This window comes from Canis aureus, chromosome Y, assembly GCF_053574225.1.
Source record: "Canis aureus isolate CA01 chromosome Y, VMU_Caureus_v.1.0, whole genome shotgun sequence".
NCBI classification, from domain to species: domain Eukaryota; kingdom Metazoa; phylum Chordata; class Mammalia; order Carnivora; family Canidae; genus Canis; species Canis aureus.
The window spans coordinates 2,115,549-2,187,637 of NC_135650.1; positions in this window are offsets into that span (position 1 = coordinate 2,115,549).

Consider the following 72,089-nt stretch of genomic DNA (forward strand, 5'->3'; position numbering starts at 1 on the left):
TTTTGTATCCTGCCACACTACCAAATTGCTGTATGAGTTCTAGAAATCTTGGGGTGGAGTCTTTTGGGTTTTCTATGTAGATTATCATGACAGCTGCGAAGAGGGAGAGTTTGACTTCTTAGCCAATTTGAATGCCTTTTTTTTATTTTTGTTGTCTGATTGCTTAGGTTAGGACTTCTAGTACTATGTTGAATAGCAGTGGTGAGAGTGGACATCTATATCTTGTTCCTGATCTTAGGGCAAAGGCTTTGATTGCTTCTCCATTGAGAATTATATTTGCTATGGTATTTTCGTAGATGTCTTTTAAGATGCTGAGGAATGTTCCTTCTATCACTACACTCTGAAGAGTTTTTTATTTTTATTTTTTTAATTTTTTAAAAAATTTTATTTATGATAGTCACACAGAGAGAGAAAGAGAGAGAGGCAGAGACACAGGCAGAGGGAGAAGCAGGCTCCGTGCACTGGGACCCCAATGTGGAATTCGATCCCGGGTCTCCAGGATTGCGCCCTGGGCCAAAGGCAGGCACTAAACCACTGCGCCACCCAGGGATCCCCACTCTGAAGAGTTTTGATCAGGAATGGATGTTGTATTTTGTCAAAGGCTCTCTACATCTATTGAGAAGACCATATGGTTCTTGTTTTGTCTCTTGCTGATATGATCAATCACATTGATTTGTTTTTTTTATCTTTTTGAGAATTTTTGCATCTCTTTTCATTAGAGATATTGGTCTATAATTCTCCTTTTTGGTGGGGTCTTTGGTTTTGGTATTTAGGTGATGCTGGCCTCATAGAACGAGTTTGGAAGTACTCCATCTCTTTCTATCTTTCCGAACAACTTTAGTAGAATAGGTATGCTTTCTTCTTTAAATATTTGATAGAATTCACCAGGGAATCCTTCTGGCCCTGGGCTTTTGTGTTTGGGTTTCTGATGACTGCTTCAATTTCCTCTCTGGTTATTGGCCTGTTCAGGTTTTCTATTTCTTTCTGTTCCAGTTTTGGTAGTTTGTGGTTTTCCACAAATGCCTCCATTTCTTCTAGATTCCTTAATTTATTGGCGTATTACTGCTTATAATATGATTTTTATATTGTTTGTATTTCCTTGGTGTTGGTGGAGACCTCTCCTTTCTCATTCATGATTTTGAGTCTTTTTTCTCTCTTTTATTTTTTTATTTTTTTTTAAATTTTTATTTATTTATTTATGATAGTCACAGAGAGAGAGAGAGAGAGAGGGGCAGAGACATAGGCAGAGGGAGAAGCAGGCTCCATGCACTGGGAGCCTGACGTGGGATTCGATCCTGGGTCTCCAGGATCACGCCCTGGGCCAAAGGCAGGCGCCAAACCACTGCGCCACCCAGGGATCCCTATTTTCTCTCTTTTAATAAAGCTGGCTAATGGTTTATCTAATTAATTCTTCAAAGAACCAACTCCTAGTATTTTTTTCTTTCTTTTTTTTAAATTGTATTTATTTATTCATAGAGACACAGAGAGAGAGGGGCAGAGGAACAGGTGGAGGTAGAAGCAGGCTCCACACAGGAAGCCTGATTTGGGACTCGATCCAGGGTCCCCAGGATCACACCCCAGGCTGCAGGCAGCGCTAAACCGCTGCGCCACCAGGGCTGCCCAACTCCTAGTATTTTTTATGTGTTCCAGAATTCTTCTATTTCATTGAGGTCTGCTCCAATCTCTATTAACTCTCTTCCTTTCCTGGGTGTAGGATATATTTGCTGGTTTTTCTCTAGCTCCTTTAGGTTCAAGGTTAGCTTTTGTATTTGAGTTCTTTCCAGTTTTTGGATGAATATTTGTATTGAGATATATTCCCCTTGCCAGGACTGCTTTTGCTCTATCCCAAAGATTTTCAATGCTTGTACCTTCATTCTCATTAGTTTCCATAAATCTTTTTAATTCTTCCTTCATTTCCTGGTTGACCCTTTCATCTTTTAGCAGGATTTTCCTTAACCTCCACGTGTTGGAAATCTTCCTAACTTCTTCTTTTGATTTAGTTCTAATTTTAAAACATTATGGTCTAAAAATACGCAGGGGATGATCCCAATCTTTTGGTACTGGTTAAGACCTGATTTGTGACCCAGTATGTGGCCTATTCTGGAGAAAGTTCCATGTGCACTTGAGAAGAATGCGTATTCAGTTGCATTTGGATGTAAAGTTCTGTAGATATCTGTGAAATCCATCTGGTCCAGTGGGTCAATTAAAGCTCTTATTTCTTTGGAGATGTTGTGCTTAGAAAATCTGTCGATTATAGACAGAGCTAGATTGAAGTTACCAAATAGAAGTATGTTATTATCTAAGCATGTCTTAACTTTGGTTATTATTTGATTGATATATTTGGCAGGTCCTACATTCAGAGCATATATATTGATGATTGTTAAGTCATCTTGTTGTATAGATCCTTTAAGTATGATATAGTGTCCCTCTTCATCTCCCACTACAGTGTTTGGGATAAACTTTAGTTTTTCTGATATAAGGATGGCTAGCCCTGCTTTCTTTTCACAACCATTTGAACGTTTTTTTTGTTTTTTTTTTAGTTTTTTTTTCAATTTTCACTTATTTATGATAGAAAGAGAGAGAGAGGCAGAGACATAGGCAGAGGGATAAGCAGGCTCCATGCACCGGGATGCCCGATGTGGGATTCGATCCCGGGTCTCCAGGATCGTGCCCTGGGCCAAAGGCAGGCGCCAAACCGCTGCGCCACCCAAGGATCCCTTCACAACCATTTGAATGGTACATCTTCTCCAACCTTTTATTTTCAGGCTGTATGTGTCCTTCTGTCTAAAATGAGTCTCTTGTAGACAGCAAATAGATGGGTCTTGCTTTTTATCCAGTCTGACACACTGTGCCTTTTTATGGGGTCATTAAGCCCATTCACGTTCAGAGTTACTATTGAAAGATATGAGTTTAGTTTCAGTCCCTCTTTTTGTGGATTGTTCCCTTGAACTTCCTTTTTCTATTAAGAATTCATGTTAGTATTCTTGCAGAGCTGGCTTGATGGTCACATATTCTTTCAGTTCCTGCCTATCTTGGAAGCTCTTTATCTCTTCTGGTATGCTGAATGAGAGTCCTGCTGGGTAAAGTATTCTTGGCTGCATGTTCTTCTCATTTAGGATCTAACTTAATATATTCTGCCAGCCCTTTCTGGTCTGCCAGGTCTCTGTGAAGAGGTCTGCTGTTGATCTAATATTTCTCCCCATAAAAATTAGAGATTTCTTTTCCCTTGTTGCTTTAAGAATCTTCTCTTTATCTTTGGAATTTGCAAAGATTCCTATGTTCACTATTAAATATCGAGGTGTTGAGCTGTTTTTATTGGTTTTAGCTGTGATCTCTCTATTTCCTGCATCTGAAAGCCTTTTTCCCTTCCCAGATTAGGAAAGTTCTCACCTATGATTACTTCACATAGAATTTCTCGACCTCTGTCCCTTTAGGCCCTTCAGGAACCCTAAATAAATGTAGATTTTTCCTTCTGAGGCTGTCATTTATTTCCATTACCCTATCCTCACGATCTTTTAATTGTTTTTCTATTTTTTCCTCAGTTTCCTTCCTTGCCATCAACTTGTCTTCTATGTCATTCACTCGTTTTACCTCATTAACCCTCGTTGTTAGGACCTCTAGTTTGGATTGCATAATTTAATTGATTTTTAATTTTTGCCTGATTAGATCTAAATTCTGCAGTCATGAAGTCTCTTGAATCCTTTATGCTTTTTTCTAGAGCCACTGGTAGCTTTATATTTGTGCTTCTGAATTCGTTTTCTGACATTGAATGGTAATCCAAATTTTGTAACTCTTTGGGAGAAAGGACTCTTTTTGATTCTTTCTTTGCAGGTGAGTTTTCCTTCTAGTCATTTTGCTCCATGCAGAGTGCCCAAAACAAGTTGTACTGGAAAAAGGAGAAAAGGTGAGAAGATAAAATAAGAAGAAAAAAAAGAAGAAGAAAAAAAGAAATAAATGGGGGTGGGGGAAGCAAATAGAAAACAAAAAAACAGGGGGACTATCCTCTGATTTTCTATACTGTAAATCCCTCGACTTCCCCTTTCCCATGCTGCTTGGTCAATAACTTGCTTTTTTCCTCTTCTTCTAACTGGTCTTCTGGGGGAGGGATCTGTTGTGTTGATTCTCAGGTGTTGGCACTTGTGGGTGCTTGTCAGCCCTGTGTCTGCTGGACAGCTTAATGGGAGTTATTTATTCTGTTCATCCTGTGAGACCAGTGTTCAGCTGAGTGGGAGTTGTTTATCCTGTGAGACTCCAGGTATAACAACAACAGTGGTAGTGGCCACCTCTCCAGCACTGGAGTCAGTTCTAGCTGTACCTGTCACAGCTTCCAGTCTGCAGGGTCTGGGTGCTCTCGGGGCAGGGGTCCCCATTCTGCAGATCTGTACAGCTCAGGGCCACCCAGCCAAGCAGTAAGATTGTCCTTGCTGTTCTGGGCCACCTAAGTCCCAGCCTGTCCCAGGGGTAGCACTGGATCTTTGGTTGTGTCCCCCAGCTCCCAGGGCCCTGAGCCCTGTGTCACTGGAATTTTGCTCCTGGGTCTGCACAGCTCCCTCAGCACCGAGCCACAGCCCGAGCTCTTTCTGGGCTCCACTGGGTCATGCTGCAGCCCTATAGTGAGCTCGGCCAAGGTATATGGTGCGTTGTCCCCCAGGGCACATTTCCTCAGTACCACTGGGAGCCTGAGGTCATCCCTGCCCCCCCTGGGATCCTGCTCCAACTCCCTTTGAATGCCTTTCTCTCCAGGAAGATTCGTAATGCTCCTGCTTCTCTGGGATGGGACTTTCCTGTTGGGGGCACTTGCCACATGGCATTAGCCTGGCTCCTTTGGTAGGCCCCTCCCCCTTGGATGATTTTTTATTTATTTTTTTCCTTCTTCCTTGCTTGATAGAAGTGCACACTCTTCTCATTGTAACATTCGAGCTGTTCTCTTTTTAAATCTCAGACCTAATTCATAGGTTCTCAGGATGATTTTAAATTTATCTAGGTAAGTTGGTGGGGACAGATGTCCTGGGGATCCTACTCTTCAGCCATCTTGCCCCCTCCCTGACTGTTTTTCAGAGTTCAATATTTGATCCCATTACTGTTCATTTGCCTTGCAGAGAAACCTGTGTCAGAATAGGTTGTACATTGTCTTTTAGTTTTGTTGACTACCTCTTTTGCTGTGCAAAAGCTTCTTATCTTGATGTACAAAGGCCTTGGAGTTTTCATATTTCTAATTACCCAACACAGCGGAGGCCGCTGTGCAGCTCTGGGAGCAGCTCAGAGGGGCTCAGGTGGCGGCTCCGTGTAGGGGGCTGCCCGGCCAGAGTGTGAATCCAACAGCTCAGGCCCCAGAGCACAGGGCGACAGGGACACAGCCCAGGATCTGGCCTCCCCCTGGGACAGGCAGAGGCCAGGAGGACACAGGACAGAAAGGCTGCTCCTGCCCAGAGCTGAGCATATAAGAAGCCCCGCCCTCAGAGCATCCAGACCCTGCAGACACCGAGCTCTGTAGTTACTGTGGGGACTGAAGCCAGGGCTCCAGAGCTGACCCCGCCAAGGCGGTTGTTCCTCCTGGGGCCTCATGGGGTAAACAACCCCACTGAGCCCTGCTCCAGGCAGAGCAGATCCCCCAAGTGCTAACAACTGAAAATTAGAACAACAGGCTCCTCCCCCAGGAGACCAACTAGACAGACAAGTTCCAGGGGAAGTCAAGAGACTTAAAATATACAGAACCAGAAGATACATCACCGTGTTTTTTTTCTTTTTGATTTCTGTTTGCTTCCCCAACCTTTTTTCTTTCCTTCTTTTTCTTTCTCTTTTTTTTCTCTTTTTTCTTTTTTTCTTCCTTTTTTCTTTTTTTTCTTTTTCTCTTTTCTTTCCTTTTTTCTCTCATCTCTTTTTCTCCTTTTCCCAATACAACTTGCTTTTGACTACACTGCACTGAGCAAAATGACTAGAAGGAAAACCTCACCTCAAAAGAAAGAATCAGAAACAGTCCTCTCTCCCACAGAGTTACAAAATCTGGATTACATTTCAATGTCAGAAAGCCAATTCAGAAGCACTATTATACAACTATTGGTAGCTCTAGAAAAAAGCATAAAAGACTCAAGAGACTTCATGACTGAAGAATTTAGATCCAATCAGGCAGAAATTAAAAACCAATTGAAAGAGATGCAATCCAAACTAGAAGTCCTAATGACGAAGGTTAACGAGGTGGAAGAACAAGTGAGTGACATAGAAGACAAGTTGATGGCAAAGAGGGAAACTGAGGAAAAAGAGACAAACAATTAAAAGACCATGAGGAGAAAAAAAAAAACGACCATGAGGATAGATTAAGGGAAATAAACGACAGCCTGAGGAAGAAAAGCCTACATTTAATAGGGGTTCCCGAGGGCCCCGAAGGGCCAGAGGTCCAGAATATGTATTTGAACAAATCATAGCTGAAAACGTTCCTAATCTGGGAAGTAAACAGACATTCAGATCCAGGAAATAGAGAGATCCCCCCATAAAATCAATAAATACCATTCAACACCTCGACATCTAATAGTTAAGCTTGCAAATTCCAAAGGTAAAGAGAAGATCCTTAAAGCAGCAAGAGACAAGAAATCCCTGACATTTATGGGGAGGAGTAATAGGGTAAAAGCAGACCTCTCCAAAGAGACTGGGCATGCCAGAAAGGGCTGGCAGGATATATTTAAGGTCCTAAGTGAGAACATGCAACCAAGACTACTATATCCAGCAAGGCTCTCATTCAAAATGGAAAGAGAGATGAGCTTCCAAGACATGCAGGAACTGAAAGAATATGTGACCTCCAAAACAGCTCTACAAGAAATTTTAGGGACACTTAAAATTCCCCTTTAAGAAGAAGTTCAGTGGAACAATCCACAGAAACAAGGACTGAATAGATATCATGATGACAGTAAACTCATATGTGTCAACAGTAACTCTGAATATGAACGGGCTTAATGACCCCCAAAACAGGTGCAGGGTTTCATACTGGATAAGAAAACAGGACCCATCCATTTGCTCTCTACAAGAGATTCATTTTAGACAGAAGTACCCCTACAACCTGAAAATAAAAGATTGGAGAACCATTTACCATTCAAATGGTCCTCAAAAGAAAGCAGGGGTAGCCATCATTATATCAGAAAAACTAAAATTTACACCGAAGACTGTAGTGGGAGATGAAGAGGGATACTATATCATACTTAAAGGATCTATCCAACAAGAGGACTTAACAATCCTCAATATATATGCCTCGAATGTGGGAGCTGCCAAATATATCAATCAATTAATAAACAAAGTGAAGAAATACTTAGATAATAATACACTTATACATGATGACTTCAGTCTAGCTCTTTCTATAATAGATAGCTTCTCTAAGCACAACATCTCCAAAGAAATGAGAGCTTTAAATGATACACTGGACCAGATGGATTCCACAGATATATACAGAACTTTACATCCAAACTCAACTGAATACACATTCTTCTCAAGTGCACATGGAACTTTCTCCAGAATAGACCACATACTGGGTCAAAAATCGGGTCTGAACCGATACCAAAAGATTGAGAAAGTCCCCTGCATACTCTCAGACCATAATGCCTTTAAATTAGAACTAAATAACAACAAAAAGTTTGAAAGTACCTCAAACACGTGGAGGTTAAGGAAAATCCTGATAAAAGATGAAAGGTTCAACAAGGAAACGAAGGAAGAATTAAAAAGATTCATGGAAACTAATGAGAATGAAGATACAACCGTTCAAAATCTTTGGGATGCAGCAAAAGCATCCTAAGGAGGAAATACATCACAATACAAGCATCCATTCAAAAACTGGAAAGAGGGATCCCTGGGTGGCGCAGCGGTTTGGTGCCTGCCTTTGGCCCAGGGCGCGATCCTGGAGACCTAGGATCGAATCCCACATCGGGCTCCCGGTGCATGGAGCCTGCTTCTCCCTCTGCCTATGTCTCTGCCTCCCTCTCTCTCTCTGTGACTATCATAAATAATAATAATAAAAAAAACTGGAAAGAACTCAAATACAAAAGGAAACCTCACACATAAAGGAACTAGAAAAAAAACAGCAAATAGATCCTACACCCAGGAGAAGAAGAGAGTTAATTAAGGTTCGAGCAGAACTCAATGAAATCGAGACCAGAAGAACTGTGGAACAGATCCACAAAACCAGGAGATGGTTCTTTGAAAGAATTAATAAGATAGATAAACCATTAGCTAGCCTTATTAAAAAGAAGAGAGAGAACACTCAAATTAATAAAATCATGAATGAGAAAGGAGAGATCACTACCAACACCAAGGAAATACAAACGATTTCCAAATATATTATGAACAGCTATATGCCAATAAATTAGGCAATCTAGAAGAAATGGATGCATTCCTGGAAAGCCACAAACTATGAAAACTGGAACAGGAAGAAATCAAAAACCTGAACAGGCCAATAACCAGGGAGGAAATTGAAGCAGTCATCAAAAACCTCCAAAGACACAAAAGTCCAGGACCACATAGCTTCCCAAGGGAATTCTGTCAAATGTTTAAAGACGAAATCACACCTATTCTACTAAAGCTGTTTGGAAAGATGGAAAGAGATGGAGTACTTCCAAATTCGTTCTATGAGGCCAGCATCACTTTAATTTCAAAACCAGAAAAGACCTCACCAAAAAGGAGAATTACAGACCAATATCCCTGATGAACATAGAAGCAAAAATTGTCAACAAGATAATAGCCAATAGGATCCAATAGTACATTAAGAAAATTATTCACCATGACCAAGTAGGATTTATCCCCGGGACACAAGGCTGGTTCAACACTCATAAAACAATCAATGTGATTCATCATATCAGCAAGAGAAAAACCAAGAACCATATGATCTTCTCATTAGATGCAGAGAAATCATTTGACAAAATACAGCATCCATTCCTGATCAAAACTCTTCAGAGTGTATGGATAGAGGGAACATTCCTCAACATCTTAAAAGTCATCTACAAAAAGCCCACAGAAAATATCATTCTCAATGGGGAAGCGCTGGGAGCCTTTCCCGTAAGATCAGGATAAGACAGAGATGTCCACTCTCACCACTACTATTCAACATAGTAGTAGAAGCCCTAGCGTCAGCAATCAGACAACAAAAAACATTAAAGTCATTCAAATTGGCAAAGAAGAAGTTAATCTCACCCTCTTTGCCAATGACATGATACTCTACATAGAAAACACAATAGCCCCCACCCCAAGATTGTTAGAACTCATACAACAATTTGGTAGCATGGCAGGATACAAAATCAATGCCCAGATATCAGTGGCATTTCTATACACTAACAATAAGACTGAAAAAATTAGAGATTATGGGGTCAATCCATTTACAATTGCCCCCAAAAGCAAAAGATGCCTAGGGATAAACATAAAGAAAGAGGTAAAGGATCTATACCCTAAAAACTATAGAACACTTCTGAAAGAAATTGAGGAAGACACAAAGAGATGGAAAAATATTGCATGGTCATGGATTGGCAGAATTAATATTGTGAAAATGTCAATGTTACCCAGGGCAATTACACGTTTAATGCAATCCCTATCAAAATACCATGGACCATTTTCAGAGAGTTAGAACTAATTATTTTAAGATTTGTATGGAAGCAGAAAAGACCCTGAATAGCCAGAGGAATTTTAAACATCATAACTATAGCTGGGGGCATTACGATGCCAGATTTCAGGTTGTACTACAAAGCTGTGGTCATCAAGACAGTGTGGTACTGGCACAAAAACAGACACATTGATCAATGGAACACAATAGAGAACCCAGAAGTGGACCCTGAATTTATGGTCAACTAATATTCAATAAAGGAGGAAAGACTATCCACTGGAAGGAAGACAGTCTCTTCAATCAATTTGCTGGGAAAATTGGACATCCACATGCAGAAGAATGAAACTAAACCACTCTCTTTCACCATACACAAAGATAAACTCAAAATGGATGAAAGATGTGAATGTGAGGGAAGAGTCCATCAAAATCCTAGAGGAGAACACAGACAACAGCCTTTTGAACACAGCCACAGTAACTTCTTGCAAGATACATCCACGAAGGCAAAAGTAACTAAAGTAAAAATGAACTATTGGGACTTCATCAAGATAAGAAGCTTTTGCACAGCAAAGGATACAGTCAACAAAACTAAAAGACAACCTACAGAATTGGAGAAGATTTTTGCAAATGACGTATCAGATAAGGGGCTAGTTTCCAAGATCTACAAAGAACTAATTAAACTCAAGAGCAAAGAAACAAACAATCCAATCATGAAATGGGCAAAAGACATGAACAGAAATCTCACAGACGAAGACATAGAAATGGCCATGATGCACATGAGAAAATGCTCTGCATCTCTTGACGTCAGGGAAATACAAATCAAAACCACAGTGAGATACCACCTCACACAGTGAGAATGGGGAAAATTAACAAGGCAGGAAACCACAAATGTTGGAGAGGATGGGGAGAAAAGGGAACCCTCTTACACTCTTAGTGGAAATGTGAACTCGTGCAGCCACTCTGGAAAACTGTGTGGAGGTTCCTCAAACAGTTAAAAATAGACCTGCCCTACAACCCAGCAATTGCACTTTTGGGGATTTACCCCAACGATTCAGATGCAATGAATCGCCAGGACACCTGCACCCCGAAGTTTATAGCAGCAATGTCCACAATAGCCAAACTGTGGAAGGAGCCTCAGTGTCCATCAAAAGATGAATGGATAAAGAAGATGTGGTTTTTGTATACAATGGAATATTACTCAGCCATTAAAAATGACAAATACCCACCATTTGCCTCATTGTGAATGGAACTGGAAGGTATTATGCTGAGTGAAGTAAGTCAATCGGAGAAGGACAACATTGTTTTCATTCATTTGGGGAATATAAATAATAGTGAAAGGGAATATAAAGGAAAGGAGAAGAAATGTGTGGGAAATATCAGAAAGGGAGACAGAACATAAAGACTCCTAACTCTGGGAAATGAACTAGGGGTGATGGAAGAGGAGGAGGGCATGGGTGGGAGTGAATGGGTGATGGGCACTCAGGGGGGCACTTGACAGGATGAGCACTGGGTGTTATTTTGTATGTTGGTAAATTGAACACCAATAAAAATTAATTTATTATTAAAAAAATAATATAAAATAAAATCTCACTTTGGAATTACTTTTAAAAAAAGTTACACGACTGTCCTGTACAATGTTCCAATTCCTGAGTCTTGGTCAGCACGTCAAATGTGATGAATAGTAGTGTTTAGGAAAAAAGTCGTTAGTATCGAGTCCTGTGTTTTAAAACACGTGAAACAATGTCATTGTGCACTATTTATTTCTCACAGAAACATGCGTGCCTCAAAACATCTTCTAAGACCTTGGCATGTCCTAGAATAAACCATAGATTTGCTTTTGGACAGAGTTCTGGAGGGCAGTTCAGGAGTACTGAGTAACACATTATATGAAAACCACTCTAATGAAGTCTCCTTCTGTTTTCTACTGACCTTCCCAACACAGAAGCTTACCATTCTCCACTTCTATAAAATTTATTTTCTCTACTCCTGTGTGTACATCATCTATTTTTCTTTGAGTCTAATAAGTGTTTACATGGTTATCTCTGTCAATGATTCATTAACCAATTACCCATGCTTCAATGCAAGTCAAAAGACTGGCGGTTTGTTGCATAGTTGAGAAAAATATCTTATTTACACCGTTCTTACACTTTAAGAGGGAAGGAATGGGTGAGCGGTAGCATAAAATTGATAAAGTGTAATTCTGAAAAACACCCAAAGTGTAAAAGGAAATGTATGTTTGGGGACATAAATTGAAACATGGACACTCATATTCACAGAGTGACTTTTGTGAAACCATTCAGATAAATGTAGCAACAGGTCCTCGCAAATACCTAACTCTATTTCCATTTTGGGAATAACGGTTAGGAAGACATTGTGAACCATTGATATAAAAATGACAAATATCCTCGATATCAACCTTTCTGGATTAACAGTGAATTTCTGAAATGATACTTTGAAAATATAATTTTGGACAATAACAAACCCTGAGAATAATCGTGGCCATATTTCCCCCAGTGAGGACCATTGTGATGACAAATGAGGGGTATAGGATATAATAAGCAGTAAGACTTTTTTTTTTAAATGGAGGCACACTTCAAGGCAGCTAGTTTGGTAGAATAACAAAAAATAGGAATAAAAGATTAGAACAAATAAAAACATATAGCTGTAACTGGGTGTGGCAATTTGAGGAGAGGAAACTTTAAACAATGAGGAAACAAACAATCAAACAAAAAAAACAATGAGAAAAGTAGTTTGAGAAAGAGTTAACTATCCGGTTGGTAGCAAAGAGCATTCAGAAGATCTCTAGAAACATACGTTTGCAGCAGCAACAATTGAGTTTGCCCATCGTCAAAGACACCAGGTAGAGAGATGAGAACTCACTCAATATCAACTGTGAACTGCTCAGCTCAAAGAGTGAAGGTTGGGAAGAAATGCATAGGTATACTTCTCATCACCATGGCAATGTGTGACATCATAGTCCTTTCAAAGTGAGTGCAGCTGCACAGCAACCAACTTCTGCTGTCTAGACAGAAGTGTATCTAGGGAGACAAAGGAGGTATTTGAGAGGAAAAGCTTTGTATCAGAAACTCTATTTTAAGATTCCTGAGGACAATCCACACTGTTTTCCATAATGGCTGTTCTAAGTTTCATTCCCATCAACAGTGTCAGAGGGTTCCCCTTCCTCCACATCCTCACCAACGTTAGATGTTAAATTGAGCCTTTTTCACCAGTGTAATGTGTATCTCATTGTGGTTTTGATTTGTATTTTCCTATTTACAAGTGATGGGTAGCATGCTTTCACATGCCTTTTGGCCATGTGTATGTCCTCTTTAGAGAACTGTCTGCTCCTATGCTCCGTCCATTCTCAAGTGATATTAAAATGTGTCATTAAAATTTAAAAGTTAAAGAGGAAACATTTCAAAAATAAGAATTGATAAAATAAGAAACTAGGGGAGATGGGCATAAACGAAAAAATAGAGGAAAAATTTACCTTGAAAGCAAAATGAATCATAAAGGGTAAACCTGGAGTTGCTATGCTAGAAGTTCAGTTCTGTTTGGTCAGGAAATGTGTGGGACACGTTTTGTTCCAGGTGAGCCTCCCAGGAAGGGCCTTCTGCACAGATTCTCTGGCGTCTCTGCCTGGGTGGTGTTGCACCAACTTTGTCAGGGTGCCAGGCTGACTGTAGCCTGTTTGCTCTGTGAGAGTTTTGTTACCTGAAACCCTTCATGCCTCTTTTTGGGGTGAGAGGAAAAAAAAGAGTGCACCCTGTTATATAGCCCTAAAGATGAGTGATGTGGTGATTGACAAGTCTGCAGACTCCAATTCTCCCCTAGAGGACCTGAGGGGACACTGACTTGTGCACTGTTTAGGTTTCCTCAGACAGAGTCTTTGCTGCTCTTGCTGTCACCCCATTTTCTTGGAGGAAAATGAGGTTTGTCCCTTCCTGTCGATGCTGGTCTCCTGCACGGAAAACATTCAACCTGTCCAATGCTGACCCACTCTGCCTGTCTTAGAGGAAGGTGGAGGCTGTGTTGCATCACCTTGTATGGACCCAACATGGACTGCGGTCACCTGCCCCAGCCGGGGTCATGGTTGATGGCACCACAAGCTGAACATATTCCCAGGCTTGCTGATCTAAACCCATTTCCCTGAACCAATATCTGGGAACCTGCTGGCTTAGGTACCCAGGTACTTTCTGGCCTCCTGGAACAGTGAGACCCCACTCACTTACCTGTGGTTCTCCACTCTTTCACCAATGAGCCACTTTCAGCCAGGGATATCTCTTGAGCAGATTCCTAAAGGTCCAGATTCTGAAGTTCAGGGCTCTTTCCTTTCCTGCTGCTGGCTTACACATGCTCCCACCCCCAACCCTGCCCATTATCCAATACATCCCTTCTGTTTTACTTCTCTACACTCCATCATGCAAAAATTTTTCACATTTCTATTTGAAGAGTCAGCCATTATTGTTTGGATTTTAGCTTGAATTCACTGGTGTTCAGGATGGCTTGATAGTTATGTAGCTAAATTTAGGGGACCAGCTGACATGAGGACTTCTACTTCACCATCTTCCATCCATCTGAAATTTGTTTTTTAATGGGCCTAATCCAAACTGATACAGATGGTTAGCCCATGAAACCTGTCATTCCCCCAAGAAATTCAAGTTTTTTTTAAATAAATTCAGCTTTATTTAGGAAGGTCCAAACTAGAGATATTTAAGCTGTCCCTCTTTAAATCAATGAAAAACAAACTTCAATTCAAATCTTACAAGGAAATTTTTTTATTAAAAAGCATTGACCAAAAAACAAACAAACAAACAAACAAAAACAAAAACAGTTGAACCCTTGGGGAACCTATATGTTTCAGTGGGTTAAGCTTCTGACACTTGATTTTGCCACAGATCATGACCTTGGGTTCATGCGATCAAGCCACGTGACAGCCATGTGTTATGCCTGGAGCCTGCTTAAGATTCTCCCTTTCACTTCCTCTGCCCTTCTCCCTATATGTGTACTATTTCTCTCTAAAATAATGTAAATAATAAAATATAAGTGACTTATCAAGCCACAAAAACACATTGATAAACCTTACCTGAATAGTTCAAAGAGAATAAAATAAGGGAGTCCAAATCAATGACACGTTTTATGGCTCCAATTCTGAAAAATGGAAAGCTATATAGATGACCAAATCTCATTGGTTGCTAAAATTTTTATAAAGAGGGCAAAAGTATTAATAGTTGAATCATGGTAATTTAAAGCAGTGAAGCTAAACTGTACATGGTGCATGCATTTTATACATTTGTCAAAATCCATACTATGTCACAACACAGAGCTGACCTTAATAGAAATGGTAGACTTCAGGGATTCTTGGGTGGCTCAGTGGTTTGGCACCTGCCTTTGGCCCAGGGGTTGATCCTGGAGTCCTGGGATCAAGTTTCATGTTGGGTCCCTTGCATGGGGCTTGCTTCTCCCTCTGCCTGTGTCTCTGCCTCTGTGTGTGTGTCTCATGAATAAAATTTTACAAAAAGAAATGGTTGACTTTTCTATTATCAATTTATTTTTTATCGGTGTTCAATTTGCCAACATATAGAATAACACCCAGTGTTCATCCCATCAACTGCCCCCCTCAGTGCCCATTACCCTGTTACCCACACCCTCACCCGCCTCCCTTTCTACCACCACTACTTTGTTTCTTAGAATTAGGAGTCTTTCATATTCTGTCTCCCTTTCTGATAAATGATTGACATTTATGAATAAAATATCATTCCACTGGTTTCTTCTTCATGACAAATGTTACACAATGATGGAGTGTTTAATAATTTTGGAAATTCTGTGCGAGGGAATAGGAATATAGGGAAATTGCTTATGTTACTTTTTCAATTCTTCCAACTTATTCTAAAAAATAAAGTCTATTCATTAAAATGGAATGAGAATTGTTGACAATGCTTAATATCAAACTAATACCCAAATGGTGGCTTCAAAATACCAACATGAATTGAGATCAAATTAAATTTGGAAATTAAATTTTTCAAAACAAAAATAATATGCCTTAGTATGTTTGACTTAACTATGCCATACTGAATAAACTAGAATAATGATTCATTTTATTATTTTATTATTTTTTTAATTTTTATTTATTTATGATAGTCACACAGAGAGAGAGAGAGAGAGGCAGAGACACAGGCAGAGGGAGAAGCAGGCTCCATGCACCAGGAGCCCGACATGGGACTCGATCCCGGGTCTCCAGGATCGCGCCCTGAGCCAAAGGCAGGCGCCAAACCGCTGCGCCACCCAGGGATCCCCTCATTTTATTATTTTAAAGACAGAGCATGAGGAGAGGAGGGACAGAGGGTAAAGGAGAAAATATTAAACAGGCTACATAGCCAACATCGAGTCCAACATGAAGCTCAATTTCAGGGCCTGGAGATCAGGACCTAAGTAAAAAGAGTTGGACATAACTGACAAAGCCACCACGTGCTTCTAGAATAATTAATCTTAAATCAACTCAATGAATGAATTTTTATGGTATCTTCAATTGAATCATTTGTGTAGTATAAACTTTGTTATCTCCAAGATATGGGTGTTGCTGATCCACATCCCCAAGGAGACATCAGATTAATTTGAATGATTAAGAATGTTGTTGTCCCATGTACTTGAATAAGACCCTGGGAAATGTATTATAATACAATGTACTGTTGACATCTTGCCATCAAAACCATACAACAGTGAGTTATAATGTTCTCATAGTTCAAATATATGATCCCATTACTCATCATTTACCTTGCAGTACCACCTGTGTGAGTGTGTGCTTTAGAAAAGTCTTGGAGTTGACACATATTTAAACTACCCAACAGACCATGTTACTGATGTCTTTACAATGAAAAACAATAGGGAATCCTCAAAAGACTTTGAAAAGCACTATCATTTGATGCAGCAATCCCAATTTTTGGAAATATATCCCAAAGTCTTGACATCCAGACTTCAGAGAGAAGTGGCATGAAAAAGCCATGAAACAGAAACAAATTCATATCCATTGATGAGAACTAGGATAAAGAACATGTAGTCAAGAGTAATGAAATTTTTTTCTGAGAGAGGGAGAGAAAGAGAAGTGTGTGATCATGGGCAGGGGAGAGGGAAAGGGGGAGAGAATCTCAGCAAGCTGGATACCCAGTATAGAGCCAAACCCAAGGCTATATGTCATGACCCTGAGAATATGAACTGAATCAAAATCAAGAGTTGGACATTTAACTGAGTCTCCCAAGTGCAAATAGAATAATTATTCTTAAATAAACTGAAGGATAGGGATCCCTGGGTGGCGCAGTGGTTTGGCGCCTGCCTTTGGTCCAGGGCGCGATTCTGGAGATCCGGGATCGAATCCCACATCGGGCTCCTGGTGCATGGAGCCTGCTTCTCCCTCTGCCTGTGTCTCTGCCTCTCTCTCTCTCTCTCTCTCTCTCTCTCTCTGTGTGTGTGTGTAACTATCATAAATAAATAAAATTAAAAAAAAATAAAAACAAACTGAAGGATAGATTTTTCATGGTATCTTCAATTGAGTCCATTACTGATTATATGGTTTTTTTTCCCAAGCATTAATTTACCAGGCCTACTTTTATATTCAGAGATATTCACTTTATTTTCATAAACCTCTTTCTCTTTTCCCCTTCTCTTAACTTGCATCCCCATATCCAGTATCAACAGGCATCTCATCCTTCTATACAACCTCAGAAGGACACTTTTAGAAGGCCACTTTTAGCGAGACTTTTCCTGGGGTCCTGGATGGCTCAGGAAATTAAGTATCTGAGTTTGTCTCAGTACAGGATCTCAGGTTCCCCGGATGCATAAACCTGAATTGGGCTTCACTGATGGAAGGACCTTGGAAATCAATTGCATAGAAAGAATTCTTGACATCTTGCTATCAAAAGATGATAAGGAAATGAGTGATAACATTACCAGACTTCAAACTTTTGATCCCATTCATCAGCATTTACCAAACGGAACCAATTGACTCAGAGTGGACTTAGAAAAGCCTTGGAGTTGCTATATACTTAAAATACACAAAATGGGAAGTGAACTGCTGCAGTCACTATCACAAACCATATGGAAATTCTTCAAAATTTTGAAATAGAACTACCATGTAATCCATATAATTTGATTTTGGTGAATAGATCTCAAAGATTTGAAATGTGAACTTCAGAGAGATATATGCACATGTTCTGCAGCACTCTTCACAGAAGCCAAGAATACAGAAACAAATTCATGTCCACTGATGATCACATGGATAAAGAAAATGGAATCTATTCATACTATTGGATATTACCATCCTTAAAAGGAAGGATATCTCAAAGTTTGTGATAACACAGGTAGCCCTGGGAACCATAGGTTAGTAGAAATCAGCCAGGCAAAGGAATACAAATAATGCATGTCAATTATATATGGAGTATAATAGTCAAAGACATAGAAGCAGAGAGTAGTCAGGAGTTAGGAGAATGGAAAAATGGGGAAATGGTGATAGGGTAAAAGTTTCAATTATACAAATTAAATATGTTCTGGAAACCTAATTGTTAGGATAGCAACTGTTAATCAGCCTCCAATTAACAAAATTATAGTATATGCTTGAAAATCAGTGAGATTGAGTGTCAGAGGTAAAGACATGGAGAAACATTTTATGGTTTAATTTATACAGGAAATATAAAAGACATTGAAAGGTATTAAAGAGCAAAGTAGAGAAATGAGTAGGAAATATCAGACAGGGTGACAGAACATGAGAGACTCCTAACTCTGGGAAATGAACAAGGGGTAGTACAAGGGGATGTGGATGGGGGGACAGGAGGACTGCGTGATGAGCACTAGGGGGGCACTTGATGGGATGAGCAGTCGGTGTTATAGTATATGTTGGCAAATTGAACTCCAATAAAATATACAGAAACACAGAAGAAACAGAGAGGCTCTAGCATACACTATGTACACAAATCCTTCTATGATGTTAGACAATAGAGAATGACAGAACAACACAGTCATTGAGAGCATGGTGTTGGGAACTTATCAGGAGTTACCAAAATGATGAGTGGGGTGTGCGGAGCATGATTGGAGCTGGTTCCATGGAAAGAAGGATCTCTTAACACACAGGACTTCCCTTGGGCAACAGAGACCATGTTCTACAAGCCTGGCCCTGGAGTTCTCTGTTTCTTTCTCAAATCCTCCTGCATTAAGTTCACTGTGGAAGACATTCCATACCCTGGAGGACGTGCTTGAGACAAGAGAAATGTACAAATCCTAACTGAGCCCCCCACATCCCACCATGACCAAAAACACAATGCACTTACACCCAAATGAAGCCCTCAGAATGACCAGTGAAGCCCAACTATGGCTATCCTCCCCAGAGTTCACACTACCAGCTGTTTCACATGAAGCTTTCCAGGAGCAAGCTGACTACCCTCAGTGACCAGTAAGCGGTCTGTCCATCTCACAAACTGACTCAGAATCCATTACACTCCAAACTCCTTCTGATTTAGTTCTAATTTCAAAGCATTGTGTTCTGAAAATATGCAGGGAATTATCCCAATCTTTTGGTTTTGGTGGAGACCTGATTTGTGACCCAATATATGGTCTATTCTGGGGAAAGTTCCATGTGCACTTGAGAACGCACTGACTACAGTTGGATTTGGATGTAAATTTCCATAAATATCTGTGAAATCCGTCTGGTCTCATGTATCATTTAAAGCTCTGTTTCCTTGTAGATGTGCTTAGAAGACCTTCCAACTGTGGAAAGCACTACATTCAAGTCACCAATAAATGTATAAATGTATTACTATCTAAGTATGTCTTAACTTTGGTTTAATTGATTGATATATTTCACAGCTCCCCATTCAGGGCATATATATTTAGGATTGTTAAGTCCTCTTGTTGGATAGATCCTTTAAGTATGATGTAGTGTCCCTCATCATCTCCCACTATAGTCTTTGGGGTAAACTTTTGTTTATCTGATATAAGGATGGCTACCCCTGCTTTATTTGAGGACCGTTTGAAAGGTACATGGTTCTCCAACCTTTTATTTTCAGGCTATAGGTGTCCTTATGTCTAAAATGAGGCTCCTGTAGACAGCAAATAGATGGATCTTGCTTTTTTATTCAGTCTGACACCCTGTGCCTTTTGATGGAGTCCTTAAGCCCATTCAAGTTCAGAGTTACTATTGAAAGATATGAATTTAGTGTCATCACGATGCCTATTCAGTCCCTGTTTTTGTGGATTGTTCCCTTGGACTTCCTCTTTCTATTTTTATAAATAAATTTATTTTTATTGGTGTTCAATTTGTTAACATACAGAATAACACCCAGTGCTCATCCCGTCAAGTGCCCACCTCAACTCTTTCCATTACAGAGTCCCCCTGGTATTTTTTGGAGAACTGGTTTGGTAGAAAGAGAACATATTCTTTCAGTTTCTGCCTATCTTGAAAGCTCTTTATCTCTCCTATTCTGAATGAGAGCCTTGCTGGATAAAGTATTCTTGGCTGCATGTTCTTCTCATTTAGACCCTGAATATATCCTGCCATCACTTTCTGGCCTGCCAGGTCTCTGTGGATAAGTCTGCTGTTAATCTAATTTTTCTCCCCATAAATTTAGAGATTTCTTTTCTCCTGCTGCTTTAAGGATATTCTCAACTTTGAAATTTGTAAGCTTCACTATTAAATGTCGAGGTGTTGAGCAGTTTTTATTAATTTTAAGGGGGGATCTCTCTATTTCCTTCATCTGAATGCTTGTTTCCCTTCTAAGATTAGGAAACATCTCAGCTATGATTTGTTCAAATACTTATTCTGGACCTCTGTCCCTTTTGGCCCCCTAGAGAACCCCAATTAAATGTAGATTTCTCCTCCTGAGGCTGTCATTTATTTCTCTTAACCTATACTCATGATCTTTTGTTTTTCTCTTTTTTCCTCAGTTTCCCTCCTTGGCATCAACTTGTCTTCTATGTCACTCACTCATTCTTCTACCCCATTCACCCTCATCTTTAGGACCTCTAGTTTGGATTGCATCTCATTTAATTGATTTTTAATACCTGCATTATTAGATCTAAATTCTGAACTCATGAAGTCTCTTGAATCATTTAAGCTTTTTTCTAGAGCCACCAGTAGTTTATAATTGTGCTTCTGAATTGGCTTTCTGACATTGAATGGTAATCCAAATTTTGTAACTCTTTGAGAGAGAGGACTATTTCTGACTCTTCCTTTTGATGTGAGTTTTTTCTTCTAGTCATCTTTCTCAGTGCAGAGTGGCCAAAAACAAGTAGTACTGGAGAAAGAAGAAAAGGAGAGAAGAGAAAAAAAGAAAAAGAGAGAGGGGGGGAAAAAAGGGAAGGAATCACGCAGAAACCAAAAAACAGTGGGAGTGTCCTCTGATTATCTAATATGTAAATTACTCAAATTCCCCTGGAACTTTCCAGTACTACTTGGTCAATAACTTGTTTTTCCCCTGTCCATCTAGCTGGTCTGTGGTGGAGGGCCTCCTGTGCTTATCTCAGGTGTGAGCACCTGGGTGAGCAGCTCAGACCACTGCCTGGTGCAGGGCTCAGTGGGAGTTGTTTATCCTATTTATCCTGTGAGGTCACTGTGAGGTTCAGTGGCTGTTTTTCATCCTCTGGGGTCCCTGGAGGAAGGAATAGCAACAGTGGTGGAGGACACCTCTCCAGCCCTGGAGTCAGCTCCCACACTAACTACCTCAGCCCTCAGTCTATAGGGGCCTGGATGCTCCCAGGCAGGGACCACTGATCTGCACAACTTGGGGCCGCCCAGTGGAAAGAATCTCCTGGCTGTCCTGGGCCCTCCCGGATTACAGCTGTCCCAGGGGGAGTGCAAGATCTTGGGTTGTGTCCCCCAGGTCCCTGGGCTCCCAGGCCTGTGCCTTTGGAATCGCACTCCCAGGGCCATGCAGCCCCCTCCATGGAGCCACTGCTCTAGCTATTCTGGGGTCCCGCTGGGCAAATGCTGCAGCCCTTTAGGGAGCTCAGCTGCGGTGTGTGGTATGCTCTCCCCTAGGGTGCAGTCCTCTGTTAGTGCCCCTGGGAGTCTGAGGGCAGCCCTGCCCTCCTGGAATCCTGCTCTAATGTCCTATGAGGGCACTTCCCTCCGGGAAGATGGGGAAGATCCTTCTTCTCCAGGAAGGGGTTCTGCTGTCCTGGGGGTACTTGCTGCGTGGCCTTAGCACAGCTCTTCGTGGGGCCCCTCCCCCTTGGATGCTTTTAATTAATTTATTTTTTTCTGTCTTCATACCTTGATACCTTGATAGAAGTGTGAAATCTGCTCACTGTAGCATTCCAGCTGTACTCTCTTTAAATCTCAGGCTGAATTCACAGATTTTTTTTCAGGATGAAAATTATATAGGTAATTTGGTGGGGACAGTTGACTTGGGGACCCTACTCTTCCACCATCTTGCCCCCTCTGACCTCAGAATCCATGACATCTAGCCATTCGCATTAGTGTAATTTGGCATCTCATTGTGGTTTTGATTTGTATTTTTTTTGTTCACAAGTAATGTGGAGCATTGTTTTATGTGCCTTGTGCGTTTGGCCACGTGTAGGTCCTCTTTAGAGAAATGTGTGATCCAATGTTGTGGCGATTTTCAAGAGGTTATAAAATATGGCTTTAAAATATAGTAGTTAAAACATGAAAGATTTCAAAAAGAAAAGGTGATAAAACAGGAAACTAGGTTAGATAAGAATACACAACAAAAAAAGAGGACAGGGGCAGCCCCAGTGGTTCAGCAGTTGGGCGCTGTCTGCACCCTGGGGTGTGATCCTGGGTATCCGGGATCGAGTCCCACAATGGGCTGCCTGCATGGAGCCTGCTTCTTCCTCTGCCTGTGTCTCTGCCTCTCTCTCTCTCTCTCTGTCTATGAATCAATAAATGGAATCTTTAAAAAAGAGGACAATTTTATCTTGAAAGAAAAGCATATCATAAAAGGAAAATTTTAGTTGCTTTGTTATGTTCCCCCAGTGCTGGAGGTTCCAGTTTGTTTGGTCAGGAAATGTACTGATCACCTGTTCTTCCAGTTGATCCTCCCAGGAAAGGTGTGCTTCACAGATTCTCAGGGGTCTGTGCCTGGGTTGTGTTGCGCCGACATTGACAGGGTTCAGGCTCACTGTAAGCTCTGTGAGCAATTTGTTCCCTGAAATCTTTCATATCCCTTTATGGGGTGAGAGGAAAGAAGATCACACTTTGATCTTCAGCCCTGGAGATGAGTGAAGTGTTGATTGACAAATCTGTAGACTCCAGTGGTGCTTGCATCCTCCAATTCTCTCCTAGCAGATGTGGGGGGACACTGAAATGTGCAAGATTTACATTTCCTCAGGTAAAGTCTTTGCCGCTCTTGCTCCCAAAACCCTCTTCCTGGAGGAAAGGGAAGTTTGTCCCTTTCTGTTGTGGCTGCTCCCCCACAAGAAGAACGTTCAACCTGTCCAATGGACACACAATGTGCCTCCCAGAGGAAGGGGGGATGATGTGTTCCATTATTTTGTATGGACCCAACATGGACCATGGTCTCCTGGCCAAGCCGGAGACCGTGGATGATGGCACCTCATGTTGAACATTCTCCCATGCTTGCTGATCTAAACCAATTTCCCTGAACCAATACATGGGACAGGTGCTTGGGCACTTTCTGGCCTCTAGGAATATTGAGACCCCAATCACTTACCTGTGGTTCTGTGCCCTTTCACCTATGGCAGGGCAGGGAAGTCTCTGGAGGAGCACATTTCTAAAGATCCAGATTTTGAACTTCAGGACTCTTTCACTTTCAAGCAACTGGCTTACACATGCTACCTCCATCCCGTTTATTATCCCCTGATAAATCCCTTCCATTTTGCTTTTCCTAATCCACTGGGCAAAAATTTTTCACTTTTCTATATGTAGAGTCAGCCACTCTTGCTTAAATTTCAGCTTGAATTCACTGGTGTTCAGGATGGCTTTATAGTTATGTAGCTAAATTTAGAGGACTAGCTGACATGAGGACCTCTACTCTATCTTCCATCCATCTGAAAAAAAAATTTTAAGGGCTTCATCCAAACTGGTTCAGATGGTTAGTCCATGAAACCTGTTCTTTACCAAGGAATTCAAGTTTATTTTGCAAATAAATTCAGCTTTATTTAGTATCATTGAAACTAGAGACTACAAAGCTGTCCCTCTAAGTGAATGAAAAAGAATCTTCAAATCAATCCATACAAGGAATTGCTATTCTGAATAGAAAGTGATTGAGCCTTGGGGAGTCTCTATGTCTTAGTTGGTTAAGCTTGTGACTCTGGATTTTTGCCACAGATCATGACTTCAGGTACTTGAGATGAAGCCACGTGACAGCCACTTGCTGTGCCTGGAGCCTGCTTAAAATTCTCTCTCTCTCTTGACAAAACACGAGAGACACCTTACTCTGGGAGTGAACAAGGGGACTGGAAAGGGAATTAGGCAAAGGATTGTGGTGACTGGGTGGTGAGCACTGAGGGGCCACTTGGCGGGATGAGCATTGGGTGATATGCTATATGTTGGCAAATTGAACTCCAATAACAACCAAGTAATAATGCTACTTCACGAGATGCTCAACTTGGATGTTAAAGGACGAAAATAAACTGTTTTCCTGAAAGAAAAAAAAGACATCTGTTTGAGTAGCTTTTTATTATGTCCAAATTCTGAGTTTTTTAAAAGGCAGTTAAAGTTTGAACCTCCTAGAGTTTCATTGCTCTTTTTACATAGACTTCACGAGGTCCCTTTTAGTGATGTGTCAGGGCAGTTTTTCACATTTCTCTCTTCCTTCAGAAACATCTCCATTTGAAGAGCAGGACAAGGCAGCCAAGAACATTTGAGGAACATTTGCCTTGCCTTGGTGTGAAAAACTTAGGTAATATCCTAAGTGTTCTTTAAGTGCATGTAGTGAAGTAGTGCCTGCTGGTCTGGGTGCTAAAATTCCTAGACTTATGGATATTCCAGCTCCTAATTTATAGCAAAAGAACCAATATTGCCAAATGGAATGGACTGCGTAACCATCTTTGCTACTGTGTACTTGCACCAAGGGAACTCAGAGGATTCTGAATGTTTTCCTATTTAAATGGACAGCTGAAAACATTTTCCTCTTTAAATAGGTTATACCTTAAATAATGAACTGTGCTACAGCAAAACTGTAATTTCTTTGAACTCTATATTACTTCTTGTGAAGATTCAGAGAAAATACATTTTTGGGAAATGTACTTGGGAGAAGTACATTTCACATTCTACAGCTTTCTTTTCCTGAATATGTCATATACTTTGAATCATGAACCATAATGCTTTCTCAGACTCACCTTCTTCATTTTGATGATTACACATAGCATTCATTGAAATCTTTTGGAGGGCTTGAAAACTCCATTATTTTTATTTCATTCTTGTTTTATTATTTTTGTTATTTTCTTCTTGAAAGAGGGAAAGAGTGTAATCTGGATGCAGGTATGGATAGATGAGGATGAAGGGAATCTCTTAGCAGGATCCTTGCTCAGCATGTAGCCTGAGGAGAGGCTTGATCTCCAGAGCCTGAGATCATGACCCAAGGCAAAGTCAAGGGTCTGGCCACTCCTCCCATCATCTGCATTTGTCGTTGAACATTAATTTACCATAGAAAAGGGGTCTTGTAGGTAACTTTCCAGATAAGTCCAAACGGTTTTGCTATTCAAAATGTGTCATCTGAATGTCCAAACCATCAGTGTGTATAAGCTGATAATGGACAGGTAATACCAGGTCATATCTGCACCTAAAAGAATACTATTAGCCAGGAATATGCCTTGTTTTTTTTTGGGGGGGGGGTAGAAAAAAATTCAAGTGCATATCTTCATTAAGCTCAGTACAATGTTTCAACTGTATACTGTTTCCTCACACCTGGCTATGTGAGGGGTCAATTTTTAGAGTCAAGTGGCACTTTTGTGCTTCAGATGAATTGTTGTGGAAAATGACCTATCTGGAGAATGAGAGGAGTGTGAAGGAGGTGCAGGTGGTAGAGACACAGAAAAATAAGAATAGAAGTAGAAACAGACAAACAGCTAGAGGAAGGAGAATGGGAGCATTTACTAAAGAGGTGCCTCTAGTTTATTCTTGCCAGAGTTGTCAAATTGTTCTTTAGCTTTGGCCAAACAAATGGTTAATGAAACAAATTTGATGCCGAATTCCTTTGTGAGGCCTCAGTGTATCAACCAATGGTACAGCCCATTCATCTTTTTTATTTTCTAAGAGATTTCTCTAGGGAATGAATTTGTTCAGTTCCATTGATCCAGACTTGGCCTTCAAAACCAAAAACATCATTGATGAAATGGTGTGGATAAAAAATTAAAATCGTGAGAAGCAGACATAGAAGAAACAAAACATGATTTCAGGTAGAGGAGAGGGTTCACGTTTAGATGATCCCAAGACATCTGGTGACATTTGATGAAAATATCACATTGGTGTACCTCATTCCATGAGACCCCAAACATCACAACTGGTAACTTTGGAAAACACAGTCAATGATGTGTCCACTCCAGCAGGCACAACATCTGAGTGAATACTCTCAGGACACAAAACTGTGATAGAGAAAGTCAACTGATGGGATTGCTGAGCCTCAGCAAAATTCTTCTGGGTGGACGCCTGTCCTGTGAAATCCTCATACCCACTGCACTATGATGCTGGCTCAGTGAAGACTCACAGGGCACTATTTGTGCTTCTATGATCAGATACTTCATTTTATGACACACTCCAGTTTTACACAGCACAGCACAGCACAAAATGGTAACCAAAAAAGACAGCACAAGTGGACCTAAAGGAATAGTCTGATTCCACAAGAGTCCAAAGAAGTGGGAACAAATACAAGATCCAGGTGCCATACTGAGTACAAACTGCTTAGGATCTGCCTCAGAAACACATTTCAGATCCAAGCCTCCCTCTTCATGGGAGGGCTCCTCCCATGGACTCGATAGCTGCCAGGTGCAAGGTACAGGGGGTTTCTGTGAGCACTACCCTTGCTCAAAGCAACAGGAGGCTCTGAAGGTGTCCTGTGGACCCCTTGTGATTGCCTGTACAATGAACAACTAAATGAAAGTAATTAAAGAATATTGACTCAGATCATGTTAGAGCAAGGGAGTCAGCCACCATTGTGTTGAGCAGAACCCCAGCATCAGACTGAAGGGTGCAAACTTACTCTAGGGTTAAATGGAAGGCTTCAGTTATGCCTTGATGAGAAGCTATTGTATGCAGAGGCTATAGAGAGCTGTCAAGAAGTGAGGCACCCTATGTGATTGTGAAGTTGATTCTTACTGATTGGTGGTCCTAGGTAGGAAATTGTGACACGTGTTAGAAAAGCTCTCAGTTATACACAGGTCTCAGTGGGACAGTGGTTCTGGTGTAGAATCCTGAGCATGTGGCTAGAGGAGTATAAGGATTATTCAGTAGAATCTTGAACCAGTTGGACCAAAGATTCTGGTGTAAGACAAGCACCAGGTTTTGGGTACAGCCACCAAACATCCTATGCTCTATCTGATATAACATGCAGCCTAGATCCCCATAAAGCACCCCAGGGCACATAGCTGCCCCTGGGGCTGCATCTGCCACAGCCCTCTGGCTAAGGGAGAGGATTCTTCCTCAGGCAACTTTAGTCAAAAGGGTATGGGAACAAGAGGAGGGGAATCAGTGGAGAAACATCCCTTCCAATCTGAAGGAAATGATTCAGAAGGATCCCAGAAAGGATTCTGGGATCAATATGGTGTCCAGTTTGAAGAGTCTTACATGTGGGGAATCAGGAACAAGAATTAAAAGTGTTACTGATACTGGAATTTGACTGAGATTTAAAGAGAGATAAACTGGAATGCTACAGAGAAGATTTTTTGCTTCTAACAGGTAAGAAGGCAGAAAAAAAATGGAATCAACTGGGAGAGGGGTATTGCCAGGAGCAGTGTGAAAACCTCATGGGAAATCCTCAGGGACATAAAGCTGAATCCCAGAGCAGCGGGAATTTTAGAAATCCACCCTGGATTCTTCCCAGACACATGGCACTGAGCAGTGAACTCAGACAGTATGGAATGAGGGGCAGTGGAGCCTCCAGGGCTGCAGAGTTACTAACAAAGGAGGTGTGCCCAAAGGAGAGTGCAATGCACACCACAGTCTGATCTCATTAACAGGCTGGAGCATGCACCCGGCTGGGCCTTGCGGAGAACCTGGTCAGTCAGGCATGGGGTCAGGACACATGGGTCTCCACCCTGCTGCCATCATTAGCCGTGGCTCTGGAAGCATAATTCAAGCAGCTCAGGCCTTGGATCCCAGGGTGCTGGGACACAGCCCTAGATCACCCACTCACTCTGAGATTGGCGGAGGCAAGGGGAAACAGGAAAGTGAGGACACTCCTGCTGCGGGGGCACACAGGCTGTGCAGATCAATGCCCACTGCCCCCCAGAGCATCCAGGCCAGTGCAGACTGGGAGATTGTGGTAGTTACTGCTGGGACCTGACTCCAGACCTGGAGAGCTGGCTGCTGCCAGTGTTGTTCTCCCTCTTGGTTTCACCCTGTGCCAGGGAGAGGTGGCTACCAGGAGACAGAGGCCTCACGGGACAAAGAGCTCCCACTGAGCCCTGCACCTGGTGGTGGTGGGCCATCTCCCCCAGGTACACACACCTGCAAATCAGCACAGCAACCCCTCCTCCAGAAGACCAGCTGGAAGGACAGGGGAAGAGCAAGTTATGAACCAAGCACTACTGTACAGCTCCAGGGGAAGTTGAGGGATTTACAGTATAAAGAACTATAAAGAACGGTGCCCCCTTTTTCTATTCTATTTGCCGTGCAACTCTTTAATATCAGACTAAAATTTTCCAAATTTTTCTCTTTTCACACCTTAACAATATTTTACCACCTCTTCATTTTTAAGTTTCTTAGTTTTTAACTCTCATATTTCTACAATCACATGTCCTAGATATATTATCCACTTCTAGATTCCCTTCTACGTACTCAATTTAATTTTGAGAGATATATGAGATTTTTGGGTGTGTATTTGTTTTTTTTTTTTTTTATTAATTTATTTATTTATGATAGTCACACAGAGAGAGAGAGAGTGAGAGGCAGAGACACAGGCAGAGGGAGAAACAGGCTCCATGCACCGGGAGCCCGACGTGGGATTCGATCCTGCGTCTCCAGGATCGCGCCCTGGGCCAAAGGCAGGCGCCAAACCGCTGCGCCACCCAGGGATCCCTTGGGTGTGTATTTGTGTGTGTGTGTGTGTGGTTTTTGTTTCCTCTGCTTCATTTTGTCATACAATGGCGTAAGTTAATACTTCCTAAAACATGACCAGCATGTACCAACAACCAAGTGGCATACCATGCTCATTCATTCTTTAAGATTATATTCTCTCTTCATTCTCATTCTGCCTCCCCTCACTTATCTATTTTATGTTTTGGTGGTCAATGTTGCAGTTTTCTTCAAGTATTGCTGGTTTGTATGAATTTGTGACTGAGCATCTTCTAACATACAGAACTTAATGCACTCAGAACGAAAAGGATCACCCTCTAGGACAACTAAGGTGGACTAGATTCTCCTTCTACTACAAATTCTTCACCACCTCCTTTCCCTCTCACTCCTTTTTTCCTTTCTTCTCCTTTTTTTCTATTTTTCTCTTTATTTTGCTTTTTTCTCTTCCTTTTCCTTGTTACTTTCTTTTCATCTTCCTTGGGATCCTTGGCCTTGTATTATTTTACTACTTTGTTTTACAATTAGTTTTTCACTTTAGTGGTTTTTTTTCTTTTCTTTTGTTCTGATCACTATTTTTATTTTCTGGTCTTTGACCATGTCAGAGTCGCCCAGAGGTGAAATTTACTTAAGATGTGGTTGATATTCTTGACTCACCCTGTGCAAACAACCACTCTACACTGAGGAAATGAATAGAAAGAAAAACTCACCACAAAAGAATGAGTTAGAAACAGTAATCTCTAGCACAGAATTACAGAATTTGGATTACAATTAGATGTCAGAAGGCCAATTCAGAAGCACAATTATATAGTTACTTGTGGCTCTGGAAAAAAAGCATAAAATGTTCAAGAGATTTCATAACTGCAGAACTTAGATCTAATCAGGCCAAAATTAAAAATCAATTAAATGAGATGTAATCCTATCAACGAGTGTTAAAACAGAAGAATAAAGAGTGACATAGAAGACAAGTTGATGGCAAAGAGGGAAGCTGAGGCAAAAAAAAAGGAAAAAAATCAAAGACCATAAGGAAAGGTTAAGGGAAATAAATAGCCTCAGAAGGAAAAATCTATGTTTAATTGGGGTTCCTGAGGGCGCCAAGAGGGACCTAGGACCAGAAGCATACTTGAACAAATCATACCTGAGAACTTCCCTAATTTGGGGAGGAAAACAGCCATTCAGTTCCAGATCCCTAAACTATATGGGGGAAATATTATAGTAACAGAAGACCTCTCTATAGAGCCCTAGCAGGCCAGAAAGGGCTGGAAGGATTTATCCAGGGAGCTTAATTAGGAGAACATGTAGCCAAAAATACTTTATACAGCAAGGCTCTCATTCAGAATAGAAGGAGAGATAAAGAGCTTCCAAGATAGGCAGAAACTGAAAGCATATGTGACCACAAAACCAGCTCTGCAAGAAATATTAAGGGGGACTCTGTAAAAGAAAGAGGAAGTCCAAGGAAACAAGCCACAAAGACAGAGACTGAATAGGTATTATGATGAAACTAAATTCCTATTTTTCAATAGTAGCTGAACATGAATGGGCTCAATGACCCCATCAAAAGGCACATGGTTTCAGACTGGACAAAAAAACAAGACACATCTATTTGATGTCTATAAGAGACTCATTTGAGACCTAAGGACACCTACAGCCTGAAAAAAAAGATTGCAGAACCACTTACCAATGGTCCTAATATTAAGACAAGGATAACAATCCTCACTCCAGATAAATTAAATTTTATCCTAAAGAATGTAGTAAGAGATGAAGAGGGACACTAACTCATACTGAAAGGTCTATCCAACAAGAAGACCTAACAATCATGAATATTTATGCCCTTAATGTGGAAGTTGCCAAGTATATCAATCAATTAGTTAACAAATAAACACATACTTAGATAATCATACACTAATACTGACAGACTTCAACACGATGCTTACGGCCAATGACAGATCTAAGTAAACCATCTCCAAGAAACAAGCGCTTTATTTTATTTTTATTGGAGTTCAGTTTGCCAAAACATAGCATAACACCCAGTGCTCATCCCACCAAATGACCCTTCAGTGCCCATCACCCAGTCCCAACCCCTCAACCACCTCCCGTCCCTCTACCCCTTGTTCATTTCTCAGAGTTAGGTGTCACTCTTGTTTGGTCACCCTCACTGATATTTTCACTCATTTTTTTCTCCTCTTTTATTCCCTTTCACTAATTTTTAAATTCCCAAATGAATGAAACCATATAATGTTTGTCCTATTCAGATGGATTTATTTCACTCAGCATAATACCCTCCAGGTCCAACCACGTCGAAGCCAATGGTTGGTATTTGTCATTTCTAATGCCTGAGTAATATTCCATGAAACAAGTGCTTTAAATGATACACTGGACTACATGGATTTCACAGATATTTACAGAACTTATATCCAAACGCAACTGGATACACATTCTTCTCTAGTGTACATGGAAATTTCCCCAGAATAGACCACATACTGCATCATAAATTAGGTCTGAACTGTTATCAAAAGATTGAGATAGTCCCCTGCCTATTTTCAGACCGTAATGTCTTTAAACTTGAACTCAATCACAAGAAGAAATTTGGAAGAAATTCAAAAACCTGCAGGTTAAAGACCATTCTGCTAAATTACGAAAAGGTCAAGCAGGAAATTCAAGAAGAATTAAAATATTCATGGAAACAATGAGAATGAAAATGAATGAGAATTTCAATGAGAACAAAGATACAACCATTCAAAATCTTTGGAATACAGCAAAAGCAGTCCTGAGAGGGAAATACACTAAAATACAAGTATCCCTCAAAAATTTGGAAGACACTAAAATACACAACTAAACTTAAACCTAAAGGAACTGGAGAAAGAATAGCAAATAAAACCTACACCCAGCAGAATGAGAGAGTTAATAAAGTTTCGAGCATAACTCAATGAACTAGAGATCAGAACTGTCAAACATATCAACAAACCAGGAGTTGGTTCTTTGAAAGAATTAATGAGATTTGTAAACCATTAGCCACCTTTATTAAAACCAAAAGAGAAAAAAACTCTAATTATTAAATCACGAATGGAAAAGGAGAGATCACAATCAAGGAAATATAAACGATTTTAAAAACATATTATGAGAATCTGTACACCAATAAAGTATGAAATCTAGAAGAAATAGACGTATTTTTGGAAAACCATAACCTAGCAAAACAGGAACTGGAAGAAATAGAAAATCTGAACAGGGCAATAACCAGGGAGGAAATTGAGGCAGTCATCAAAAACATTCCAAGACACAAAAGTCCAGGGACAGCTGGCTTTCCAGGGGAATTCTTTCAAACAATACCTATTCTACTAAATCTTTTCAGAAAGATAGAAAGAGATGGAATAATTCCAAACTCGTTCTATGAGGCCAGCACCACCTTAATTCCAAAACCAAAGACCCAACAAAACAGAATAATTATAGAACAATCTCCCTGATGAACACAGATGCAATAATTCTCAACAAGATACTAGCCAATAGGATGCAACACTACATTAAGAAGATTATTCAATATGACCAAGTGGGATTTATCCCCGGGATGAAAACCTGGTTCAAGACTCATAAAACAATGTGATATATCATATCAACAAGCGAAGAAACAAGAATGGTATGATCCTCTCAATAGATGCATAAAAAGCATTAGACAAAATACAGCATATATTCCTGATCAAAAGACTTCAGGGTGTAGGGATAGAGGGAACATTCCTCAACATCTGTAAAGCCGTCTATGAAAAGCCTACAGAAAATATCATTCTCAATGGGGAAATACTGGGAGCCTTTCCCTAAGATCAGGAACACCACATGGATGTCCACTCTCAACACAGATATTCAACATAGTACCACCAGTTCTAGCCTCAGCAATCAGACAACAAAAAGAAAAAAAAAAGGCATTCAGATTGGCAAATAAAAATTCATACTCTCCCTCTTCGCAGATGACATGATATTGTACATAGAAAGCCCAAAAGACTCCAACCCAAGATTGCTAGAACTCATACAGCATACAGCAATCTGACAGTGTAGCAAGATACAAACCCGATGCCCAGAAATCAGTCGAATTTCTATATACTAACAATGAGACTGAAGAAAGAGAAATTAAGCAGTCAATCCCAATTACAATTGCACCCAAAAGCATAAGACACATGAGAATAAACCAAACCAAAGATGTAAAGGATCTATACCCTAAAAACTACAGAAAACTTCAAAAAGAAATAGAGGAAGACACAAAGAGATAGAAAAATATTCCGAGCTCATGGATTGGAAGAATTAATATTGTGAAAATTTCAATGCTATCCATGGCAATTTACACATTTAATACAATCCCTATCAAAATACCATGGACTTAAAAAAATACCATAGACTTTCTTGAGAGAGTTGGAAAATATCATCTTAGCATTTGTGTAGAATCAGAAAAGAATGTATATAGCCAGGGGAATATTAAAAATTAAAACCAGAGCCAGAGACAACACAATTCAGATTTCAGGTACAAAGCTGTGATCATCAAGACAGTGTGGTACTGGCACAAAACAGACACACATATCAATGAAACAGAATAGAGAATCCTGAAATGAGCCCTCAACTCTATGGTCAAGTAGTATTTGACAAAGCAGAATAGACTCTCAACTGGGAAAAGTACAGTCTCTTCACAGAATGGTGATGGGAACATTGGACAGCCATGTGCAGAAGAGGGAAGTTAGACCATTTTCTTACCCCAAAAACAAAGATAAATCCAAATTGGATGAAAGATCCAGAAGTGAGAGAAGAATCCATCAAAATCCTAGAAGACAATACAGGAACACTCTTTTTGAACCCAACCACAGCAACCTCCTGCAAGATACATTTATGGGCAAGGGAAACAAAATCAAAAATGAACTATTGGGATTTATGCAAGATAAAAAGCTTCTGCACAATAAAAGAAACGATCAACAAAATTAAGACAATGTAAAGAATGGGAGAAGATATTTGCAAATGACATTTCAGACAAAGCTTGTATCCAAGAGCTATAAAGAACAATTAAACTCAACAGCAAAGAAACAAACGATCCAATCATGAAATGGGCAAAAGACATGAACAGAAATTTCACAGAGGAAGATACAGACATGGCCAAAAAGCACATAAGAAAATGTTCCACATCACTGGCCATCAAGGAAATACAAATAATAACCAGAATGAGATACCACCTCACACCAGTGAGAATGGGGAAAATTAACAAGACAGGAAACAACAAATGTTGGAGAGGATGTGGAGAAAGGGGAATGCTCTTGCACTTTTGGTGGGAATGTGAACTGGCACAGCCACTCTGGAAAACTGTGTGGATGTTCCTCAAAGAGTTAAAACTAGAACTGCCCTATGATGCAGCAATTTCACTGTTGGACATTTAACCCAAAAATACAGATGCAGTGAAATGCTGAGACACCTGAAACCCAATGGTTATAGCAGCAATGTCCACAACAGCCAAACTGTGGACGGAGCACCAGTGTCCATTGAAAGATGAATGGATACAGAAGATGTGGTTTGTGTATAAAATGGAATATTACTCAGCCATTAGAAAAAAACAAATACCCACCATTTGCTTCGATGTAGATGGAACTGGAGGGTATTATGGTGAATGAAATAAGTCAGCCAGAGACTGACACACATTATATGTTCTCATTCATTTGGGGAATATAAAAATAGTGAAAGGGAATAAAGGGGAAAGGAGAGAAAATGAGTGGAAATATCAGAGAGGGAGACAGACATGAGAGACTCCTAACTCTAGGAAACGAACAAGGGGTGGTGGAAAGGAGGTGGGCAGAGGGTGTGGGTGACTGGGTGATGGGCACTGAGGGGGGCGCTTAATGGGTTTAGCTCTGAGTGTTATGCTATATGTTGGCAAATTGAACTCCAATAAAAAAAGACTATGCCCAGAAAATAAGTAAATTAAATCAGAAAGAGCTGTTACACAGATGTCAATCAATATACCAAAATGTTATTTCCTGGGTTTTGTGATGCCATCAATATTTCAAAGTTCTCTTAACTCTGCAGATTGCCAATTTTGAACCAACTCTTGTTTTTGATGTTTTTATTTTTTCATTAATGTGTCAAAAAAATGGTGAAGATTCAGACCCTGCATAATGAGGATTGGCACTTGGCAGCCAGACAACATGTCATCCATGCCCCCCATGCCTCAGCCAAACACGTGGTCTTGTTCAGCCCACATTCCAAGGTCCCCACAGTGCTCCTGGGGGTGAGCATATATGCTCCCAATGAATGAGTAAACCTTTTATTATTATTGGCTGTTATTATTATTAGCAACAAAAAGGAGAGGAAGAGTTTTCTCACATTCTACTGAGGAAGTTAGGATGAGGGTTGCCTTGAACTTGTAACACTAACAGCAGCTGAGTTTGCATGTGTGTAGTATATACTCTGGAGCAGAAGCACTAAGGAACCTGACACGAGTCATCCATGCTTATCTTGGATAAGCCTGCTCCAGAAGACTCTAATGTGAGAGGCCAGGAAGGAGAAAAGCCCAGGCACCCCAGAGAGATGAGAATCTACAGAAGCCCAAGATCCCAGTCTGAAGCAGTGGAATGAGAGCCCAGGGGCTGCTGACTGACCCACCTGGATGCTGCAGCTGTCCCCTGTGGTCCCCAGCACCTGGCATGAAGCACAGCACATGGCAGCAATTTATAAGAATTTGCTGTTTGAAAACCCTCCCTCTCCCTTTAAGAAGTCAATTTTTTGGCTTGAGATGTCTGCAGCCTCCAAGAATCCTCTGCAGTAGGGACTCTTATTTTCAGGTCTAGGAAGACCCAGAAACTGTATGCAAACAGATTTAAGTGTATTTTTCCGGGGAAGGCATCTAGAGAACTTACCATCTTCTGCACAGGGCTTAAGGCTCCAAAGAAATCTAAGAACATAGAGAAGACGAAGCAACATGTGCCACTGGAAAAATCATCCTAAACTACCATTTTATAGAGAATAATACTCCAGGACCGGAAGGGACTGATGGGATGGCCCAGTGGGGTTCAGCCAACAGACCCAAAGGAAAGAACTCAAACCCTTGCCTGGATAGGACAAACATAAGGTCCCAGGACATCCTCTGCCCTCTACAATCCCAGAAATGGAGCACAAAGTCTTCTGACAAGAACACCTGCATGGCTCACTGGTTGAGCATCTGCCTTCTACTCATATCATAATCCTGGGAGTCCTGGGATCCAGGCCCACATCAGGGAGAGAAGCATGCTTCTCCATCTGTCTCTTTCAGTGTGTGTCACATGAATAAATAAATAAAAATCTCATAAAAATGAAAGTCTCTATTATAGAGACTAAATGCAATTCATTTATTCCATAATAACTGAGGCCTTACTCGGTGCCAAGGTGTGTGCTAGATCCTGGAAAGACATGGGGGCAGGTTTCCCAGGAGAGTGGACAAAGGACAAAGCATTCAGAGAATGAGTCTGCCTTATTTATCTCTGTATTCTCCAGCACATCCTAGAAACTCAATAATTAGCAACTGCCTTAGGCAATGGGTCAGGAGAGTTGTTATGTCTCTGGCATTTGGAATCTGGGGATCTCAATTCGATCCACAACTTCTCTAAAAGCTGTGTGACTCTGGATAGGTCAGGTCATCTGCCTGAGACTCAATTTCCCAGCAAGTCTGGTGAGAACTAACTTCAAGGTTCCTGGGGGAGTTTAAGAAACTAATTGCTGAAGGAGTGCCTGGGTGGCTCCACTGTTTGAGTGCTGGACTCTAGCTTTCAGCTCATTTTCAGGAATTGCACCTTGATCAGGCTCCCTGCTTAGGAAGGAATCAGCTGGAAATTCTTTCCCTCTCCCCCACCTCCATCTTTACCCTTACCGCCCCCTACAGCCTGCACTTGTGCACAAAGTCTCTCTCTGAAGTAAATAAATAAATCTATTTTTAATATTTTATTTATTTATTCATAAACACAGAGAGAGGCAGAGACAAAAGCAGAGGGAGAGGGAGAAGCAGGCTCCATGCAGGGAGCCCGATGTGGGACTCAATCCCGGGTCTCCAGGATCACACCCCAGGCTGCAGGCGGAGCCAAACCGCTGCGCCACCGGGGCTGCCCAATAAATCTTTTTAAAAAGAGAGAAAAGCTACTTGGCAGAAAGAGCCTGACACAAGCTGAGTGCTCCTCGAGTTATAGCTATTTAAGACAGTCACCATAATGACAAAGATCCCAGGGAAACCCTTGGATCTCCATTTACCTTCTGAAGAATGAGGACTCAACAGAAATTCTCTGCCCCCTCCACACTGGGACCAAGAAATCAGACATGTATGTTGTGGTGGTGGCTGTAGAGCAGCATCTAGTGGAAGGAAAGGAAAAGTGACAGTGTCACAGGGACATGTTTAGTGTTTCTAAACACTGGGACAAAAGTTCACAGAGAAGCCAGGGAAGTGACTCACATGTGCAGCGGAGGTCAGGCGTGGTCCCCTTGATGGGATCCAGGACTCAGGGCCAATGGAGGAGAGACACTCTCCCTCCTGTCCTCCCTGGCCTCCCTGAGGCTGGGTCTCCTACTCCGTGGCATCAGAGGCTCATTTTTTAAATTTATTTTTTGTTGGTGTTCAATACAATGGAATATAACACAGCCATTAGAAATGACAAATACCCACTGTTTGCTTAGATGTGGACGTCCATTTTTCATATTCTGCTCCATCTGCGCTGTGTCCAGCTAAGGACACTGCCTCCACTGCCCCCAAGTCCCCAATACTCAAGATGCCAAGGCAGTAGAGGGGTCTATGTATGGCACAGTCAGGATGTCTCCATGGCTCCAGACCATATCAGCAGCTGCAGAACTGTCCCTCTGAAACCAGGTCCTTTGGTTTCTGGTTCTGCAGGGACAGTCACCACACTATCCCTTACAGCCGTCGTTCCACCTGGAATCTGTGTGGCCCATTAAGCTACCCAATCTACAGCCTAAGTAATCACTTTCCTAGTTAATTCATAGTAAGTGCTCATCAAGGTTTGGTCAGCTGAAAGGAAGCCAACTGCAGGCAGAGCTGCCATGTGAGAGATGGTCTGGAATGTCATGGATTCTGAGTCAGGTGAAAGATGGGCAGACCACTCATTGGTCACTGAGAGTGGTCAGCTGGTCCCTGGGAGAGTTTTATGGGAGACAACTGGTAGTGTGAATGCTGGGGAGGCTGGCCACATTTGGGTTTCTCTGGCCATTCTAAGCAGCTTTACTTGGGGAAGTGCATTGTGGTTGGGGTCAGCATGGGAGGTGGGAGCCTGAGTTAGATTTTCCCTTTGTTTTTGCTCAGGGACCTCACCCAGGGTATTGAATATGTCCCACAGTGAACCTAGTGCAGGAGGATTTGAGGGAGAGACCCACTGAGCCCAAATGCTCAGGGGAATTTGGTGTGAACTCAGGTGCCTTAGGGACATCTCAGGTGTTATGAGCACCTTCTCTAAACTGAAACACTTCCATTCTTCCTCTGGACCCAGCACTCATCAGTTTGTTAACTCTTGGTAAGTCACCAACATCATGCTCTTAATGAATGTGTTATTCCATCTATGAGGAATATGGAATATGTTCCTCATCTGTTCTCTATTATGTCACCAGTAGAAGGATTTGCCCAAACAGTATCTGCTAGAGCTTCTCTTTTTCTTCAATTTAGGCACCACATCTTTGGAAGTAATATCCCTATGACTTTCGGAAATACTGTGATCCCTTGCTTAATCAAGAGCTCTATGTTGTAAAGAGGCCTTCCTGAACTTATTTATTTATTTATTTATTTATTTATTATTTATTTATTTATTTTAGGGAAAAGGAAAGAGATCAAAAGATAGGATAAAAGCTGGGAGATGGTTAGAAGGAGAAATAGGCTACCCATGAGAAGGGAGCACAACATGGAGCGAATCTCAAACATAGGATCATGCCTTGTCCCCAAAGCAGACAATTAAGTGACTGTTCCCACTACTATCCTGCAAATCAAATGTGATCATCAAAAATATTGGTTATTTTGAAACATATTTGGATGTTAATCTAGTGTAAAACATTTGCAAATGTCTCTTATTGGTTTTAATCAATAGATGGTGTTACCTAGAATAACACTGATGTTTACTCTGAATGTCTTTTGGATGCCACATGGAACAGTGTTTGAGATAATGTCGCCAAAGTAAGTGAAAGGACACCTGGAGGAAGTTGTTTGTCCTGAAGGATGCGTCTCTCCAGTCCACTCAGGATAGTGACTACAACATTCATCAACCAAGCAGGAGAAACTGTTATTGAGGGAAAGTACCCCATCATATTCTTTATAACCAACTTCGGTGTCACCAATGGTAGCAACGTCTCAAATAAGGTAATGTTTGGCAAGAGGCAACCACTCAGCACTCCTCTTAGCAGGAAGATGATGTATTTCATGTCAATGAACGCTGTCTGAATTTCATCAGAATTTGTGTGGAAAGAAACCAAGAAAACGACATTCATTCCTCAGTCAAAGATACTCAAGCTCATTTTGACAATATTTATTTGATCTTCTTCTGTGATCTTCTTCTGTGATGTTCATGATTAACACTTTCATTCAGAAGGGATCATAGGGTCCTTCTTGATCACAGAGTACTCATCAGCATGTTGGTCTTGTTGCTCAGTAATAACTCAGGTAGGGGTGTTTGAGTTGCTCAGTCAATTAAGAGTCAACCTTTGTTTCAGGTAAGGTTTTCTGAGACCTGAAATCAAGCCTAGTGTGGGTCTCCTTTATCAGGAAGGGTTTTTTTTTCTCTAAGTATCCCACTCACCTCTTCTACTCACTCCCAAATACATAAAGAAGAATTTTAATAAAGTAAAATAATAATTTTAGAGCTGTGCATCACTATGAATACAGGGCTACTGAACATGATGGTATTTGGTTACCAAGCATGGGCTGAACTTCACTGTTGGATCACTCATTTTGTTAGGGGTATATAACACCCTGTGTTAGGAGATTTTTTTGAGAAAAATAAGAAAGGCCATCATTTACTGTCACTGGGATATATGCCCTGGAAAACTCTCTTATTCTTTCTCTCTCCTCCCTTTCTCTGTATTTCTGTGTCTATGTCTGAATCTAATTCTCCCTGTCTCTCACTTCACTGACTCAGGGTCACACGCACAAACATACACAACTCTGTCACACTGCACAGAGTTAAACAAGTCACTCAACCCTAAGCTTCATACACTTGCGACCACATCACACAGTGAAAGCATGGACATATTTTCTCACCTGGGAAAGCTGCCTATCTTACACACCACAAAAACTGGGGAACATCAAACACGGTGGCTCTCCAGACTGAGAACAGCAGGATGCTGAATCTGCCGTATTCTTCAGAGGTTTTCTTCAGCAAGAGTCTGATTCCAGGATACAAACCACTATCGCTGGCTTCTAAGATGACATGCACTTACATAAAGAACAGTTCATGTGTGTATTTTGTCATTGGTTCTCCTGGTGAGTATTCAATAGCACATGATCAACAGTATTAAAGCAAAAGGCCTCCAAAGGAGGCACTGGTTGCATCCATGAAAAAGCACTAATTATTCTTGGGGGATACATCTCTCAAGTATACTAAAGGAGCAACGCGAATATCTTAACTCAAGAAGGAAAAAATGCATGTGAGAAAAAGTTCCCCTACCACACAGTTTATAATCTCCACTTTCAAACCCCATGAAAATGGCCCATGCACCTAAGAAATACACTGTTCCTTATCATATCTGAATTCCGTCCAAAAAGGAAAAAAGTTCAAATTCTAATTCAGGAAAACAGGCAAGCATTCTGTAGAAGAAATTGGAGAATCCTTCACTGACTTCTTGTGGAAAAATTCCTGCATCATACACTTGGCAATATTTAGGAGGACGCAGATTAATTGTCAATGCATTAGGCATGGTGTTCAGGAATTGCTGAGAGATTACTGTTTATATGGATACAGGGCAAGAAAGTATTGTAGTGAGTTATTAATAAGCATCATATGAGGGTCTGGGGGGGCGCATCCTTCTTGGTGGATGAGGAAAAACCTTCAGCTCAGGCCAAGGACCCCATTGTCCTGGGATTCATCCCATATTTGAAGCCTTGCTCAGTTCAAAATGTGCTTCTTCCTTACCTGTGCCCTTCTTTCCTTATGATCTCCCTGTCTCAAAAAAATGAATAAAATTTTCCGTAAAAGTCAAAGACAACATCAAGTAGCCTGACATACTCAATGCATGAATAGAACTGATCTGCACATCGATTCCATTGATGAGTTCCCATCACTCATTCAGCTTGTTGTGAAACCCAACTAAAAGTTCTTATCTTCTGGAAATCTGGTAATATCATTTCTGTTTCTGTAGATCTACATATCTCTCCTGTCTTTTGTAATTTTTTTCACTTGATCTTACCCATAATCTTGATAGTCATTTCAGTGTTAGCAGTTTTTCTCTTTTGTTCCATTTAGTACAGTAGTCTATTGTATTTATTCGCTAATCAGGTTTTTAAAAAAGATTTTGTTTATTCATGAGAGACAAAACTCATGAGAGAGGCAGAGACATAGGAGGAGGGTGAAGCAGACTCCCTACCAGGACTCTTTTGCAAGACTTGATCCTAGGACCACGGGACCATGACTTGAGGCAAGGACAGACTCTCAACCACTGAGCGACCCAGAGCAACACTATTAAGTTAGGATGAAAATATTCCATCCAGGAGAGATTCACCTACTGGAAGTATAACATTTGCCAATAACGATAGCAGTGTAAAGGTTTGAGAAGGACAAGCTTCCCATTATCCATTAAAGAGTCGTAGAGATCAAAAGTACTGTATAGGGAATATTATCAATCAAATTGTAATAGTGCTTTATGGGGAAAAATTGTATAAACAGTTGTGGTTGTACAACTGAAATTAATGTAACCTTGTGTGCCATCTCATTTTCAATTAAAAAGCATCAATAGTGTGAGCATCCAGCTTGTTCCTTTGTTTGGGCATCTACTTTGGGCTCATATCATGATCCCAGGGTCGTTGTATACATAATATTATGCGTTTATCAAAACACACACGAATGCATAACACGGAGAAATCATTAATATATGTGGATGAATTCATTGTCAATAATGTCTCCAGACTGGTTTGTTCTTTTTGATAAAATTTCCACACTAAAGTAGGCATGTATGATCTTGGGAATTGCGTGCAAATAGATAGGGTGATATGGAAACTTTTAAATTATATCCTGCATTCTGACATCAATTTAACCCTAATCTCAGTAATAAGGTCTCTTCATTAAAATCCAAGGAAGAGAATAACATCAAATCTCAAGAATATGTTCAGAGTTCTAAATGGACAAACTGAAATTTCACTATCCCTTATCAACCACAGAAATAGAACTGGATATTTTACCATGAAAATGAGCAGATTCAGCACTAGCAGAAAAACTGCAATGAGGAACAAGGAAGCTATGACAAGCCATGAGCAAGCAGGGATAAAAGAGAAGAGTATCTCTCCCTTATGGAGGAAGTGGGTGCAGGGGGTAAGAAGGCTGTTAGAAAACAAAATCCATTGGATTGACCTGGGGGTTTCAGGTGTAGTGGCTTTTTGTTGGCCCACTCATGACAGTGTCCTATTGGCTTATCTGTTGCCATGGTAGGAAAACATTGTTCTCATGCTTCTAGACTTCATTCTCTTCCTCCTGGGCCTCCAAAATGGTGCAAGGAGATCTTCCTCCTCTGGGTTACCAATTCCATCTAAAGTGAGGATTCCTTTTGTCACATATTAATATTCTTACTGTGTCAATAAACACTTCTTGGGATAATAAAACTCAAGGTTGAATCAACCTTTATGGTCCCCATGGGGCATTTTGGTTGATTACATTACCACAAAGACACAGGCTGTACTTTTTGGACTTATGAGAAAAGCAGATTTGCAAATGATGGCAAATTATGCAGAGGTGCTTGACCAGTACATGCAGAGTCAGTCTCTGGGATGAGGGCATTTAAACACTATGCAATGCACCATTTCCACGTCTCCACTTTCTGTTGGGTAGATGCTAATTTTCGTCTTTGGTTTTGGTATCACTAATATTTTTTTGGCATTTTTAAATTGTAGTTCGATTTGTCAACATAAAATAAAGCACCCAGTGCTCATTCTGTCAAGGTCCCCCATTAGTGTATGTTACCCAGTCACTCCATCCACCTGCTTACCTCCCCTTCCACTCCACCTTGTTCATTTCCCAGACTTAGAAGGCTGTCATGCTTTGTCACTCTCTCAGATAATTCCCATTCCTTTTCTATCTTTTCCCCTTGATACTTTTCATTATTCTTTTATATTATTTGTAGGAGTGAACCATATGAGGATTATCCTCCTCTAACTGACAAAATTCACTCAGCATAACCCCATCCAGTTCCATCTACATCGAAGGAAATGTTGGGTATTCATCCTTTCTAATGGCTGAGTAATATTCCAGTGTGCGTGCGTGTGTGTCTGTGTATGTGTGTATACATCCCACATATTCTTTATCCATTCGTCTGTTGGAAACTGAGGTTTCTTCCACAGTTTGGCTTTGGTGGACATTGCTGCTATAAATATTGTGGTGCAGCTGTTCTGGCATTTCATTGTGTTTGTATCTCTGGGGTATATCTCCAGGAATGCAATTGCTGTGTTGTAGGTCAGATCTATTTTTAACTCTATGAGGAACCTCCACACAGTTTCCAGAGTGGCTGCATCAGTTCACATTCCCACCAACAGTGCAAGAGGGTTCCCCTTTCTCCACATCCTCTCCAACATTTGTTGTTTCCTACCTTAATTTCCCCAATCTCACTTGTGTAACATGATATCTCATTGTGGTTTGGATTTGTATTTCCCTTTTATTATTGGAGTTCAATCTGCCAAAAAATAGCATAACACCAGTGGTCAACACATCAAGTGCCCCCCTCAGTGCCCATCACTCAGTCACCCCCATCACCACCCACTTCCCTTTCTACCACAGCTTGTTCATTTCCCAGAGTTAGGAGTCTCTCATGTTCTGTCTCCCTTTCTGATATTTTCCAATCATTTTTTCTCCTTTATTCCCTTTCACTATTTTTATATTTCCCAAATGAATGAGAGCATATAATGTTTGTCCCCTGACTGACTTATTTCACTCAGCATGATACCCTCCAGTTCCATCGACATCAAAACCAATAGCGGTTTTGATTTTGATTTTTATCTTCTCCCTGAGAAGTCCTACGGGTTGTTCCTCTTTGTGCTGTGTATATTTAATTCTGTATGTTAGCAGATGATCTGTCACAAATTTCTATAAACCAGGAACTCTAGTAGGGGGCCCCAACATTGACCACCAAAACATAAATAAAATAAAAGAGGGGTGTAGAATGGGAAAGAAGAAAATCACAGAATGAACCAGCACAGTATACCCCTTGGCTCTGGGTGCTGCTGGTCATAATTTATAAGGTATTAATTTCCACCATTGGAGAACAAAATGAGGCAGAGAAAACCAAACACACAAAAAGCAAACAAACAAACAAACAAACAAACAAACACTAACATTTGGAACTACCAAATTTGAGTTTAGTATGTTGAAGGTAATCTAGAAGTGGAAAATATATCTAGAACTTGTAATTGTAGAAATATCAAAATCAATAAGGAAGAAACTAAAAAATGAAGATGTGGTAAAATATTGTAGTTACGGTGGGAAATAAAAAATATTGGAAACTTACAGTCTGATATAAAATGGATTTCTACTGGAAAAAGGAAGAAAAAAATAGGAGGGGACCCTCTAGTTCTATATACTGTAAATGCTTCAACTTCCCCTGGAGGTTTCCAGCGCTGCTTGCTCAAGAATTTGCTCCTTGCCTGTCTTTCCAGCTGGTCCTCTGGGGAGGGGCTACTATGCTGATTCTCAGGTGAGTGTGCATTGTGGTAGATGCCCCTCCCCCATCAGGTGCCAGGCTCATAGGATCTGTTTGTCTTGTGATACTTCTGTCCCCTGGGGATGCCCTCTCACAGTTACAAGGTGACATAAGGGGGAAAAAAAACACTAGCAGCAGCCAGGTCTCCAGCTCTGTATTCAGCTCCTCCATTTACTACTGCAGCTCTCCCACTCTGCACTGGCCTGGATGCTTCCTGGAGTCAGGGGCATCATTTGATCAGCTTGGGAGTGCCTGGAGACAGGAGTGTCCTCGCTGTCCTGTGCCCTTCCCATCTCCGCCTGTCCCAGGAATATTTCGGGATCCTGGGCTGTGTTATTCAGTGCCCTGAGAACTGGGGCTTGTGCTGCTGGAATCACCCTCCTGTGGCTTTGGCTCCCAAAGGCAGCAGGGGACATACCCTTCCATCCTGCGCCCCTGCCTGACCAACCAGCTTCTCCCATGGCCCCCCACGTGCATGCTCCAGCTTGTTAATTAAATTGGACCATGGTGTGTAGTGCGTTATCCTGGAGGTGCACCTCATGTATTACTTACATGGAGAAATTGGAGATTCCCCTGCCCCTCCTACAGTTCTGTCTGCGTTCCCTGCAGAGCACTTATCCAACCAGCAAGAATTTGGTGCATATTTTTTAAAGTTCCCGCTTCTCCCAGAATGGGCTTTCCTGTCCTGGAGGCTTTCTCCACAGCCTTTAGCCTGGCTTCTCATGTTGCCCCTACCCTACTTGATTTTTGTTATTTTTTTTCTTCCTTCCTACCTTGTTAGAAATGAAAACCATTCTCTGTGGCCTTCTGTCTGTTCTCTCTTTAAATCTCAGGTTGAATTCATAAGTTTTCAGGATGGTTTGAAAGTTATGTAGGTAAGTTGTTGGGACAAGGTGAGTTAAGGACCCTACTTCGTGCTGTCTTCCTGTTGGCTGGGCACTTCTCACAGATTTTCAAGCACATACTATAATGTTGTATTAGAGGACTGAATAACAGTTACAAGGCAGCATTCCAGAACATTTTTTTAAATTTATTTCTTACTGGTGTTCAATTTGCCAACATAAAGAATAACACACAGTGCTCATCCCATCATGTGCTCTTATCAGTGCCCATCACAGTGTCACCTCAACACAGGCTCACCTCCCCTTCCAGGACCCCGAGTTCATTTGCCAGAGCTAGGAGTTTCTCATATTGTCTCCATTTCTTATATTTCCAAATCATTTTTTCTACTTTCCCCATTGTTCTCTTTCAAATTTTAATATTCTCCAAATGAATAAGACCATATGTTTGTCCTTCTCTGACCCTATTATTTCACTCATCATAATACCCTCCACTTCCATCCAAGTCGAAGCCAATGGTGGGTATTTGTCATTTCTAAAGGCTGAGTAATATTCAATTGTATACATAGACCACATCTTCTGTATCCATTAATCGTTCGATGGACACAGAGACTTGAGGAAGACACAAAGAGATGGAAAAATATTCCATGCTCATGGATAGGCAGAATTTTTTTCCTATGAATCTTTTTTTTAATAAAAAATTTATTTTTTTATTGGTGTTCAATTTGACAACATACAGAATAACACCCACTGCTCATCCCGACAAGTACCCCCTCAGTGCCCATCACCCATTCACCCACACACCCCACCTCCTCCCCTTCCATTACCCCTAGTTCATTTACAAGAGTTAGGAGTCTTTATGTTCTGTCTCCCTTTCTGATATTTCCCACACATTTCTTCTCCCTTCCCTTATATTCCCTTTCACTATTATTTATATTCCCCAAATGAATGAGAACATACAAAGTTTGTCCTTCTCCGATTGACTTACATCACTCAGCATAATACCCGCCAGTTCCATCCACATTGAAGCAAATGGTGGGTATTTGTCGTTTCTAATGGCTGAGTAATATTCAATTGTATACATAAACCACATCTTCCATATCCATTCATCTTTCGATGGACACCGAGGCTCCTTCCACAGTTTGTTTATTGTGGACATTGCTGCTAGAAACATCGGGGTGCAGGTATCCCAGCGTTTCATTGCATCTGAATCTTTGGGGTAAATCCAAAACAGTGCAATTGCTGGGTCATAGGGCAGGTTTATTTTTACTTCTTTGAGGAACTTCCACAGTTTTCCAGAGTGGCTGCACCAGTTCACATTCCCACCAACAGTGTAAGAGGGTTCCCCTTTCTCCACATCCTCTCCAACATTTGTGGTTTCCTGCCTTGTTAATTTTCCCCATTCTCACTGGTGTGAGGTGGCATCTCATTGTGGTTTTGATTTGTATTTCCCTGATGGCAAGTGATGTGCATTTTTTCATGTACATGTTGGCCATGTCTATGTCTTCCTCTGTGAGATTTCTGTTCATGTCTTTTGCCCATTTCATGATTGGATTGTTTGTTTCTTTGGTGTTGAGTTTAAGAAGTTCTTTATAGATCTTGGAAACTAGGCCTTTATCTGATATGTCATTTGCAAACATCTTCTCCCATTCTGTAGGTTGTCTTTGAGTTTTGTTGAGGGTATCTTTGGCTTTCCAAAAGCTTCTTATCTTGATGAAGTCCCAATAGTTCATTTTTGCTTTTGTTTCTCTTGTCTTATGGATGTATCCTGCAAGAAGTTACTGTGGCCAAGTTCAAGAATGGTGTTGTCCATGTCTATATCTCCTTCTGTGAGATTTCTGCTCATGTCTTTTGCCCATTTCATGACTGGATTGTTTGCTTATTTGTTGTTGAGGTTCATAACTTCTTTATAGATCTTGGAAACTAGCCCTTTATCTGATACGTCATTTGCAAATACCTTCTCCCATTCTGTAGGCTGTCTTTTAATTTTGTTGACTGTACCTTTGCTGTGCAAAAGCTTCTTATCTTGATGAAGTCCCAATAGTTCATTTTTGCTTTATTTCTTTTGCTTTCATGGATGTATCTTGCAAGAAGTTACTGTGGCCAAGTTCAAAAAGTGTGTTGCCTGTGTTCTCCTCTAGGATTTTTATGGAATCTTGTCTCACCTTTAGATCTTTCATCCATTTTGAGTTTATCTTTGTGTATGGTGCAAGAGAGTGGTCTAGTTTCATTCTTAGGCATGTGCTTGGGGATTTACCGCAAAGATACAGATGCAATGAAATGCCAGGATACTTGCACCCTGATATTTCTAGCAGCAATATCCACAATAGCTAAAATGGTGAAGCAGCCTCGGTGCCCATCGAAAGATGAATGGATAAAAAGATGTGGCTTATGTATACAATAGAATATTACTCAGCCATTAGAAAGGACAAATCCCCACCATTTTCTTCAACGTTGTTGGAACTGGAGGGTATTATGCTGAGTGAAATAAGTCAATCGGAGAAGGACAAACATTATATGATCTCATTCATTTGAGGAATATAAATAATAGTGAAAGGGAATAGAGGGGAAGGGAGAAGAAATGGTTACAAAATATCAGAAAGGGAGACAGAACATGGAAGACTCTTAACTCTGGGAAAAGAATTAAGGGTGGTGGAAGGTGAGAAGGGTGAAGGGTGGGGGTTACTGGATGGTGGGCACTGAGGGGGGCACCTAACAGGATGTGCACTGGGTATGATTCTGTATGTTGGGAAAGTGAACACAAATAAAAAATAAATTTATTATTTTAAAAAATCAACAAAAACAACCAACAAAAATAGGAAAAACAAACAAACAAACAAAAAAACAAAAAGGGTATTGACTGTGTTCTCCTCTTGGATTTTGATGGAATCTTATTCACATTAAGGTCTTTCATCCATTTTGAGTTTTCTTTGTATATGAAGCAAGAGAGTGGTCTAGTTTCATTCTTCTGCACGTGGATGTCCAATTTTCCAGCACCATTGATTAAAAAGAATGTCTTTTTTTTCCAGTGGATAAATAATCTTTCCTCCTTTGTTGATTATTAGTTGACCATAAAGTTGAGGGTCCTCTTCTGAATTCTCTACTCTGTTCCATTGATCTATGTGTCTGTACAACACTGTCTTTATGACCACAGCTTTGTAGTACAATCTGAAATCTGGCAAGGTGGCCCAAGATATGGTTTTTGTTTTGTTTTGTTTTGTTTTTTAATATTCCTCTGGTTATTTGGGGTCTTCTCTGAATCCACACAAATCTTAAAATAATTTGTTCTAAGTCTCTGAAGAAAGTCCATGGTATTTTGATAGGGATTGCATTAAACATGTCATATGCCCTGGGTAACATTGATACTTTCACAATATTAATTCTTCCAATCCATGAGCATGGAATATTTTTTCATCTCTATGTGACTTCCTCAATTTCTTTCAGAAGTGTTCTGTAGTTTTTAGGGTATAGATCATTTACCTCTTTGGTTAGGTATACTCCTAGATATCTTATGCTTTTGGGAGCAATTATAAATGGGATTGACTCCTTAATTTCTCTTTCTTCAATCTCATTGTTAGTGTATAGAAAAGGCACTGTCTTCGGGGCATTGGTTTTGTATTCTGCCACACTGCCAAATTGCTGTATGATTTTCTGCATTCTTGGGTTGGAGTCTTTTGGGTTTTCTATGTAGATTATCATGTCATCTGCGAAGAGGGAGAGTTTGACATCATTACCAATTAGAATGCCTTTTATTATTTTTTTGTCTGACTTTTGAGGCTAGGACCTGTAGTACTATGTTGAATAGCAGTGGTGAGAGTGGACATCCCTGTCTTGTTCCTGATCTTAGGGGAAAGACTCCCAGTACTTCCCCAGTGAGAATGATATTTTTTGTGGGCTTTTCATAGATGGGTTTTAAGATGTTGATGAATATTCTCTCTATCCTTACACTCTGAAGAGTTTTGATCGGGAATGGATGCTCTATTTTGTCAAATGCGTTCTCTGCATCTATTGAGAGGATCATATGGTCTTGTTTTTTTCACTTGCTGATATGATTAATCACATTGATTGTTTTATGGGTCTTGAATCACTTTGCATCACAGAGATAAATCCCACTTGCTCATGGTGAAGACCTCTTAAAGTATTGTTGCATCCTATTGGCCAGTATCTTGTTGAGAATTTTTGCATCCATGATCATCTGGAGTACTGGTGAATAATTCTCCTTTATGGATGTGTATTTGTCTGATTTTGGAACTAAGGTATAATGGCCTCAAAGAATGAATTTGGAAGTACTCCATCTCTTTCTATCTTTTGAAACAGCTTTAGTGGAATAGGTATGGTTTCTTCTGTACACATTTGATAGAAATCCCCAGGGAGGCCATCTAGCCTCGGACTTTTGTGACTTGGGAGGTTTTCGATAACTGCTTCAATTTCCTCCCTGGTTATTGGCCTTTTCAGCTTTTCTATTTCTTCCTGTTTCAGTTTTGGTATTTTGTGTTTTTCCAGAAATGCATCCATTTCCTCTAGATTGCCTAATTTATTAGCATATAGCTGTTCATAATATGTTTTTGAAATCATTTGTATTTCCTTGGTGTTGGTAGTGATCTCTCCTTTCTCATTCATGATTTTATTTATTTGTGTATTTTCTCTCTTTCCTTTAATAAGGCTGACTAATGGTTTATCTATCTTACTAATTCTTTCAAAGAGCAACCTCCTGGTTTAGTTGATCTGTTCCACAGTTTCTGGGTTTTATACATTGAGTTCTCCTCAAATCTTTATTAACTCTTTACTTCTGCTGTGTGTAGGATCTATTTGCTCTTTTTTCTCCAGCTGCTTTAGGTGTAAGGTAATCTTTTGTATTGTATTCCTTTCCAGTCTTTGGATGGATGCTAAATTATGATGTATTTCCTCCTCACGACTACTTTTGCTGTATCCCAAAGATTCTGAATGGTTGTATCTCCATTCTTATTAGTTTCCATGAATCTTTTATTTCTTCTCTAATTCCTGGTTGACCCTTCATCTTTTAACAGGATGGTCCTTAACTTCCATGTGTTGGAAATCCTTCCAAACTTCTTCTTGTGATTTAGTTCTAATTTCAAAACATTATGGTAAGAAAATATGCAGTGGGAAATCTCAATATTTATGTATTGGTTAAGACCTGATTTGTGACCCAATATGGAGTCTATTCAGGAGAAAGTTACATATGCACGTCAGAAGTTGTATTCAGTTGCATGTGGATGTAAAGTTCTGAAATATCTGTGAAATCCATCTGGTCCAGTGTATCATTTAAAGCTCTTGTTTCTTTGGAGATTTGTCCTTAGAAGACCTGTCAATTTTAGAAAGCACTAAATCGCATTCACCAAGTATAAGTGTATTATTATCTAAGTATGTCTTAACTTTGGTTGTTAATTGATTGATAACATGGCAGCTCCCACTTTCAGGTCATATATATTGATGATTGTTAAGTCCTCTTTCTGGATAGATCCTTTAAGTATGATATAGTGTCCCTCTTCATCTCTCACTACAGTCTTCGTAATAAACTTTTCTTCATCTGATATAAGGATGTCTACCCCTGCTTTCTTTTGAGGACCATTTGAATGGTACCAGGTTATACAACATTTTATTTTCAGGCTGTAAGTATCCATATGTCTATAATGAGTCTCTTGGAGACAGCAAATATTTGGGTCTTCCTTTTTTACTCAGTCTGATACCCTGTGCCTTTTGATGGAGTCATTAAGTGCATTCATGTTCAGAGTTACTATTGAAAGATATGAATTTAGTGTCATCATGATACCTATTCAGTCCCGTTTTTGTGGATTGTTCCATTGGAGTTCCGTTTTAAAAGGAATTTTAAGAGTCCCCCTTCAAATTTCTTGCAGAGCGAGTTTGGTGGCCACGTATTCTTTCAGTTCATGCCTGTCTTGGAAGCTCTTTATCTCTCCTTCCATTCTGAATGAGAGCTTTGCTGGATAAAGTATTCTTGGCTGCATGTTCTTCTCATTTAGGACCCTGAATATATCCTGTGAGCCCTTTTGGGCCTACCAGGTCTCTATGGAGAGGTCTGCTGTTAATCTGTTATTTCTCTCCATATCAGTTCGGGATCTCTTGTCTCTGGCTGTTTTAAGAATCTTCTCTTTAACTTTGGAATTTGCAATCTTTACTATTAAATGTCAAAGTGTTGAAAGGTTTTTATTGATTTTGAAGGGGGGGAATCTCTCTATTTCCTGGATCTGAATGCCTGTTTCCCTTCCTAGATTAAGAAAGTTTTCAGCTATGATTTGTTCAAATACATATTCTGGACCACTGTCCCTTTTGGCACCCTCGGGTACCCAATTAAACATAGATTTTTCTTCCTCAGGCTGTCACTTATGTCCATTAATCTATCCTCATGATCTTTTGTTTCCCTTTTTTCCTGTTTCCCTCTTTGCCATCAACTTGTCTTCTATGTCACTCACTCATTCTTCTCCCTCATTATACCTTCCGTTAGGACCTCTAGTTTGCATTGCATCTCATTCAATTGATTTTTAATTTCTGCCTGACTAGATCTAAATTCTGCACTCATGAAGTCTCTTGAGTCCTTTATGCTTTTTTCTAGAGCCACAAGTAGCTTTATAATTATGATTCTGAATTAGCTTTCTGACACTGATCTGTAATTCAAATTTTATAACTCTGTGGGAGAGAGGTCTGATTCTGATTCTTTCTTTTCAGGTGAGTTTTTCCTTTTAGTGATTTTTCTCAGTGCAGAGTAACCAAAAACAAGTTGTAGATTCATGGAAACGAATGAGAAAAAAGATGCACCATTCAAAATCTTTGGGATGGAGCAAAAGCAGTCATGAGTGGGAAATACATAGCAATACAAGCATCCACCCAAATACTGGAAAGAATTCAAATACAAAAGCTAACCCTAGACCTAAAGAAGCTAGAGGAAAATACAGCAAATAGATCCTATACCTAGCAGAAGAAGAGAGTTAATACAGATTGGAGGAGATCTCAATGAAACTGAGACCAGAAAACTGTGAAACAGATCAACAAAACCAGGAGTTGGTTCCTTGAAGGAATTTTAAGATAGATAAACCATTAATCCACCTTATTAAAGAGAAGAGAGAGAAGACTCAAATTAATAAAATCATGAATGAGAAAGGAGAGATCATTACCAATACCAAGGAAATACAAACGATTTTAAAAACATATTATGAACAGCTATATGCTAATAATTAGGCAATCTAGAAGAAATCGACACATTTCTGGAATGCAACAAAATACCAAAACTGGAACAGGAAGAAATAGAAAACCTGAACAGGCCAATAACCAGGGAGGATATTGAAGCATTCCTCAGAAACCTCCAAAGACACAAAAGTCCAGGGCCAGATGGCTTCCAGGGGAATTCTATCAAACGTTTAAAGAAGAAACCATACCTATTCTACTTCAGCTGTTTGGAAAGATGGAAAGAGATGGAGTACTTCCAAATTCGTTCTATGAGACCAGGGTCATCTTAATTCCAGAACCAGACAAAGACCCCACCAAAAAGGATAACTACAGAACAATATCCCTGATGAACATGTATGCAAAAATTCTCAACAAGATAGTAGCCAATAGGATCCAACAGTATATTAAGAAAATTATTCACCATGACCAAGTAAGATTTATTCATGGGACACAAGGCTGGTTCAACACTTATAAAACAATCAACGTGATTCATCATATTAGCAAGAGAAAAACCAAGAACCATATGATCCTCTCATAGATGCAGAGAAAGCATTTGACAAAATACAGCATCCATTCCTGATCAAAACTCTTCAGAGTGTAGGGATAGAGGGAACATTCCTCAACATCTTAAAAGCCATCTATGAAAAACCCACAGCAAATATCATTCTCCATGGGGAAGCACTGGGAGCCTTTCTCCAAAGATCAGGAACAAGACAGGGATGTCCACTCTCACCACTTCTATTCAACATAGTAATAGAATCCTAGCATCAGCTATCAGACAAAAAAAAAATAACATTAAAGTCTTTCCAAAAAAAGGCTTTCAAATTGGCAAAAAATAAGTCAAACTCTCCCTCTTCACCAATGACATGATATTCTACATAGAAAACCCAAAAGAGGGATCCCTGGGTGGCGTAGCGGTTTGGCGCCTGCCTTTGGCCCAGGGCGCGATCCTGGAGACCCGTGATCGAATCCCACATCAGGCTCCTGGTGCATGGAGCCTGCTTCTCCCTCTGCCTGTGTCTCTGCCTCTCTCTCTCTCTCTCTGTGACTATCATAAATAAATAAAAAAATTTTAAAAAAAAGAAAACACAAAAGACTCTAACCCAAAATTGTTGAAACTCATACAGCAGTTTGACAGTGTGGCAGGATACAACATCAATGTCCAGAAGTCAGTGGCATTTCTATACACTAACAATGAGACTGAAGAAAGAGAAATTAAGGAGTCAATCCCATTTATAACTGCACCCAAAAGCATAAGATACTTAAGAATAAACCTAACAAAAGCAGTAAAGTATCTTTACCCTAAAAACGATATAACACTTCTGAAAGAAATTGAAGAAGACACACAGAGAGTGAAAAATATTCCCTACTCATGCATTGGGAGAATTAATATTGTCAAAATGTCAATGTTATCCAGGGAAATTTACACGTTTAATGCAATCCCTATGAAAATAACATGGACTTACTTCAGAGATTTAGAACAAATTATTTTAAGATTTGTGTATTACACAGCCATTAGAAATGACAAATACCCACCATTTGCTTCAACGTGGATGGAACTGGAAGGTATTATGCTGAGTGAAGTAAGTCAGTCGGAGAAGGACAAACATTATATGTTCTCATTCATTTGGGGAATATAAATAATAGTGAAAGGGAATATAAGGGAAGGGAGAAGAAATGTGTGGGAAATATCAGAAAGGGAGACAGAACGTAAAGACTGCTAACTCTGGGAAACAAACTAAGGGTGGTAGAAGGGGAAGAGGGCGGGGGGTGGGAGTGAATGGGTGACAGGCACTGGGGGTTATTCTGTATGTTAGTAAATTGAACACCAATAAAAAATAAATTAAAAAAATAAGAAAATATCAGAGAGAGAGAGAGATAATAAAGACTCCTAACTCTCAAAAATGAACTACGGGTGGTGGAAGAGGAGGAGGGTGGAGGGTGGGGGTGAATGGCTGTGCACTGAGGGGGGACTTGACGGGATGAGCACTGTATGTTGACAAATGAACACCAATAAATATAAATTTATTATTTTTAAAATTTTTTTTAATTTATAATAGTCACAGAGAGAGAGAGAGAGAGGCAGAGACACAGGCAGAGCGAGAAGCAGGCTCCATGCACCGGGAGCCCGATGTGGGATTCGATCCCGGGTCTCCAGGATCGCGCCCTGGGCCAAAGGCAGGCGCCAAACAGCTGCGCCAGCCAGGGATCCCTAAATTTATTATTAAAAAAATTTCTGTGGAATCAGAAAAGACCCCAGGGACTCCTGGGTGGTGCAGCGGTTTGGCACCTGCCTTTGGCCCAGGGCGTGATCCTGGAGACCCGGGATCAAATCCCACATCAGGCTCCCAGTGCATGGAGCCTGCTTCTCCTTCTCTCTGCCTGTGTCTCTGTCTCTCTCTCTGTCTGTAACTATCATAAATAAATAAATAAATAAATAAATAAATAAATAAATAAATAAAAAGACCCCACATAGCCAGGGGAATTTTAAAGAAGAAAATCATAACTGGGGGCATCACAATGCCAGATTTCAGGCTGTGGTCATCAAGACAGTTTGGTACTAGCACAAAAACAGACACATAGATCAATGGAACAGAATAGAGAATCCAGAAGTGTACCCTCAACTATATGGTCAACTAATATTCAATAAAGATGAAAGATTATCCACTAGAAGAAAGACAGTCTCTTCAATAAATGGTGTTCGGGAAATTGGACATCCACATGCAGAAGAATAAAACTAGACCACTTTCTTACACCATACACAGATAAACTCAAAATGGATGAAAGATGTAAATGTGAGACAAGATTCCATCAAAATCCTAAAGGAGAACGTAAGCAACACCTTTTTTGTACTCGGCCACAGTAACTTTTTTCAAGATACATCCATGAAGGCAAGAGAAACAAAAGCAAAAATGAACTGTTGGGACTTCATCAAGATAAGATGCCTTTGCACAGCAAAGGTACAGTCAACAAAACTATAAGACAAGCTACAGATTGGTAGAAGACATTTGCAAATTATGTACCTGTAAAGGGTTAGTTTCCACGTTCTATAAAGAACTTATCAAACTCAACAGCAAAGAAACAAACAACCCAATCATGAAATGGGCAAAAGGCATGAAGAGAAATCTCACAGAGGAAGACATAGCCATGGCCAACATGCACATGAGAAAATGCTCCGCATCACTTGCCATCAGGGAAATACAAATCAAAACCACAATGAGATACCACCTCACACCAGTGAGAATGGGGCAGATTAACAAGGCAGGAAACCACAAATGTTGGAGAGGATGTGGAGAAAAGGGAACCCTCTTACACTGTTGGGGGGAATGTGAACTCGTGTAGCAACTCTGGAAAACTGTGTGGAGGTTCCTCAAAGATTTAAAAATAGACCTGCCCTACAACCCAGCAATTTCACTGCTGGGGATTTACCCCAAAGATACAGATGCAATAAAACACCGGGACACCTGCACCCCGATGTTTCTAGCATCAATGTCCACAATAGCCAAAATGTGGAAGGGGCCTCAGTGTCCATCGAAAGATGAATGGATAAAGCAGATGTGGTTTATGTGTACAATGGAATATTACTCAGCCTTAGAAATGAGAAATACCCACCATTTGTTTCAACATAGATGGAACTGGAGGGTATTATGCTGAGTGAAATAAGTCAGTTCGAGGACAAACATTATATGGTCTCATTCATTTAGGAATATAAATAATAGTGAAAGGGAATAGAAGGGAAGGGAGAAGAAATGGGTAGGAAATATCAGAAAGGGAGACAGAACATAAAAATCCTATCTCTGGGAAATGATCCAGGGGTGTTCGAAGGGGAGGAGGGTGGGGAGTGGGGGTTAATGGCTGACAGACACTGAGGGGGACACTTGCTGGGATGAGCACTGGGTGTTATTCTGTATGCTGGCAAAGTGAACACCAATAAAAAATAAACATATTATTAAAAAATTTAAAAGCGCTTTACCTTTACTCACTCACAAAAAATATATGGTGCATGGCCACGGGTGTGGCATGCTCTCCCTGTGGCACAGTTACTCTGTTAGTGTCCCTGGGAGCCTGTAGGTATCCCTGCCACCCTGGAATCCTGCTTCAACTCCTTGTGAGCGCCTTTCTATCCCAGAAGATTTGTGAAGCTCCTGCTACTTTGGGATGGATCTTTCCTGTCCTGGGGTCACTTGTAGCTGAGCCTTAGCCATGCTTCTCACAGGGCCCCTCCCCCTTGGATGCCTGTTGTTTCTATATTCACTCCCCCACCCAGTCTTCCTCCCTTGATAGAAGTACAAACTCTTCTTACTGTATCATTCCAGCTGTTCTCTCTTTAAATCTAAAGTTGAATTCATAGATTTTCAGGATGATTTCAAAGTTATCTAGGTAATTTGTTGAGGACAGGTGACCTGGGGCCCCTAGTCCTCTACCATCTTGCCCCGCCTCTCACCAGAACATTTTTAATTTGTATAATTGAATCTTTGTACCCTATCACCAACATTTCCCCATTTTGCCCCTCCTCCCAACCCCTAACTACTCTCTGCTTCCATGGCTTTGACTATTATGCTCCACATGTAATTGACTTCATGCGGTATTTGTATTCCTATGCCTGGATTATCTCTTAAGTTTATGGGTCCCAGGGCCATCTGTATTATCACAAACTTTGAGATTTCTTTCCTTTTAAATCGGTTAATATCCCATAGTATGGATAGACTCTATTTTCTTTATTCATTTGCTCATCAGTGAATATGAATTTGTTTCTGTATTCTGGGCTTCTGTAAAGAGTGCTACTAAACATGTTCATATATCTCTCTGAAGATCTGATTTCAAATCTTTATCTCTTTGCCAAAGTTAAATGATATGGATTACATGGTAGTTCTATTTCAAAATTTTTGAGGGACTTCCATATTTTTTGTCATGGTGACTGCATCAGTGGACATTCTCTCTTGAGTATTTTTTATTATTTTTTTTAATTTTTATTTATTTATGATAGGCACACAGTGAGAGAGAGAGAGAGGCAGAGACACAGGCAGAGGGAGAAGCAGGCTCCATGCATCGGGAGCCCGACGTGGGATTCGATCCCGGGTCTCCAGGATCGCGCCCTGGGCCAAAGGCAGGCGCTAAACCGCTGCGCCACCCAGGGATCCCCTCTCTTGAGTATTTTATGTAGCAACTGCAAGTCCTTGCTAAATTCACTCTGACTCAATTGGCTCTGCTAGCAAAATGCTGAAGAATAAGTTCAACAGCTTGAAATCTGATAATGTTATCACTCATTTTCCTATGGTCTTTTGATATGAAGTTGTCAACATCTGTTTCTATGGCAAAGCATTTCCCAGTGTCTGCTGTCAAAGTCCTTAGGACAAACAGGTTTATGAAAGCAAGTGTATCTCTCTGAATGTAAAAGTGGGCCATATAGGTTCATGCTTGAGAAAAAATATATATCCAGCAACGGAGTCAATTGTATGTACCACGTCGTTTCTATCCTTCAGTTTATTCGTTTTGCAATTGGATGACTCAGTTAAATGTTTAAATGTTCAACTCTTGATTTTGATTCAGTTCATGTTCTCAGTGTCATGACTTATAGCCATGGGATGGGCTCTATAGTGGGTATCCACCTTCTAAGTTTCTCTTCCCTTTTACCTCTCCCCTGCCCATGCTCACACACTCTCTTTCTCTAAAAAATGCATCAGTACTGTAGACTGCATATACTTCATCCATGTGTTCATCAATGGAAGTGAATTTGTTTCTGTTTTGTGGCACTTTTGAATAGTGTTTTAGAACATAGATATCTTTGAAGTCCATATTCAGGGATATATCCCAAGGACTTTGGGATATATTTCCCAAAATTGGGATTGCTGGATCAAATGGTAGTGCTTTTACAGTCTTTTGAGGATGCCCTATTGGTTTTCATACTAAAGTCACCAGTTACATTGAATGCTGGCTAGTTTAAATCTGTATCAACTCCAAGACCTTTCTAAAACATACTTTCACACAGGTGGCTCTGCAAGGTAAATGATGAGTAATGGGATCAAATATTTGAACTTTGAGAAAAGTATCACTCATGGTTGTATGGTTTTGACAGCAAGGTGTCAACAGTCCATTGTATGTTAATGCATTTCTCAGTGACTTATTCAAGTACATGGGACAACAACATTCCTAACCGGTCAAATTGATCTGTTACCTCCCTGGGGATATGGGCCAGCAAAACCCGCATCTTGGAGATAACAAAGTATGTACTATACAAATGATTCAGTTGAAGATACCATGGAAATGCATTCACTGAGTTGATTCAAGATTAATTATTCTTGGGATCCCTGGGTGGCGCAGCGGTTTGGCGCCTGCCTTTGGCTCAGGGCGTGATCCTGGAGACCCGGGATCGAATCCCACGTCAGGCTCCCGGTGCATGGAGCCTGCTTCTCTCTCTGCCTGTGTCTCTGCCTCTCTCTCTCTCTCTCTGAGTGTGACTATCGTAAATAAATAAATTTTTTAAAAAATGTTTAAAAAAAAAAGATTAATTATTCTTGTGGCACCTGGGCATCTTTGTTCGTTAAGTGTCTTAACTCGTGACTTTTACTCAGGTGATGATCTCTGGGTCCTGAAATGGAGTCTCATGTTGGGCTTCATGTTGGCTATGGAACCTGCTCAAGATTTTCTCTTTTTTCCTCTTCCCCTCCTCTCCTCGTACTCTCTCTTTTGCCTCAAAAAATAATAAAATGAATAGTTATTATAGTTTACTCTGTGTGGCATACTTAAGACAAACATACTATGGCATATTGTTTTTGTTTCATGTGTGTACATTTTAATTTTCTGTTGAGTTATCAGTTTATAACCACAGTAGAAATATTTAATTTACAAATCAAGTTTGATCTCATTCCATAATAAATATTATGAATCTAGCATTTGAGTATTAATTTGTTGTTAAAAATTAGCAAAGTTTGATCTCATTATATTTTAATAAATAGATTTTATTATTTAGAATAAGTGGGAATAATTGAACAAGTAATATAGACAGTTTCCACATATCCTTATTCACCAGCACAGAATTTCCACAATTATTAAAATTTCCATCATTGTGGAATATTTGTTATGAAGAAGAAAGCAGGAGAATGATATTGTTATTTGTTGAAGCCTACCATTTCTATGAAGTTCAGCTCTGTTTTATGCCACAGTATGGGTTTGACAAATGCATAATATGCATGCACCATGTACATGTGTACAGGTGTACAGGTAGTGTCGGTTCACTACCTTTAATTCCCATGATGCAACTATTCATGCTTTCCCTTTGTATAGAAATCGTATTAACCATTGAGATTTGTCATCTGCATAGCTCCCCTTTTTTCACAATTAGATACATAAAACATGTAGCTGTTTGAGACTTCATTACTTATTTCACTTTTAACTATTCAGTTAAAGTTCATCCATGTATTTTTTGTGACGTTATTTTTATTGCTAATATTTATTTAGAGAGAAAATCTCCATGTGTAGGGGGAAATGACAGAGGAAGAGGGATAGAGAATCTTAAGCAGGTTCCAGGTGCACCACATGGCTGTCATGTCAAAATAAAATGCATTGAGAAATCTAATTTGGTCAGATTAAATGTAAAAGGTAGCTGTTGAGAAGCTAACATTTGTATATGATAGTCCGTGTTAAATATTAGCAAATAAAACTTTTATTATGGTTTAATAAATAGACCTTATTACTGATAGAGTTAGTCTGATGTCACAATGCAGCATATAATATAAAAATTTTCCTATCACTATATCCTTTGGCACACTATTTCCACAAATATTCACACCTACATCAGTGTGGAACATTATTACAAAATACGATTCAATGTAGGCATACTATTATCATTGTCATTGACCACTCATATTAAAAACTGCTCTGTGTTATGCTTTAATGTGTATTTTGACATATGCATAATATTATGTATCCCAGGATACTGGAATCATGACCCGAGCCAAATGGAGATACTTAACCAAAGAAACCACTATTGTGATAATGTTATTACTGCTTTTACATTTGGGTCAAGATGACCCCCATGGTTATACTAGTTTAAGGTGTACCACACATGATTGACACTTATGTTTATTGAAATGACACTCACCCAAGCATATATACCATGTGTCCACATGGAACACTATTATAATTCCAATAGTCATATTCTCTATGCTGTACCTTTCACACTGTGATTTTGTAAATGCATATATCAAAGATTGTGCCCTCCACTCCTTTTCACAATTATGGCTATTTGTAAGGGACATATATTCCGTAAATAAATCTTTTCCATACTGGATGATGATTTTTACAACAGATTCGTGAATAAATACAATAAATACAATAGCACTAGACTCAATAAACTGAAGACCACATTGCTTAACATTGAAAAAGTCCACAAAAAGATGGTTTCAACCATCATTTAAGTAAAAACCATACAAATGAGATGACAGTCTATGTGGATCTACAGAGGCAGAAATAATTTTGGAAGATGTCAAGAAATTATGAACATTGAGCTGGGCTTCACCACAAGCTCTGTGAATGAAGGGAACCTATCTTTGGATTCGATGTGTACATCAGTTCTATTTTACATTGATTATTTCATGTGATTTAAAGTTGTCATTGCCTTTTTTAAGTTTCTATTTATTTGAGAGAGAGAGACACACAGAGAGACAACAAGAGATAGCATATGCAAGGGGAGAGTAGAGGGAAAGAGAAGCACAACCTCGCTGAACGGGGTGCCCAAAGAGGAGAGAGATCCCAGGCCCTGGGACCTTGGCCTTAGCTGAAGGTTTTTTCCCAACCACCAATGAGGATGGCCTAGCAGTAGCTCCCTTTATGCTTATTACCCAGTCATTACCATCCAGTCATCCCCTGGATCCATATAAACACTGATTTTACAAATATCTGAGGACATTCATCAATGCACTGATAGTTATTCTGTGTTATCCTAGATGTTGCCAAGGCTGTGGTGCTGAATTTTTTCCACCAAAACTCAGTGAACGACTCTTCACCCACTTGTATAAGCCTGCCCCATTTGGCATGAATTAAAAATGCTGGTCTCTTGGTTTTCCTCTTTTCAAAGTGAATAAACATGTAATAAGGAACAGTATATTTTTTGGAGTAAGGACCACTTTAGTGGGGTGTTAGGAGGAGAGGAGGTTAAGTGTGTAGTAGAGGACATTTTCTCAGAAGCACTTTCTCTGCATTGAATTCTGTAGTTAGAATTGCTGTTTCGGTCAACTTGAGATATCTTTATTTATTTATTTATTTATTTTTTTAAATTTTTTTTTATTTATTTATGATAGTTACAGAGAGAGAGAGAGGCAGAGACACAGGCAGAGGGAGAAGCAGGCTCCATGCACCGGGAGCCCGATGTGGGATTCGATCCCGGGTCTCCAGGATTGCGCCCTGGGCCAAAGGCAGGCGCCAAACCGCTGCGCCACCCAGGGATCCCCAACTTGAGATATCTATTCCCTGGAAAAGCTCATGCTTTCTCCATGGGTGCAATGTGTGATTCCTTTGGGGGCCTTTGACACTCCTATTTTTGCTCATTTTTTGTTCACTACTTATCAGGATAACCAATGACAAAGTACACACAGGAACTGACACCCATCTTATCCTCTTTTGTGTAAGTGCAGGCCATCTTAGAAACCATCCAAACTGGTATGCATTCTAGAACCAGTCTCTTGCTTGGGAAAGTCTCTAAGTAGTAAGACAGATGGGGCAGCCTTGTTGTACTCAGTCTGGGAAGAAACCCAGCTTTCATGGTCCTGAAGCTTGGGAGTCTGTGAGATAGGCAGCTTTTCAGGTGAGAAAAAAGGTCCATGATTCTACACTCCTAGGAAGCCAATGTATTATCTGTGTGTGGAGTGGTTATGAGAGCAACAGGCTTGTCGACTGTGACTTGTTGACTCTATGCAGTGTGTGAGAGTGTGACTGTGAGTTTGTGTGTGTGACAGAGAGAGATACAGAAGAGATTGAGAGAGAGAGAGAGAGAGAGAGAGAGAGAATAAATATATGTACAGCCAGGGAAATACAGGGAAAGGGAAAAGGAGAGGTAAAGAATGAGGTAGATTCTCCAGCAGATATGTCTCACTAACTTCACAAGAGGGACACAGTAAACATTTTCAAAAAACCAAACCAAAACAAAAGAAAACAAAATCCTCATTACACAGAACCTTTTAGAGCCTAAGATTATGGGTGACCCAACAGTGCAGATCATCTCATGCTTCATCACCAAATGCCTTTGTATTCACTAGGTCTCCATTTATATGAGCAGTATTCCCAAATCACTACTTCTCTTTCTTCAAGCTCTAATTTATGTATTTGATAGAAGGAGAGCAGAATAGAGTGAGAGGTGCAGAGAAGGAGAGAAACATGCCCTTTACTGAGTGGGGAGCCCCACACCAGACTTGATTTCAGGACACAGACAGCCTCACTTGAACTGAAGTTAAATAAATACATGAGTTGGGATCCCTGGGTGGCGCAGCGGTTTAGAGCCTGCCTTTGGCCCAGGGCACGATCCTGGAGACCCGGGATCGAGTCCCACGTCGGGCTTCTGGTGCATGGAGCCTGCTTCTCCCTCTGCCTGTGTCTCTGCCTCTCTCTCTCTGTGAGTGACTATCATAAATAAATAAAAAATTTAAAAAAAAAATTTAAAAAAATAAAAATGAAAGCTAAAAATTTAAAATAAATAAATAAATAAATAAATAAATACATGAGTAACTCAGGCATCCCTACCTGGGTTATTCTTGAGTGGCAATAAAATGTCCTGACAGGTACTCTGTCCTAGATGCACCCTATGATCCTATGGCTATTACACTCTTCCAGATGATCAGAGTGGAAGTGAAAATTAATGATGTCAACGCGAGCTTGAGTATCTTTCAACAAGGAACAAAGGTCACTTTTGTGGTTGCTTTTCACACAAATTCCGATGAATATCAGACAGTGTTCATTTGAGGTGAAATAAAAAATCATCCTGCTGGGAAGAGAGTTGAGTGGTTGCCTCTTGCCAAGCATTACCTTATTTGAGAGTATGTTTACTGTTGACAACACCAAAGCTGGAAATAAACAGCATGATGGGGTACTTTCCCTCAAAAACAGTTTCTCCTGCTTTATTCAGGCTTGTTGTAATCGCCATCCTGAATGGGCTGGAGAGACACATCCTTCAGGAAAAGTGTCTTCCTCCAGACGTCCTGTCATTTATTTGGGCACCAATATCTCAAACATGATGTTACATCTCGTTTCCTTAAGTCATTGAGACCTTTAAAATCAGTGCAGACAGACACTAAATGGGAGCTGAGCCTCATGGTGTTCTCTCTTCAGTACATGCAGGTGGACTCATGAACTTGTGAAAGCAGTACATATTCTGGAACCAGACTCTTCCTGTCTTTAATCAGGAGCAACAGTCTGATTCTCAGTTCTCACTGGAATGAGGATCACAGGTGTAGAGACAAAATAAAACAAAAAAATGAGTAGGAGACATCACAGAGGGTGACAAAGCATGAGAGACTCTTATGCTGGGAAAAAAATGGGGGGGTAATAGAAGGGGAGTTGGGTGGTAAAATTCGGTGACTGGGTGATAGGCATGTAGGAGGGCACTAGATGGGATAAGCACTGGGGTAATACTATATGTGGGCATTTCAAACTCCAAAAAAATTTTTCAAAAAATTAACCACCAAAGAAACGTTCTTCCAGGTGGAGACCCATGTTCATATTTTATGGTTAATTTATTTTTATTGGTGATCAAATTGTCAACATATAGGATAACACCCAGTGCTCATCCCATCAAAGGCCGCCCTCAGTGCCTGTCACTCTATCACCCCCACCCCACTTGTACCTAACTTTCTACCACCACTTGATCATTTCCCAAAGTTAGAAGTTTCATGTTCTGTCTCACTTGCTATTTCCCACTCAGTTTTTCCTTCTTCTTTACTCCTTTTCACCAATTTTATGTTCTCCAAGTGAAATAGACCATATAATGTTTGTCCTTCTCTGATTGACTTATTTCACTCAGCATAATACCCTCCAGTTCCATCCAGGTCAAAGAAATGGTGGGTTTTTGTCATTTCTAATGGCTGAGTAATAGCCCATTGTAACATAGACCATATCTTCTTTATCCATTCATCTTTCGATGGACACCCAGTCTCCTTCCACAGTTTGGCTACTGTGGACATTGCTGTCATAAACATCGGGGTACAGGTGTCCTGGTGTTTCGCTGCATCTGTATCTTTGGTGTAAATATCAGCGGTGCAATTGCTGGGTTGTAGGGCAGATCTATTTTTAACTCTTTGAGGAAACTCCACAGAGTTTTCCAGAGTCGCTGCACCCCCACCAAATGTGCAAGGGGGTTTCCTTTCTCCACATCCTTGCCAAAATTTCTTGTTTCCTACATTATTTTCCCCATTCTTAAGGTGGAAGATGGTATCTCATTGTGGTTTTGATTTGTATTTCCTCATGGCAAGGAAAGCCCAACAGTTTCTAATGTGTTTGTTGGCCATATCTATATATGTCTTCCTCTGTGAGATGTCAGTTCATGTCTTTTTCCGTTTTCAAGATTGGATTGTTTGTATATTTGTTGTTGAGTTTCATAAGTTTTTTCTAGATCTTGGATACTAGCCCTTTATCTGATATGTCATTTGCAAATATCTTCTCCCATTCTGTAGGTTGTCTTTTAGTTTTGTGGACTGTTTCTTTTGCTGTGCAAAAGCTGCTTATCTTGATGAAGTCCCAAAATTTCATTTTTGCTTTTGTTTTCTCTGTCTTCATAGATGTATCTTGCAAGAAGTTACTGTGGCCAAGTTCAAAAACAGTATTGCCTGTGTTCTCCTCTAGGATTTTGATAAAATTTTATCTCACATTTAGATCTTTCATCCATTTTGAGTTTATCTTTGTGTATGGTGAAAGAGAGTGGTCTGGTTTCATTCTTCTGCATGTGGATGTCCAATTTTCCCAGCACCATTTATTGAAGAGCCTGTCTTTCTTCCAGTGGATAGTCTTTCCTCTTTTATTGAATATTAGTTGATCATAAAGTTGAGGGTCCACTTCTGGGTCCCCTATTCTGTTCCATTGATCTATGTGTCTGTTTTCGTGCCAGTACCACACTGTCTTGATGACCACAGCTTTGTAATACAACCTGAAATCTGGCACTGTGATAACCCCAACTATGGTTTTTTTCTTTTTTAAAATTCCCCTGGGTATTCAGGGTCTTTTCTGATTCTACACAAATCTTAAGATAGTTTGTTCTAATTCTCTGAAGAAAGTCCATGGAATTTTGATAGGGATTGTATTCCTTTTTATAAAGATTTTATTTATTCATTCATGAGAGAGAGAGAGAGAGAGATAGGCACAGAGAGAGGGAGAAGTCCGATATGGGACTTGATCCTGGGTCTCCCGGATCATGCCCTGTGCCGAAGGCAGGCGCTAAAACACTGAGCCACACAGGGATCCCCATAAGGATTGTATAAAATGTGTAGATTGCCCTGGGTAATATTGATATTTTCACAATATTAATTCTGCCAATCCATGAGCATGGAATTGCTTTCCATCTCTTAATGTCTTCCTCAAATTCTTTCAGAAGCGTTCTGTAGTTTTTAGGGTATAGATACTTTGTTTCATCGGTTAGATTTATTCCTAGGTACCTTAAGCTTTTGGATGCAATTGTAAATGGGATTGACTCCTAAATTTCTCATTCTTCAGTCTCATTGTTAGTGTATAGAAATACCACTGACCTCTGGGAATTGATTTTGTATCCTGACACACTGCCAAATTGCTGTATGAGTTCTAGCAATCTTGGGGTGGAGTCTTGGGTTTTCTATGTAGCGTATATGTTATCTGCAAAGGGGGAGTGTTTGACTTCTTCTTTGCCCTTTTGAATGCCTTTTATTTGTTTTTATTGTCTGTTTGCTGAGGCTAGGACTTTCTAGTACTATGTTGAATAGCAGTGGTGAGAGGGGACATCCCTGTCTTGTTTCTGATCATAGGGGTAAGTCTCTCAGAGTTTCCCCATTGAGAATGATATTTTCTGTGGGCTTTTTGTAGAGGCCTTTTAAGATGTTGAGGAATGTTCCCTCTATTCCTACACTCTGAAGAGTTTTAATCAGGAATGGATGCTAACCCAAAAAAAAAAAAAAGGAATGGATGCTGTATTTTGTCAAATGCTTTCTCTGCATCTGTTGAGAGGATCCTACATTTTTTGTTTTTTCTCTTGCTGATATGATTAATCACATTGATTATTTTATGAGTGTTGAACTAGCTTTGCATCCTGGGAAGAAATCCCACTTGGTCATGGTGAATAATTTTCTTAAAGTATTTTTTGGATTATAATTGCTAGTATCTTGTTGAGAATTTTTGCATCCATGTTCATCGGAGATATTGGTCTATAATTCTCTTTTTTGGTGGAGTCTTTATCTCGTTTTGGAATTAAGGTGATGCAAGCCTCATAGAATGTATTTGGAAGTATTCAGTCTCTTTCTATTTTCCCCAACAGCTTTAGTAGAATAGGTATGGTTTCTTCTGTAAACGTTTGAGAGAATTCCCCAGGGAAGCCATCTACCCTGGACTTTTCTGTCTTGGAAGGTTTTTGATGACTGCTTCAATTTCCTCCCTGGTTATTGGCCTCCACAGGTTTTCTACATCTTCCTGTTCCAGTTTTGGTAGTTTTGTGGTTTTCCAGAAATGCATCCATTTCTTCCTGATTGCCTAATTTATTGGTGTATCGATGCTCATAATATGTTTTTTTAGAACAGTTTGTATTTCCTTCGTGTTGGTAGTGATCTCTCCTTTTTCTTTCATGATTTTATTAATTTGAGTCTTTTCTCATTTATTTTTAATAAGGCTGGCTAGCTGTCTATCTTATAAATTCTTTCAAAGAATCAAAACCTGGTTTTGTTGGTCTGTCGACACTTATTCTGGTTTTAATTTCATTAAGTTATGCTCAGTTCTTTATTTTTTATTAATTTTTAATAAGAAAGTTATTTTTAATTGGTGTCCAATTTGCCAACATACAGAATAACACCCAGTGCTCATCCCATCATGTGCCCCCATCAGTGCCCACCACATAGTCACCACAACCCCCCGCCCTCTTCCCCTTCCACCACCCTTAGTTCATTTCCCAGAGTTAGAAGTCTTCCATGTTCTATCCCCTTTCTGATATTTTCTACCCATTTCTTCTCCTTTCCCTTCTATTCCCTTTCATTATTATTTATTTTCCCAAGTGAATGAGACCATATAAGGTTTGTCCTTCTCTGATTGACTTATTTCACTCAGCATAATACCTTCCATTTGATCCACGGTGAAGCAAATGGTGGGTATTTCTCTTTTCTATTGGATGAGTAAGATTCCCTTGTACACATAAACCACATCTTCTTTATTCATTATCTTTCAATGGACACCTTTCAAGGCTCCTTCCACAGTTTGGCTATTGTGGACATTGCTGTTAGTAATATTGGGGTGCAGGTGTCCTGGTGTTTCATTGCATCTGTATCTTTGGGGTCAATCCCCAACAGTGCAATTGCTGGGTCATAGGGCAGATCTATTTTTAACTCCTTGAGGAACCTCCACACAGTTTTCCAGAGTACCAGCACCATTTCACATTCCTACCAACAGTGAAAGGGGGTTCCCTTTTCTCCACATCCTCTCCAACATTTGTGGTTTCCTGCTTTGTTAGTTTCCCCCATTCTCACTTGTATGAGGTGATATCTCATTGTGGTTTAGATTTGCATTTCCCTGATGGCAAATGATTCCGAGTTTTTCTCACGTGCTTGTTGGTCATGTCTATGTCTCTGTCTGTGAGATTTCTGTTCATGTCTTTTGCCCATTTCATGACTGGATTGTTTGCTTCTTTGCTGTTGAATTTAATAAGTTTTTTATAGAATTTGGAAACTAGCCCTTTTTCTGATACATCATTTGCGAATATCTTCTCCCATTCTGTATGTTGTCTTTTAGTTTTGTTGACTGTACCTTTGCTGTGCTAAAGCTTCTTATCTTGATAAAGTCCCAATACTTCATTTTTGCTTTGTTTCTTTTGCCTTTGTGGATGTATCTTGCAAGAAGTTACTGTGGCCAAGTTCAAAAAGGGTGTTGCCTGTGTTCTCATCTAGGATTGTGATGGAATCTTGTCTCACATTTAGATCTTTCATCCATTTTGAGTTTATCTTTGTGTATGGTGAAAGGGAGTGGTCTCAATTCATTCTTCTGCATGTGGATGTCCAATTTTCCCAGCACCATTTACTGAAGAGACTGTCTTTCTTCCTGTGGATAGTCTTTCCTCCCTTATCGAATATCAGTTGACCATTAGGTTGAGGGTCCACTTCTGGGTTCTCTATTCTGTTACATTGATCTATGTATCTGTTTTTGTGCCAGTACCACACTGTCTTGATTACCACATCCTGAAATCTGGCATTGCGATGCCCCCAGCTATGGTTTTCATTTTTTAAAATTCCCCTGGCTATTCGGGGTCTTTGCTGATTCCACACAAATCTTAAAATAATGTGTTCTAACTCTGAAGAAAGTCCATGGTATTTTGATAGGGATTGCATTAAACATGTCAATTGCCCTGGGTAACATTGACATGTTCACAATATTAATTCTTCCAATCCATGACCATGGAATGGTTGTCTATCTCTTTGTATCTTCCTCAATTTCCTTCAGAAGTGCTCTATAGTTTTTAGTGTATAGATCCTTTCCCTCTTTGGTTAGGCTGATTCCTAGGTATCTTATGCTTTTGGGTGCAATTGTAAATGGGATTGACTCTTTAATTTCTTTCATCAGTCTCATTGTTAGTGTATAGAAATGCCACGGACCTCTGGGCATGGATTTTGTATCCTGCCACACTGCCAAATTGCTGTATGAGTTCTAGCAATCATGGGTTCGAGTCCTTTGGGTTTTCTACGTAGAGTATCATATCATCAGTAAAGAGGGACCGTTTGATTTCTTCTTTGACAATTTGAATGCCGTTTATATCTTTTTGTTGCTTAACTTCTAGTACTATGTTATACAGCAGTAGTGAGATTGGACATCCCTCTCTTGTTACTGATCTTAGGGGCAAGTTTCCCAGTGCTTCCCCATTGAGAATTATATTTGCTGTGGGTTTTTCATAGATGGCTTTTAAGATGTAGAGGAATGTTCCCTCTATTCCTACACTCTGAAGAGTTTTGATCAGGAATTGATGCTGTATTTTGTCAAATGTTTTCTCTGCATCTATTGAGAGGATCATATGTTTCTTGGTTTTTCTCTTGCTGATATGATGAATCACATTGATTGTTTTACAAGTGTTGAACCAGCCTTGTGTCCCAAGAATATATCCTACTTCGTCATGATGAATAATTTTCTTAATGTATTGGCTAGTATCTTTTTGAGGATTTTTGCATCCATGTTCATCAGGGATATTGGTCTATAATTCTCATTTTAGGTCTGGTCTTTGTCTGGTTTTGGAATTAAGGTGATGCTAGCCTCATAGAACAAATTTGGAAGTACTCTATCTCTTTCTATCTTTCCAAACAGCTGTAGTAGAATAGGTATGGTTTCTTTTTATACATTTGATAGAATTCACCAGGGAAGCCATCTGTTCTTGGACTTTTTGTCTTGTGAGTTTTTTGAGGACTGCTTCAATTTCCTCCCTGGTTATTGGCCTGTTCAGGTTTTCTATTTCTTCCTCTTCCAGTTTTGGTAGTTTGTGGCATTCCAGAAATGTGTCCATTTCTTCTAGGTTGCCTAATTTATTGGCACATAGTTGTTCATAATAGGTATTTAAAATCGTTTGTATTTCCTTTGTGTTGGTGGTGATCTCTCCTTTCTCATTCATGATTTTATTAATTTGAGTCTTCTCTCTCTTCTTTTTAATAAGGCTGGCTAATGGTTTATCTATCTTATTAATTCTTTCAAAGAACCAACTCCTGGTTTTGTTGATCTGCTCCACGTTCTTCTGGTCTCGATTTCATTGAGGTCTGCTCGAATCTTTACTAACTCTCTTCTTCTCCTGGGTGTGGGACCTATTTGCTGTTTTTTCTCTAGCTCTTTTGGGTGCAAAATTAGCTTTTGTATTTGAGTCCTTTCCAGTTTTTGGGTGGATGCTTGTATTTCGATGTATTTCCCCCTCAGTACTGCTTTTGCTGTATCCCCAAGATTTTGAATGGTTGTATCTTCATTCTCATTAGTTTCCATGAATCATTTTAATTTATTCTTAATTTCCTGATTGACCCTTTCATCTTGTAGGAAGATGGTTCTTAACCTCCATGTGTTTGAAGTGTTTTTAAACTTCTTGTTGTGATTTAGTTCTAATTTCAAGACGTTATGGTCTGAGAATATGAAGGGGATGATCCCAATCTTTTGGTATCTGTGGGGGTTGTTTACTCTGTGGAGCCCCAGGAGGAACAACCACTTTGGTGGCAGCCAGGTACTCAGCCCTGTATTCAGCTCCTGCAGTAACTAGAGAGCTCTCAGTCTGCAGGAGCCTGTATGCTCTGGGGGCGAGATTGCTGATCTGCTCCGTTTTTTGGAAGACCATGCTTGCTCTACTGTGCCCTCCTGGTCTCTGCCTGTCCTGGGGGCAGGCTGGATCCTGGGCTGTTTCCCCTGTTCCCTGTGCTCCCAGGCCAGCTGCTCTCTTTCAATCTCAGGCCAAATGTGTAGATTCTCATGATGATTTGAATATTATCTAGGTAATTTGGTGGGGACAGGTGAATTGGGGACCCAACTCTTCCACCATCTTGACCTTCTTCTGCTCCATTCTTTTTTTTTTCTGCTCCATTCTTTATTAAGTGTCTTCTTCTGGGGATCCCTGGGTGGCGCAGTGGTTTAGCGCCTGCCTTTGGCCCGTGGCGCAATCCTGGAGACCCGGGATCGAATCCCACATCGGGCTCCCGGTGCATGGAGCCTGCTTCTCCCTCTGCCTATGTCTCTGCCTCTCTCTCTCTCTCTGTGTGACTATCATAAATAAATAAAAATTAAAAAAAAAGTTTAAAAAAAAGTGCCTTCTTCTGCTGGTTGTAGGATCTATTTGCTGTTTTCTCTACAGCTCCATTGGGTGCAAAGTTAGATTTTGTATTTGAGTCCTTTCCAGTTTTTGTGTGGATATATTTTACCTTCAGGACTGCTTTTGCTGTATCCCCAAGATTTTGAATGGTTGTATCTTCATTCTCATTAGTTTCCATGAATCCTTTTATTTTAATTTTATTTTTTAAATTGTTTTGTTTTAATCTTTTTTGAAAATTTATTTTTTATTGGTGTTCAATTTGCCATCATATAGAATAACACCCAGTGTTCATCCCATCAAGTGCGCCCCTCAGTGCCCATCACCCAGTCACCCCCACATCCTTCCCACCTACCCTTCCACCACCCCTAGTTCATTTCCCAGAGTTATGAGTCTTTCATTCTGTCCCCTTTCTGATATTTCCCACTCATTTATTCTCCTTTACCCTTT